This window comes from Neovison vison, chromosome 8 (genome assembly GCF_020171115.1).
Source record: "Neovison vison isolate M4711 chromosome 8, ASM_NN_V1, whole genome shotgun sequence".
Taxonomy (NCBI): Eukaryota; Metazoa; Chordata; class Mammalia; order Carnivora; family Mustelidae; genus Neogale; species Neogale vison.
In genome coordinates this window covers 13,683,005-13,741,418 of record NC_058098.1, presented here as the reverse complement: position 1 = coordinate 13,741,418, position 58,414 = coordinate 13,683,005, and the positions used below count along the sequence as shown (strand labels likewise).

The following is a 58,414-nucleotide window of genomic DNA, read 5'->3' as shown; positions in this document are numbered from 1 at the left end:
ATTTCCTACCAGGGCTCCTCCCTACCTTCCCCCGTGCCTGAAAATACCTGAGGAAGCAGTTAAGAGCCACCTGTGTCCATCTGGGCTCACAACTCAAGGGGGAAAAGAGGAAAAAGTGGAGGAGGGGGGCTCTCCTCAGGAGACCTCTGAGGCCACCTCATCCTCCTACCATCCCTCGGGACTGGATTGGTTCGACCCCTGGACTCATTAGCAGATGTTCTAACAAGTTCAAGTTCTCAGAGCCATTCATTAAAAGTGTTCCTGGGGCAGCTCACACATTATGGCTGTCCAAGCCTCACTAATCATTCATGAGCCAGGACAGGCGGGGGTGGGGGTGCGAGCCTGGCCGGACCCGTGAGGCCCCAGCGGACTCACTCAGCCCAAGGAGGACAGAACACGTTGTTCTGAAAAGAGAGAGCCCCCCCACTGTGTAACCCAGGACAGGTCCTTTTCTTCCCCAGGCCTCAGTGTCCCCATCTGTCCAGAGGGCCCTTCAGTTCCCAACATGGGGCAGGGGCACACCTAAAGCCCCCCTCAGGGCTTCTCTACCTCCTCCTGCTCCTCAGAGCCCCTCCCATGTCTTTGGGGGCCTGTACCAACAGGAGCCCTTTCTCTGGCTGAAAGTGAAATCAGGCCTTAAAGGCACTGGGGGAGGGTGTGACTCTAAATCCCAGCTAGGCCCTTGAACTTAGTTTCTCCATGATTAGGGGGCCAGCGGTCTGTCTCCTGGGAAGGGTTGTCTTAAGGCCCTGGGAAGATCATTTGATGAACACTTGCCACTCGCCTACCTCAGTACCTTTGCACCTGCTCTTCCCTTGCTCTTCTTTTATATGTGCTCAGCTTTGATCAGCTATCTTCTCCTTTAGGAATTTGTTCAAGTGTTCCCTCCTCAATGAAACCTCCTGACGCTACAGCTGCACTACCTCCATTATCAGCTCCCCACTCCCCTTCCCTTTTATTCCCATCATCATTTGCCATAGACCTCACTTGTTTATCTGTTGGGTTTTGTTTTTGTTTTTTTTTTTCCCAATGTCTCCCTCTCTAGAATATCAGTTCCATAAGTATAAAGATTTGTGACTATTTGGTTCACTGCCATATACCTTTGGAATAGTAGCTGGCATTGAGTAGGTGCTCAGTTAATAGTTTCGGACTGAATGGATTAATCACTTGTGGACAGCACCTGGCACACAGGAAACAGCCGTTTTTATTCCACATTCATTCTGGACATATTTATGAAGCACCTACTGTGTGCCAGGTGTCAGAAGATACATTGGTGAACGAACAAGATGGTAAGGGTCCCTACTTGTACTTCGCTATCTGCAGGGCACTTTACTGTTTACAAAGCCCTTGACTTCCCTGGCTCCTCACCACGGCCCCCTGAGATAGGCAGACCCATTAGACTGAGGAAACTGAGTCAGGCACACGCTCTGCTCCCACTCACGGAGCAAGTTCTTGGCCAGGCTGGCATCTATCCTAGGTCAGCTGAGGCCATATCCTGTGCACTGCCTAATCTCCCTCAGGCAGTGGGAGTCTTCCCTGCCCCTCCCATGTTCAATTCTCCACTGTTTCCCATCACCCCACCTGCACTCTGATCCTGCTGGCCCTGCTCTGGACATCCTGGGAGCCCCTGTTGCATGTTGGGGGAAGCTGGCCCCTGCTGCTGAGGCTGACCTGGGAGGCTTCCAAGCCCCTTCCGACCGTCTGCTGCTCACATCCCTCCCTTCTCAGGCCTCTGGGGTTCCAGGCTTCGGGCCAAGAATAAGGGGTCTTTCTCTGATAAGCATTATCTCATTTAATCTTCTCAGCAGCCCCTAGGAGAAGAGCTTATTCCGTTCTATAAGGGAGGAAACAGAGGCTCAGAAGACCCGAAAACCCACATAGTGAGTGGGGAGAAGATCAAGAGGACCCAGGAGCAAGCCTCATCCTCCGTAAAGCATTTCCAGACCCCTGGATCCACAGGCTCATTTGTAATGCAAATATTACTACTACTTATGATAAAATAACATTAATAGCAACCGTTTCCCTAGCACCTCTTATGTTCCAGGCACAGCTCAAAATATTTAAGGTAGGAGCCAATCTTCACAACACCCTTATGAAGAAGGTCCTATCAGTGTCCTCATTTTACAGAGGAGGAACTGAGGCACAGAGAGGCTAAGTCACTTGCCCAAGATCACACAGCCAGGAAGAGGGGGAGAGCAAGATGAGTCCAGGAAGTCTGGTGTCTGCGTTCCCACTCTCACGATGCTCCCTCCTAATTCAGAAAATGATTCGGGGAGGGGCACAACAGCCCAGGGATTCTGGACAGACCACTTTTCCAGAAGCAGAAAGCCAAGGTCTGGAGGCAAAAGGCTGGGAGCAGGAAATGGAGCCAGGCCTCCCAGGCTGAGGACACAGGTGGGTTTAGCAGGGGTGAGAAGGCGCTCTCAGAAAGGTCTCAGTCTCTAGCCCCCAACAAGAGTGGGGAGATGCCCCGTGAGCCGGGTGCCGCACCAGGCCTCTGCCAGGCTCCCTGGGCCTAGACACCCCATGTTCTCGTCCCAGACACCAGCACCCCTCAGACTCATTTTCCAGCAAACTGCCTTCAAGTCTAGCTTTGGGTTCTGCTGGCAAATACCCCGCTCGGGCACCACGGAGTTTTGCCAAGTTCCAGCCCTTCACAGAAAAGGGGTCGCAGAGAGGGAGGGGCAGGCGGAATGTTCCTTCACTCTCCCCTGCCCACCCAAGCCTCCGGAGCCAGCTGCGGGGGAGAGCAGCTCGTCAGGAGAGAAAGGTGCAGGCAGCCTGTGAACTTACGGGGACGTGGGGACAATCGGGGCTGTGGGTGGCAGCAAACAAGGGCTCCTCTTGTTTCTCCCAACCAAGGGAAAGGTGTCGCCTGCTGCAAGTCCCAGGGCCGAGGGGACAAAGGGTCAGCTCCACCCAGGGCAGCCAGGAACCGCCCTCTGAGCCGGGCTGGGTGACCAGGGTATTCTGTCTTGACCGACAGGCCCTCCATTTCCGAATCCCCTCCAGCCCGTGAGGGTCCCTCCAGCCAGGCCCTGTGCCACAGGCAAACACTTCCTCTTATGGACCGTTTCCCTGGCAGAAAACGGGATTTGACCATGTCTGCCTCCCAGGCTGGTTGGGAGATCAAAACATCGAACTCGTTCAAGGCAGGCTTCTGGAGCTCCGCACAGCCACCATTTGGGGCCTGAGGTCTTTGTCGCGGGGGACTGTCCCCTGCACGGTAGGGTGCTTTGCAGTACCCTTGGCCTCCACTCACCACCTCCATCGCCCTGTGACAACCAGTAATGTGTCCAGACTTTGCCAATTGTCTCCTGGGGAGCAAAATGCTTGAGAATCACTGATTTAAAGCATTTCCCAGAGCCTGGAACATAGCAGGTGATCTGTCCATGAAGTTAGGCAACATCTATCAAGACCTTTACCAATATCATTGGTTATTAGCCCATCTGTTCATAGATGAGAAAACAGAAGCACAGAGAGGCTAAATAACTGGCCTAAGATGACACAGCATATTAAAAAGCCAGGATTTGAACCCAGAGAGCCAAACCCCAGCTCCCATCTATCATGCTTGACCACCCACATTAGTTCCTGTCTTCAGCGAGCTCCCCGAGATTTCCAAACTCCTACTCGGGTCAGGATGACATTCTCTCTCTTCTAGGCAGCTTTTCCTAATGTCTCTGACAATACCCGAACCCCTCAATTCCTTCCCCCTTTGCCTCCACTGAACCATGAAGGAGTGTGCGCCTTCGATAAGGCAGACCAAGGGTCAAATGCCAGCCCCACTACTCATTCAATGACCTTGAGGTGCTGGGCAAGTGGCTTCCCTTCCCAGCCTTGACCTTTTCATCTATAAAACAGATCTATCACCCCTGCATCACACATTGTGGCTAAGAACACAGACTCCAGAGCTAGATCGCCAGGGTCTGAATCCCAGCTCTGCCGCTTCCAAGCCTTGGGCATTCGGACAAGTGACTAAACCATTCTGTGCCTCAGTGTTCCCATCTGTGAATGTGGACAGTAACAGCACCTGCCCCGCAGAGCCATGATGAGCAAAATGAGTTAGCAAGCCTGAGTGCTTTGAATGGTGCCTGGCACATCATACGCACTGGGAGGTGCTGGCTATGACTCTTAGGAGCCTCTCAGGGAGCAGAGAAGGGGGCATGAATAAGGCATGTGGCCCAGGACATCAACAATCTTGAATTCACTTCCTACAGCCTGCCAGGGACTCCAGCACATTCCCGTAAGACAGCTTAATATGCTTGAAATCAAATCCCCATCTTGGCCCCAACTGCTGGTAAGGACCCACACAGGAGAGTGGAGCAAAAGGGACAGAGGGACAAGACAGACGCTGGGCCTGTGGCCCCCTCAGGCCTTTTCCTACTTCTTTATCAGCTGGGAATTGCTGTTCTGTACCATGTGTCAGTGCTTTCCTCCACCCAACAACACAGGCTCCTCCCCATTGGTTGCCCCTCACCTGTAAATTTCAGGGACAAGTAGCAGAGCCAAGAGCCTGGTACCCCCAGTATGCAGATAAGAGCAACAGCCAGGCTCCTTTATGGAGCATCTCCCATGCATCAGACTCTTTCAAGTCTTCCCAGCAGGTAGGTTTCAGGATGCCCACTTTGCAGGTGAGAAAATCAAGGCTCAGGGGAGGGAAGTGACTTGCCAGGAGGTGCTTTGAGCTGTGGCCTTGTGTGTCTCTTCTCCAATGCATCTCAGCTGGAAAGAGGGGCTCGGGAGCATGTGTGCAACTCGTTCCAGGCCCCAGCCAGGTCTGGCTTTGCTAAGGTGCTGACTTTGTGTCTTCAAGGTCTGGCCAGGGCAGGGGGGTGGGGGGGGGTCTGAAAATCCTGCTCATCGGTCCAGAGGGCCAGAGGGCGCTGTCCTGTTGAGTCTGGTCAGGAAACGATCTCGCTCCCTGCTGCATCACCAGGAATCACATCCGCCTGTTTACACACCTGGCAGGAGCTCCAGGCAAGTGGAAAGTTGGCTGAGCCTCAGAGGAGCGGCGCCGAGGCCAAGGGGCCTGTGTGGGCAATGGGTCAGACCTGGCCAGAGAGCGTGGAGGGGCACAGATGAAGGTTCTGGGACCGTCTGGCTGGGAGAGTCTGGGGAAGTCTCTCTAGGCCCTCTCTGGGCCTCAGTCCTCCCAACTGGAAAAGGGAGAGCTGGAAGTACGGTTCCAGCTCAAACCTTCCACAAAAGGGAAGTAGTCTGGGTTTTTGAAAGTGCATGTCTTCTAAATCAGGGCCACCCGAGTTCAAGTCCAAATTCATTCACTCACTTGTTTACTGAGTACCTATCACGTGTCAGACGCTGTCCTAGGTACAGGAAGGGAGGCTGTGGGGAACAAGCGATGCCCTGACATTACCCACTGCCTACTTGGGGAGGCAGACAGTGAACAAATAATGGCCATTTCAGATTGGGATGAATTCCATGAAGGAAACAAAACAGGAGGCTGGTTTAGAGAGTATTTGGTGGGGTAAGTAGGACAAGTATTCTTAAGAAAGGGTAGTCAGGGAGGACTCCTCAGAAGAGGTACAATTAGGGCTAAGACTTCAATGACCAGAAGGATCCAGCTGTGGAAGATCAGCAGTAAGAGCAGCCCAGGCAGAGAGAACAGCAAATGCAAAGGCCCTGAGGCAGGAAGAAGGTTGGTAGACATGCAGAACTAAAAGAAGACCTGTGAGGCTCGATCACAGTGAGAGAAGAATATGGAAGACTGAATCAAACGTGTGTTCTAATTTTTTGAATTTGATGCGCTGACATCCTGGGACCTTGATAACTCTGGAAGGTCAGCTGCTACCCGGGCTAGCTAGTTCCTAGAGATAGTAAACAACTCAAGGTATTTTTCCAATGTAAACCACCAATCCAGAGCCCACACCCGCAACCACCTCTTTTGTTGGGCTCTTTCACTCCAGGCCACAATCCATCCGCCTGCCTCAATCACTGAGAGCCAGGTACCAGACACCTAGGGACAGCCTCTCTCCTAGAGCTCATGGAAATAATTTGCACCAGCCAACCCTATGACTGCTTACCCTGACCTGCCAGATAGTGATAAAGACCATGACAAAATGTAAAGCAGGGAAGCGAACAGAGTGTAAAAGATTTTTTTTTACCTCTCTGTTAGATAGGGTGGTCAGGGAGGCCTTTGAGGAAGGTGGTCTTTAAGCATTGATGAATGAAGTGAGAAAGCAAGCCTGGCAGATACCTGGGGAAACAGCAGTTCAGACAGTGGGAACAGCAAGTGCAAAGATCCTGGGGTGAGAGCAATTTTGAGATACATAAGAAAGAGGCGAGGTCAGTATGAGAGCAGAGGGAGCAAGGGGGCAGAGCTCCCAGTAAGTGATCAATAAATATTCGCTGCTAATAATCTTCAATGAGGGCCAACTGGGATCTGAACAGAAGCAAGGGAGCTTGACTTCGGATTTCCCTTACCTTTATCTAGAAGTTAGGCTCAGGGATTAAATATCGCTAGGTAAAACATGATGGCTAGAAGCCTGAAATGGGGTATCAGTGGACAAAAAAAGAGGGGTGAAGGCGCTCTCCTGCCCACTCTGCCACTCCCTCACGCCTCAGGCAACTCACTTCCTTCTCTGGACCTTGGTTCCCTCTTTGTGGAAGTTGATCTAGAATGAGCCTCCAGTTCTAAGCACTGTGACAGGCTCCAATAGTAGCAGCTGACATTTACTGAGTGCTTACTACGGGACAGCACTTGGCAAAGTGCCTTAGGCATACGAACGCACTTCAGTAGGATTAGACCCAATCTCCAGATGAGTAAACTGAGATTTAGGACTGACCATTTCAATGTAGCTCATTCCACCAAACACCAAAAGCATCTCTCCTTTCCACCCACAGCTAGCTTCAAAGATCCCTCCAGGGAAAAAAAGAAAATGTGTAAAGGATAGACTGCAAAAGAAACAAAATTTATGTACATCTAAGATGTAGCTTTTGCCAATTTTGGCAATAAACCTGTTCTTGATCACAAAATCTCACAAGGAAAGGTCTATGAATAAATCCTTTTTATCAGACGGGGGACCGTTTCAGAGAGCTTCATGAAGACACTGTGGATTCTTTCCTCTCTCTCATTCCTTCCAGATCAAAGCCTCAGTTTGATAGTAACTTGTCTTTTACACCTCTCTTGAGCATTTGCCTCCATAGACAACACAGAAAGGGAAGACCTCAGGCCCTTGGCTTCAAGCAGGCAGCGGTGTGTGGCCAGAATCAACCAACATTGGATATTTATTTATTGCTGCTTTTCTTCTATTAGTCATTTGTGATCCTGGTTTTCATACATGGTCTTTGTATTAAATTTTTTCATTAAGTCATTGCATTTAAGTGTTTTGAAAAGGAGGGGAGGGTAGCAAGGTAGTAATGATGTAAAAAAAAAGGGGAGGGCATGATGGGAATATAATTAAGTAATATTGAGCAGAGTAAGGGGATCTGGTAAAAATGTTGTGGGCAGTATTTGGATGATGGAAACTAAACAGACTGTAATCCATTTTAGGGGTTCCCTGTCTGAGCTTTTTGGGTTCAATGAGATAATACACGTTTAAAACACTAGGAAGGTACTTGATCCACAAGGCTGGATCTGGGGGGTTTTCTGGGAAGCCCCATTTAAGGGAAGACTTAGGGTCTCCAAGAACCCTGGCTACCCAGGACCAAGAGAAGTGACCAACACAATGTTTAGTAGCTGTGTGACTTCAGGAACATTACCTAACTTCTCTGTGCTTTTTTCTCCTCATCTGTAATAATGGGGATAATCATTATTCCCTTTTCCTAAGGCTGATGTGAAAAGTAAATAAACTAAAATTTGAAAACCATGTAAGACAACATAGGCTAAATGGGGAAACAATTTTTAATAGGTATTAGTATTATTATTATAAACTCCCACTACATTTGGCACCATACAGGACAATTTCCATATGTTTTCCCAATTAAGTCTCATAAAGCCCTTGGGAAAGGTGTGAGTCCTCGCTTCACAAATGAAGGAACAGAGACTCAGAAATGCAAAGCTGCCCATCTCAGAGTTTCAGAGCCAAGACCCAAATGCAGGCCTTCTCAGTGCTATGGCCCATGCTCTACCCATCCTTTGATTTCTCTGGGTCTCCGTCGCCAAGATACAGCATAGGAGAGGTGAAGCACATTTTTGGCACTGAATTTAAAAGTAGGAAGTTATGGCACAGGCACTATATATGATTTCACAGGGCCCGAATGATAACCAGGGAAAAAGATCTTATGGTCATGTTATCAGTGAAGGAACTGGAGATCAGAGAAGTAAAATGCCTTACCCAAGGTCCCAGAGCAAGTATGTGAAATGAGAATCCAGTTCTGATTCCAAAGACTCAAAACTGGGAATGAAATGATCACTTTCCTCATCACCAACCTAAATCCCACCCACCCAAGAATTAAGCAAAAGCAAAAAAGTGGGCCTCTGACCATCTAGGTGTACTACTGTCCCCTTAAAAGATCCACTACCCCAGAACCAGTCTGCTGCTAGCAGCAAATTAGGAAAGGGGCTCTTTCTCAGGCAGATCCAGCACTGCAATAGGATATATAGTTGGGCAGATGGAGTGCAGGTTGCTTCAATCTCCTCTTGCCAACTCAAGCCGCCTTGTACAGTCCACAGCCTGTGCAACACCCTGTAGCATTCCCACCTAGACTATCCCCCCAATCCCTCTTCTTCAAAGCATCCTTAGAGTCATCTATAAGTACCCATTGCAAGAACTCATCTTGGCCACATGGTCAGTCTGGTTACATTTGCTTTCAATGGGTGTGGGTGCAAGGTGGGAAAGGGGGCAAGACTTCCCTGCAAACAGTTAGGGAGCTGGTGCTCATTTACAAGCTGCTTTGACAGTCTCATCTATCTCTACCAGCTGCCCAAGGCCAGTCCCCTAACTTTCATCTCCCAGGATGGCTATTCTTGGAAAACTTGGAGATGATCCCTCCAGCAGCATCTGGACTTCCCACTGGTGTCCAGCACCCTTGTAGCAAGAGCTGGAATCTCCAGTGGCACTGGAAATTGCAATCACTGCATTCTAGAAATACATCCCACTCCTTTTCATCTCTGCTGATAGCATTCTGTTCCAAGCCAGGAGGACATAATGTAAGAATTGTCCCCCTCCACCCACCTCCACCACTTCTATCTGCTCTTCGAATTAACCCCGATCTCCCCACAGACTGGCTCACCAGTCACCAGGGGACAGGTGCATGAGGGCCAACCCTGCTGACCACACAGATCCCTAGAACATCAGAGACATCACCAGCTGGAAAGCCAGGACCCAGTGAGGGACAAAAGGCGAATGCCCAGGCAGCTCCATTGTCTTTCCTGATCTGACACCTGGAAAGCTTTGGGGAACCCATACGTATGAAATAACTTCAATTGGTGGTTCCAGAATTTCTGTATGAGAGGCTTAGAAGTGACAATTTGATATTGTGGGTGGGAGTGGACACTGAGGATACCTGCCTTGAAGCTATATTTGCATGGCAAACATAAATTTTTGTTAGCTCACCGGGCTTTTTTGGGGAGGTTATCACAGGCTTGATACTGGTTAAGATTACCAAAAAAATTGGAAGCTTCATTTGCATAGCACACCCACTCTTTGCTTTAAATGTATGTCCCAGATCAATTAAAAACAGCAACGTTTTCTGTTCAACGTTCTCTAAGGATGCCGCGATTCACATCGTAAATCAGATTTAGAAACATGTCCATTGTTAATATCCAAGAATATAATAATTATATATCTATATATAATTATGTGTATAAATAAAATACAGGGTGAGGCTTTGAGTATGCTGATAGAGATTTCTGAGGGAGGTTTAAGATCTCCCAAGACTCCCAAGAAGGGGCACCTGGGTGGCTCAGTGGGTTAAGCCTCTGCCTTTGGCTCAGGTCATGATCTCAGGGTCCTGGGATCAAGCCCCGAATCAGGCTCTCTGCTCAGCAGGGAGCCTGTTTCCCTCTCTCTCTCTCTCTCTGCCTACTTGTGATCTCTCTGTCAATAAATAAATAAAATCTTTTTTTAAAAATCCCCCAAGGGGGCACCTGGGTGGCTCAGTGGGTTAAAGCCTCTGCCTTCAGCTCAGGTCATGATCCCAGGGTCCTGGGATCAAGCCCCACATCCGACTCTCTGCTTAGTGGGGAGCCTGCTTCCTCCTCTCTCTCTGCCTACTTGTGATCTGTTTGTCAAATGAATGAAATCTAAAAAAAAAAAAAAAAAAAAAATCCCCCAAGAAGCCAGACCTGAGGGAGCTCACACTCATCAGTCACTTAAATGAGGTAGTGACATCCAAGGCCACACAAAGGGTCCCCATTGGGATATGCAGGGAACCAGAAGAGGTTCTTAGTTATAACCAAGGAAAGAGTATCAAGTGCAATGATTCTAAGTTCGATCCCTGCATCCTGACTCCATATGGCTATGTGACCCTGGGCGAGTCACGTAACCTCCCTGACGTCCATTTCCTCCCCTAGTCAGTAGGGAGGCTCATGGCAGCTGTCTCCCTGGTTCTGTGCACATTATACAGCATGAGGCCAAGGTTCTTCACATGGTGCCTGGCACATAGTAAGAGTTAAGCATTCAGTAAAACCGCTTACTCATCAGGCTCACCATCGCAGAAAGCTTGAGGCACGTTTCCGGGGCCCACTGGGGTTTGTGTGGAAGTGGATTCACAGTGACACTAATGAAACTTAAGCTTCAGAGCCCCTCCCAAGCCCTGAAATGAATTTTCTATTTGTAAATCTGTGTACTTTTTCTTGAAAAGCACCCCTCAAATACTACATGCTTCAGGCCCTCTAACACTTGGATCTGCCCCTGATCTAGCAGATCTTGCTAGAGGGTGAGCAGAGAGAAGCTTGTGAAAGGCCCTGCTGAGGAGAGAGACGCTGTAAGTTCTGTCTTTTCTTGCCTGGGGCTCCACCCAGGACCTCACAAACCCACCCAGCCTCCACCCGTGATGTTCCACAAAATGAGGCAACTCCCTCGCTCAACCCTTCACCTCGATTCTCAAACACCATGATGGCCCCACACCACAGACAAGGAAAGTGAGACCCAAAGAAGAAAGGAGGTTGGTCCAAGGTCCTGAGGTCAGCACTCGGCTGGGAATGGGATGGTTTTGAAAAGTGACCTTACCCTTATTCTGGCATTTCTTGTTTCTCTCTTCAAAGTCAAAAAAGTCTAAGAGCCTGGATCATTCCACACCAGAAAACTTGTTTGTACGTTAGCCCTGGGTCTCTTTGGCACCAGCTGGTATCACCTTCTTACTCCCTATGCCCAACGAGGGACCCTTCCTCCAGGCAGCCCTCTCTGGATCCCAGTTCCCCTGGTCTCTGCTGGTGGGTGCTGGATAACGTACCGCTATATTACACCCTCTCTCTGCTTTTCTTTTTTATGAACATTGACTATCACATTGATAAGTAGTAGAGCAACTTCCTGGAGGTGGAAGCCTTGTCCTATGCCCTCCCATGATGCCCCAGGTGGGCTGGGCACCCATGAGGGACCCAATAGGGACCCGTGACACCATCTTCTCCCAGCCCCCTTTGGTGTTGACTTTCACCAGGACATTCCTGACCTCAATCTGCAGCCTTTGGTCGAGGGATTTACTTTGAGAGTGTAGAAACAGCTCAAATTCTGGATTCCGACAAGCCAGGGACTGGATCCCTACTCAGCTGCCTGCTGTGTGATTCTGGGCAAGTCACTTCATCTCTCTGAGCCTCCCTTGTCTTCTCTGGAAAATGAGATGAATAACCTTCACCCCCTCACCCCTCCCCCATCCTGGAGCCTGGAAAGGATGAAATAAAATTATGTCCACAGGGCAAAGCTTCATGGCCTGGCTCCTGGTGATGGTTCCTCAAACCTTGGCTGTTCCCATTAGACCGAGGGCCTGGAATAAAACTGGCCAGTGTGTCATCCAGCCAGTGTGTCGTAGGCACTAACTGTGTACAGCTTAGTTCTAAACGATTTGCATATATTGCTTCATTTAATATTTACCACAGCCCAATGGGTTGACAGTCCCGTTTCCACCATTTTCACATTTAAGCGAAATGAAGTTCAGAGTTCTGTGACTTGCCCCGGTGGGCGTTCGTTACGCGTTGCTTGTGATTATCAAGTGAAATGTTGCACGCAGCGCCCAGCGCAGGGTTAGAGCTCATCAAAGAGGATCAAATCCCTCCAAGATTAGTGAGAACATCCCGGGCTCCAAGACGCCGCTGGGAAAGGGTTAGAGGGGGCAGGGTACAGGGGAGAGGGTTGAGGGTCAAGGGTCGGTCTGGGACCTCAGCAGCCCGGTTCGGAGGCGGGGGAAGAGAGGGTCCTGCTCTCAGCGCGGCCCTTCAGGTGGCAGACGGTGGGGGGCGTTACCTTGGGCGGGAGGGCGAAGACCACCGGCAGCAGCGCGAGCGGCGCCAACAGCAGCACCAGCAGCCGCCGCGCGCTCCACACCTTCTTGGCCACTGTCGCCAGCGCTGCCATCTGCGCGATCGGCCGGCGGAGCGGGCCGGCCCGGGACTGCCCGCGCCTGGTCCCCCGCGCCGGCTTAAAGCCAGGGGGAGGGTGCGGGGAGGGGACTGCGCTCGGGGACCCGCCCTCTCCCTGCTCCTCCCGGAGGCAAAGGGTGGTGCCTACGCCCCCGGGATTGGGGGGCGGGGGTGGAGAAGGCCGGGAGAGTTAGGGAGCGTCAGGCACAAGAACGAGGAACGGACTCCAGTCCTTGGGTTTAACCCGCGGCCACCCGCTGAAGCTTTCCTCGCTGCTCTTGACTTGCCCCGGGGAAGGATGGGTAATGACAATGGGAGTATTGTTAGAATCACCTGGGTTTGAGTCCTGACTCTGCGCGTGTTCTAGCCTTGAGCGACGTTCTGGCCTTGAGCGAAGGCTTTGGAGCGTCAGTTTACTCATCCACAAAGTGGGGGTGATGATGATGGGCTCTACCAGACCAGGGGTCTGTTGGGCAGTTTCAATGGAATGGCGCACTTATGCCCAGCACAGCGCCTGGCACTGAGCGAGCCCTCACTGGGAGTCGCCCTTGCTGTTGATTCTGTTCCTCCTTCCTTCCATGGTGGGCGAGTCACCGGCAGGCAGGAGCCCTGGAAGCATCTATTGCTTCCTCCTGGGTGAACGCACAGGAGTACAGCTGCTGACTGATAGGGTAGTTGCATCCTTAGTTTTTAAAGAAACTGCCAAACTGTTCTCCAGAGTGTCTATACATTTTACATTTCCATTAAAAACGAATAAGTGATCCAATTTTTCCACGGCTTTGCCAGCATTTAGTGTTCTCCCTATTTTCGATTTTAGCCATTCTGATAGAGGTGTGGCAGTATCTCACTGCGGCTTGAATATTTATTTTCCTGGTGACTGATGATGTCGAACGTTTTTCATGTGCTTATTTGCCATCTGCATATCCTCTTCCGGAATCATCTTTTCCTGCTGTTTGCTTGCTTTCTAATTGGACTGTTTGTTCTATGCTGTTGAGTTTTGAGAGTGATTTTTATATTCTAGACACAAGATGTGGATTGCAAATATTTTCCCCCAGGCTATAGTTTGTCTTTTCATCCTTTCAACAAAGCCTTTCGCAGAGCAAACATGGTAAGGGGTGGCAGGAGACAAGGATCCTCATATTAGCCTAGGAGGACAGAAGTCCCAGCCCCCTCCAGGACTTGCGCTGTCATCACCCCGGGAAGGAAGCTGGGACACACTGTGACAGCCTGGTGAGGATAGAAGTCATGTCTCCCCACTCAGCCTATGCTGGTGGGGGCAAGGTCACAGTTTTCTTCCGTGGTGTTCAGTTGGAGTAGAGAAGGCTTGTCTGAAAATGGTCTCGCTAGGCTGATTTTTCCTGGTGCTTCTGCTATAGAGTGCAGGCTTATGTCAGGGTTTTCTGGAGCCTCTTGTTGGCATTTCCGGTTGCCTGCTTCTTCCATGTCAAAGATACAGTAGGTGAAAAGAAAACCCAATAGACTCATCAGTGGGTTGTTCCTTGGGTCCCAAGTCGCTGCCTTCATCTCTTCCCTTTCTAGAGTCTGTTCGATGTGTACTGTATAGGATTTCAGTTGGCTTCAGCAAGAAGTATAGAGAAAATTATGTCTACTCCATCTATCCAGAGGTGGAAGCCCCTCTGTTCTTATTTTATGATTTCCCATGTGGGTCGTGCTGGCCATGATTCCCTTAAACCCCTAGGGCAAGTTATTTCCCAATGGGAAATAAGCTGTGATGAAACTTTCTCCAGCGTCCTTTCAATCTGGGCACCTGACCTTGAGCCAGACCAATAACCGGCTTCATCAAAGGTTCCAGCCAGGTTAGTGGTAGGTGACCTCGGATGGAGAGTGAGACCCTGCAGGGAGCACTTTGGACAGTCGAAGCCTGGGTGTGGGTGGATAGTTTTCCAAACCGGAGAAGGTATTCCTGGGGATTTGGGCCAACTGACATCAGAGAAACACAGATTCCTCAAAGCATGAGCGGAGGCAGTTGGGATCAGGGTATATTGCACCCAGGGCCCCTGGACTGGCTTCCTTGTTCTGGAAGGAGCTAAGAGATTGAGAAGGTAGTATTTAGTATTGGAGCAGAAGTTTCAGACCTGTGGCTCAAATGGGTTAATAATAATAAAATAACAAGCACATATACCACATTCCAATGTGGGATGCACTGTCTTCAGCACTTTACATGTTTTAACTCATTTAATTTGTACAATAATCTGTTTTCATTATCTTTTTGAGTCTATCACCCTGCACAGACAAAGCCACATTTCAATTCTGGCCAGACCACTTGACTTCTTGTGCAACCATAGACAAGACCTTGAACTCCAATGGGCCTGTTTCCTTATCTGAAATGGACACAAGAAGAGCATGTAGCTCACGGGGATGCTGGGAGAATTCATGAGTGAGGCCGGAGCCCAGTACTTGCACATAGTTAAGTGCTAAGCAATTGACAACAATTTTGGTCATTCCACTCGTGGCAGATTTTATTTTCCCAGGATAGGATCAATATCTACCTTCCATCATACATAGGCTTCCATATGCTCCTCTTAAATGTGGACTGACACTCTTCCCACAGAGAGCGGGGTTGGGGGGGGGCTGTTCCCACCTCTTAGAAGCGAGGGAGGGCTTGTGCCGTACCAACCAACAGAACACTGCAGGACTCCTGATGTTCTGGGATCTCGAGGGCTCAGCCATAAAGGCGGTACGCCTTCTACTTGGTTCCCTCACTCTTGGGACCCTCATCTGCGGAACCCAACCACCATATTTGAATTTCAGACTAAACCAGGCACAAAACCCACAGAAAGCAAGGCTTTTAACAAGCCACCGGCAACAACTAACCAGCCTAAGAGCAAATGAGCCTTCAGATGATTCCAGCCCCCAGCCTTTGGGTCCTCTAGCTGATGTCCCAGACATGGTGGAACAGAAACCAAAAAGCCCCAAGCTGCCCAGTCTGAATGTCTGACCCACAGGATCGTGAGCATAACAAATAGTTGTTATATGTCATTAAGCTTTGGAGCAATTTGTTATATGGCAATGGAGAACTATGACCGCCGCTATTATTTTTTTCACCCAGAGTGAGCACTTAGGGGTGGAGTAGGAGAAGGAGTCAAACTTAGAGGAAGTCAGTGGTGGAGATCAGCCAGGACTTGCATGGGCTGAATCTTTCAAGAAGAACTCCTTATAGGAGGGGCTGTCCACACAACACGAGGTCCCTAATTGGATGACTTAGCATCTTTGCGTCCTACAGGAAGATGGTGCCACCCAGGCTGGACCCAGTAACTCCCTTTCTTTCTTCCCCCTTTACACTGAGAGAGAAGTAGGATGTGGGAAGGAATTCTTAAAGAACTTCCATAGTTGATGGATGGTGTGACTATTTATTTTCATACACTCCTAGGCTTGCCTGTTAGACAGATGAGGAAATTGAAGCTCAGAGAGATTAAGACATTTGCCCAAGGTCACACAGCTAGTGCACAATAGAGCTAAAATTCCCGTGATACACACCACCCTTCCTGTTCCCCATTTTTATAATTACTATTATTTTTAAACATTTTATTTATTACTTGAGAGAGACAGCATGCGCAAGCAGGGGAAGGGTCAGAGGCAGAGGGAGACAAGACTCTAAAGCAGACTCCGTGCTGAGTATGGAACCTGATACAGGGCTCGATCTCACAACCCTGAGATCATGTCCTGAGCCAAAACCAAGAGTCGGACATTTAACTGACTGAGCCACTCAGGCGCCCCTCCCTATTTTTAAAGCAAAATAACAACTTATGTAAGGTGTGCATACATATTGTAATAGGATACTGATTATAGTCACCAGCCCAGGTTTTCCTTTCTAAAGATTTTATTTATTTATTTGAGAGACAGCGAGAGAGAGCACGAGTGGGTAGAGGGACAGAGGGAGCCGGAGAAGCGGACTCGCCGCTGAGCAGGGGGCCAGGACCCTGAGATCACGACCCGAGCCAAAGGCAGATGTTTCACTGACTGAGACACCCAGGCGCCCCTACCGGCCCAGGTTTTAAGGGCTTTCTATGTGCCGAGCACTTATGTGAATGACCAAGCCGTGCCTAGTTCTTTGACCCTAAGTCCTAGCTGATATCCCCTCGATTGCTGCATCCCTCCCTCTTTGTGACTTTCTTCCTGCTCCCTGAACACGCTGAGTTCTTGGCATGGACCACTCCCTCTGCCTGGATGTTCTTCCCACCCCCACCCCCAACACACACCCTGCCCGCCTTCCCATCTCAGTGGCCTGCCTCTTCCTTCTCTCACTTAAGTCTCAACTCAAACATCACCTCTTTCAAGGACCCTCCCCCAACTACCCAATTCACTGGAACATGACCTTCCTCAACTCTGCATCACGCACTCTGTATAAAATCCCCCGAGGGCTTTCCTTCACAGCGTGGGTCATTGTTTGAAGTGATTCCCCACTTGATTAAACTCCATGAGAACAAGGAGTCCCAACTATTCCCTGCCATACTCCCAGTGCCTGGAACAGTACTGGGAACATAGCAGACATCCAATCAGTCCTGAAAGATGGAACATGCCTTAAATCATTGGACTTTATTATGAACATCAACCAAAATCATATCATTCATTCATGAGTATTAATTGAGCACCTACCGTTATCTGGTATGATTCTGGGTGCAAGGGCTTTCGCAGTGACCAACCAAGACAAAAGTCTCGGGTCTCGTAGAGCTTTCATTTTATTAGCTCTATAATAAGATAAATGAGTGGGATATATCCCATATCCCATAGGGCTTAGTGCTAGGAAGAAAAATAAGGCCCAGGAAGGGGAGAGTAGTTTTCCACTCCCCCTGCACAGAAGGGGAGAACTCAGTGCCTCCCGTCCTGCCCCCCGGGGCTGAGCCCTGTACCACTGTCAGCATCTCTCAGTGTGACATTTTGGTCAGGCTGCTAGAGCTCCAAGAGCAATATTGGCTTTGAAGCCAGTCCTAGCAGGTGGGCCTCAGGCTGGGGTTGGGATTAGTTACCCCTTTTAGTTCCCTGGCTGGGTTTGAGTCACTCAGCCTCGCTGGGCCTTTCCTCTCTATGGGGGAGGGGGCAGGCCCAGAGTCCCCCGACCTGGGATTGCATCTAACGCTGGGTTCTGGGCCATCCTCTAACCTTCTGTAACCCAGGCAGGAGAATGGAGGTTTACAAACATGAGGAGGCCTTTGATCGGCACCAAACCCCCAGGGTTCTCAATGTTTTTTGTTCCAAGCTGCAGGCCAGGACCATAGTCCGCTTTGCCTCCAACAGGGAAGACTGTGGGTAGGTGGTGTGTGTGTATGTGTGTGTGTGTGTGTGTGTGTGTGTGTTTGCGCTAGTGGGAGGAGGGCTCCATGATTTTCTTTCCCCCAAGCAGGCTGTTGCTCGCATGCACGAGGGGATTCAGTTCAACTCAGCCAATGTTTATAGAGCACCTCCTACCTTCCAGGCACCGTTCTACCCAGGGACCAGTCCGACCTTCCCTGCGATGAAGCCATTCGCATCAAATAAACGCCTGGACAAACAGAGGCTCTGTCCAAAGGGAATAAAGAGGGTTGCCTAGCAAAAGCCACTGTCTGACACAATCTCCATCATTTATAAGCTGATGACTGGGCAAGTCGCTCAGCATCTCTGAGACTCAACTTCCTCATCCATTAAAATGGGTACAGTAACTGCTATTTCCACCCTCTCAGCCTCTATCCCCTCCTTCTCAAGGACACCTTGATTTTCATTAGGGCTGTCGGAACAGCATCACCTGGGACTTGTCAGAAACGCAGATGCTCAGCTCAGGCCCAGACCTTTGGCTTTGGAAACACTGGGGTTGGGGCGGGCAGTGTGGGGGAAGGGCACCTGTGTATCTTGGGCTTCTAAGTGGAGCAAATGATGCTTTATTATCACTGCCTGTTTGTTGGTTCTAAAAATAGCGTTAATAGGTTCTATAATAATAACAACAATTGCTAGTGGTTGCGATGTGCCAGGCAGAGAATGGCCTCACCCACACTCCTGTCCTTCCAGGGCTGGCCCACCAATGACTGTGTAATGGGAGATTAGGAGGGCCCGTTCATCTCAGCGCAATTTGGGGCATCTCTGCACGGCCACTGTAGGCCGGGAGCTCCCCGTGGGCTCAGCTGAGGCTGTGGTTGGGTCTGCTTCCTGGTGGCCCTTCTCCCCCTGCCCTCCCCTACCTTCTTCCCTTCCCTTCTGTGAAGGATGACCCCCAAGCGCACACTTTAGTAAACATCCCAAGGGCTACACTGCATCTCAGATGCTGCTTCCTAGGCATTCAGATCCGTGACAACGCTCACTCCTTGGGCAGGCATCACTGTCGGCCCTTCTTAGAGATGAGAACACTGAGGCTCCGAGAGGTGCTGTGCGGGGCTCCCATGTCATGTGGCCGGTGAGCAAGGAGGCATGGGATGGAAAGCCATCGGGTCTCTGCTTAGGGAAGTGGCATAAACCAGCTTTACAAAGGTGCCTCTGGCTGCTGAGTGACGAAGAATATGGGAGGGGGGCAGGGCAGAAGCAGGGGGAGCAGCGGGGAGACCACGGATGACAGCAGCACCCGGAGAGGGAAAGGAGCTCCAGAGGGGAGCTGGGCTTCCTCATCATTGTAGCTTCTTCAGGATCCAGCACAGAGCCGGACGCAGCCAAGGTGCTCTGTACATACCCAGTGAATGAGTGAGTGGAGAAGGGAGAGAATGGATACAAAAATTAAGACAGGAGGAAACTAGACACCCCCATGCAGCTTGAGGGATTAGCACGGGGCCGCTGTATAGGGCGTCCCAGCTAAGGTGCTGAGTGGATAAATGAGCCAAGTTCCAGGTAGGGAGAGAGGAGGAGAAGAGCACAGGAGAGGAAGGGGAAGAAGGGAGGGGGAGGGCGGCAGTTACTGACATTGTCGCTGCGAAGACGCTTCCCTCCCCTTCCATCCTCCTCCTTCCCTTCTCTTGTCCCCTCCCTTCTCTGTCCCTCTTCCTCCTCCCTCGGGAGGATGGAAGGGGAGGGAAGCTTCTTCCCACCCACAATGACAGTCACTGGCGACCTCTGCTGGCAAACAGAGACACTCCTCTGGGCTCGAAGAAGGGCAATTCCATCCTTTGGAGGGGGCAGCACCCTGAATTCAGGACACAGGTGGAAAGTTCTAGTGCCCTTGTCAGCTGGGTTCTCACAGCCAGGGGCAGCCAGGTTAGGACCAGGATGAGGTAAGTGAGGCTCTCACTGGGGCACACATTTAAGGGGGCACCTAAAAACTCAGTCATCAAGACATATATTTTAATGTAATATTTAAAAGAACAACTCAGCTAACTGTGGCCCACAAGCCGGTTGCCTGGTTTTGCAAAGAAACTGCATTGGAACCAGGATCAGGATCAGGGCTGACTTTCTCCGTCACGGCCGAGGTGATACCCACGTGCCTTCACTGGTGCTGCTCCTGGATCCTCGAGCCAGCAAGAACGTGCCTGACGGTGCAGGGCACAAAGTGCCGGCCGTCTGCACGAGGACTTTGAGGAATCTGGAATTGCTGAGGGTTGCTGGGCCCTTTGTGAGATCCTAAACCAGGGACAGCATCCACTGCTCGCCTCGGAATGACTGATAATTCCTTATTTCCCATCATGGGCCTGGGCTGAGAACACAGACAAACCTTCTCCCAGAACATGTATGATTTCTCCAGGAGCCCCCTCTCCCTCAGTGCTTGCAAAGATCACTTTAACTCCTCTACTGCTCAAGCTGCCTCCACGGCCACTGGCCACAACGTCACATGCGCCAAGGGGACCAAGCAGTTTGCAGCCCACGCTCTGAGGCCTCCACCCCAGACCACCGATGTCACTGACCTGGCCAGCTAGCTGTGAAGCCTTCTCCCTCATTTCTCGATTCCCCTTTTGCCCCCTAAGCCCTTTTCCTATCAATGTAATCCTTTCAAAACATAAGTGTGGGGCGCCTGGGTGGCTCAGTGGGTTAAGCCGCTGCCTTCGGCTCAGATCATGATCTCAGAGTCCTGGGATCGAGTCCCGCATCGGGCTCTCTGCTCAGCAGGGAGCCTGCTTCCTCCTCTCTCTCTGCCTGCCTCTCTGTCTACTTGTGATTTCTCTCTGTCAAATAAATAAATAAAATCTTTAAAAAAAAAAAAAACACACATAAGTGAGATGTCTCCCTTTTAAATCCTCCAGGTCGCCCTGAGAATAAAACCCACACTGCTTTCCAGGCCCTGCGCGTTCTGGTTCTTCCCCATTTCTCCGATCTCACTTCCTGTTCCTCCTCTGCTCTGCTCGCCCTAGGAACGTGTGGGCCAATTCCAGCTGCACATGTGTTCTCCCCCCGGGGGCAGATATGAGGCTTATTAGCCTTACAGTACTCGTGAGGCAAAGGGAATGAGCCCTTGCATTGACTGAAATAATCGAAAAAATTACTCCCAGCCCCGAGGGCCCCTTAAGTTTGTTGAAAATGTTATATAATGTTATGTTGTATAATGAAAATGTTACATAGTGCCAATTATTATATATTAGATATATATTGTGCCTATTATAAAATAAAGATAAAAATATAAGCAATAAATATTGTAACATATATACAATATAAAAATCATAATAATATCATATCCAGCGTTTCATTTCTTAAATTATCAGTGAAGAGCACATGAGCTTGGGAGCCGGGCCCAAGTACTCTCTGCTACTGTGACGTCTTGGACAAGTTCTCCCCTTCCTGAGCCCATCTCTCCATCCACAGACTGGGGATAATACCCAACTTAAGAGTTGTTTGAGATCCAACATGAACACTCCTGGCACAGTATCTGACGAGCAGTCAACAGGCAGTGACATGAATGCTCGTCTCTACTAGTTACCACTACGCAGGAAGGGAAGTTTTCACTCACCCTTGGGTATCTTCCTCAGCACAGGGCTACTATGGTGAAGGAAACACAGTCCAGGTCCCATGGGAATGCTCACTCCCCACGCACCCCAGAATCCCACAGGACACTGGCCACACAGAAGGCACTCAAAGTCTTTATTTGCTAGCAAGAGCAGACAAGGAGGAAAGGTCCTTCACTGTACTTCCCCACAGCCACATACCTTGGGGAAGAAACAGAGGCCTGGCAGGGTTGTTTTTTTGTTTGTTTGTTTTTAAAGATTTTATTTATCAGATAGAGATCACAAGTAGGCAGAGAGGCAGGCAGAGAGGGGGGGGGGGAAGCAGGCCCCCTGCTGAGCAGAGGACCCGGAGATCATGACCTGAGCCAAAGGCAGAGGCTTAACCCACTGAGCCACCCAGGCGCCCCCTACCTGGCAGGGCTTTAAGCATCAGCTAGTTGGTGGCATTTTGCATCTTCGCTCAGTTTTCCTGCCGCTTCCCTTGAATCAGGCTGTACCAAACTTCAGTTCTTCCCAAGCCACGCGACGTCTGTTGTTCTGTGTACTTATTACCTGTGATATAAATCAACTCGCTTCTTTCCCTATATAAACTAAAAGGAACTTTTATATCGATCACTGGTCTTCATTAGGAGGTAACCATAAAAATACAGAACGAAACTAAAAACAATGCTGTATAAAATTATATAAATTTCAGCTGCCTGAAAGCTATGAGCCTGCCTTTTTTTAACAAGACTGACAAGTTAAGCAGTATTTTTCCTCTTTTTGTACTATGACCCTCAAAAAAGAAATATATTTACATCAAAAGTCAGTATATACCTTGTCTATATACCTTTGAAATAAATTTTTTTTAAATTAACATCTAAAGTATTATTTGTTTCAGGGCTACAGGTCTGTGATTCATCAGTCTTACACAATTCACAGCGCTCACCATAGCACATGCCCTCCCCAATGTGCATCACCCGCCACCCTGTCCCTCCTACCCCTGCTCCCCTCCAGCAACCCTCAGTTTGCTTCCTGAGACTCAGTCTCTTAGGTCTGTCTCCCTCCCCGGTATCATCTTGTGAAACAAATTTTTTAAAACAGTACTTACACGTCATGCACTCTGATACTCCCTAGTCTATGAATCTACTTCATTTTTAAAATGTGGGCGGCATCCCACTACATTGGTTTCCAGAGGACTATGCCATGTACCCAACAGAAAATGCTGGATTGGAGGGCTGAGAGAGACATCCATCACCAGCTGAGGCTTTGTCCTCATCCCACCCGAAGGACTGAAAAGCAAATAACGTTGTCCCTGTGTGGTTCGATGTTCTGCAGTGCCATGCCTACGTACCCAGCTTACACATGGCACAGCCGGAGGACGCCTGTCCTAGATCTCTTCCCGATACCCAATTCTGCCTAGAGCATGTCTTCTGTACACAGTAAGCTGAGGAGAACAGTCAACTGCCGATGATAATGACACTTAACAAGCATGATCACAGACAGCGCTTAAAAATATCGCAACACCTTTATTTAAGTCTAATCTCCTCATACTCAGAGCACTCCTTCAAGTTCACTTCGACATAAATGGGCCAAGTGTCCACACTTGTCAAGCAGGCTCTTCTACCCGACCATGGACCTCTTTCTTCCTCTCAGGCGCACTTCATCTAATTTTTTTAGCACTGGCCTGGACTTTCTGGAGAAGGTGGAGTAGCTCTTCAGAAAGGCTTCAAACACAGTCTCCGTATTGGGATGGGTACTGAGGAAGGCTTTCTCTAGCACGTAGAGATCAACCCCCTTATCTTCAGGAAGTGCTGAAACGAAACTGAGTCCAAAGTCTATAAGCACAATGTTCAGCTGCTCCACGGGCGGTTTCAGGAGCATGTTGGAAGTGGTGAGATCACCATGAATGAGGTCTTCATCGTGCATTCGAGCCAAAACCTGCCCGACTGTCCTGGCTAAGCCAAGGAGGCTCTGAGGCGTTTTCTCAGTCTCCATAGTAGACTGAATATAATCTCGAACAGTCACTGAGCCTTCAATTTCTTCCATGTATAAGCAGTTGGATGCATAGTCTACGAAAAAGACAACGGGAGCACATATCCCTGCAATCAAGACAGAAATGGTTATTGGATTAGATTCTTTCTTACTGTTAAGTTTAATTTTCAAGGATTGAGCCAGACTTTTACAGTGCACATCTGCTTATTTCAGGAAAAAAACAAAAAAACAAGATTTAGGAAAGCTGCAGAACAGTACAACGTAAGTAAGAAGTTTCCCCTGTTCATGCCCTGCAGGATTGTGCCTTAAGCCACCCCACAGCTTAGTTTAGTAGTGCCAAAGTGCCTTCCTCCTTTCCACTCTTTATGATTGGATTTCATTTGTCATACTTATCCCGAAAACAAAACAAAACAAAATAAAACAAAGAGCCAGAAGGTTAAGCTTAGTCAGAGTACGTTCTACCTCAAAAGGACACAAACGGGCCAAACAGTGTTGGCTGAAAGATTCACCTTTGCAGTTAGAAAGGATGGGTACAAATCCTGCCTCCCTTCCTTATTAGCTGTATAACCTAAAAGTCACACCAATTCTTTTAGCTTGTTTCTGATTCTAGAACATGAGAATGATCCTTCCAAGAATTCAAATCATTACATTCAAAGATTCAGTGAGTATTTATTTGACAATCAGGCCCAGCACACTATTCTAGACACTGAAGACTTATCCGTGAGGATACAGCAGGAACCAAAGCAGCTATGATCCCTCCTTAATGGAACTTACATCCTAGAGAGGGTGAAAACAGAAAACAGGAACACACAAATAACTTCATTAAATTCCCCCAAGGGCAGAGATGTCTGTTTGTCCTTACCGAATTTCCTCCAGCTCTCCCACTACCTAACAATGTTCTGGTGTAAAGCAGCTGCCTAAAGAATAGTAATGAAAGAAAGGATATGTAAAAGTCAAAAGCCAGTGTTTCTGAGTCAGAGCTTATGGGCTGAGAGCCTGACCGCCTGACTGGGTCACTCACTAGCTGTGTAACCTTGGGCAGTTACCTTCCCTCTCTGAGCCTCAGTTTCCCATCTGAGGACAGGGCGTACTGTGACGGAGTACAACGGTTTTAATGAAAAAGTAACAAACGATTTAATGAAACCGAAAAAGGGCCGAGCTCTATGTACCGGCCATACATCCAAACATACTGTGACTCCCATGTAGAGGTGAGGAAACCGAGGGCGAGGTTAAATAAGTTGTTGAAAGCCTGCGTAAGAAGCAGTGCTGTCGGTATTTGAACGCAGAGAGCCTCGCTCCACCGCAAGAATCTGTATTTACATCTAAGAAGTAATGAATGAGGGCGCCTGGGTGGCTCAGTCGGTTAAGCAGCTGCCTTCCCACGGGCTGGGGATCCCAGGATCCCAAGATCGAGTCCCGCGTGGGGCTCCCTGCTCAGCGAAGAGCCTGCTTCTCCCTCTCCCTCTGTCTGCCGCTCTGCCTGCTTGTGCTCTTTCTCTCAGTGGGTTGAGCCGCTGCCTTCGGCTCGGGTTGTGATCTCGGGGTCCTGGGATCGAGTCCCGCGTCGGGCTCTCTGCTCGGCGGGGAGCCTGCTTCCTCCTCTCTCTCTGCCTGCCTCTCTGCCTACTTGTGATTTCGCTCTGTCAAATAAATAAAGAAAATCTTAAAAAAAAAAATCTCTTAAAAAATAATAATGAATGGGGAGATAATGATCGAACACTGAGAGGGTACAAACAGGGAAACCAAGGCTCGGGGCAGGCCAACAGCATGCTCCCCGTCAGGGGCAGCAGACCTAGGAATTGAACCAGGAGCAACGGCTCCAGCACAAATGGTTCCCCCTGCTAGAAAACGCAGGTCCTCAAGAACGAAAGAATGACTAACGAGAGAGATGAAAGGACGGCATTTCGCAGCAGAAGTTCACGCGGAGGATAAAAAAGGAAACTGAGGCAAAACGGGGCGCGGCGCTCGGGGGAGACCCTCGCCCGTGTCCCTGGGGCCCCCAGGTCTCCGGGCCCCCCAGGCCTCCGGGCCGGGCCGCCTCACCTGCGCGGCGGCAGCGGAGCAGCGCCCGGGCCTCCTGCACGGTTCGCCGCCGGCCGAGCCGCGCCTCCAGCGCCGGATGCCGGTAGCCCTTGGGGAAGCGGTGCTTCACCACGGCCGCGCGGCCTTGGAAGTGGCCGCGGAACACGCGCGCCTCGGCGCCCTGCTTCACCAGCTCTAGGCCGCTCAAGAACCGGCTGCTCCGCTCCCGAGCTGCGGCTAGCGCCTCGGCCTCCGGCGCCGGGTCCTCGTTCTTCCCGGCAACAGTACCCGCCCCGGCGGCCGCCATGACGAAGCCCCGGCGCCGCCGCTCGGGGCCCGTCGGCTCTCTCCGGAAACTCCCGGCGATGTTCGGTTCGCTCCGTAAGCCTTCGGACCTCTTCGGCCACTCCAATGCCGGCACTTCCGCCTGTGGAAATGGCCCCGCCTCCCACATCTTCGGCTATCTCCGTAAGTCCTCGGCAACTCTCGGTCAGAGACTCTTCTTTGCCCTCCTGGGCTCTCTCCCGCAGGGTTGAGTCTGATGGTTGGCCTTGGTGGCCCCGCCTCCCAGTTCTTTGGCTCCTTCAGCAAATAGTTTACTAATGGACTCTTTTTTTTTTCTTTTTTTAAAGATTTTATTTATTTTTTATTTGACAGATAGAGATCACAAGTAGGCAGAGAGGCAGGCAGAGAGAGAGGGAGGAAGAAGCAGGCTCCCTACTGAGCAGAGAGCCCGATGCGGGGCTCGATCCCAGGACCCTGGGATCATGACCTGAGCCGAAGGCAGAGGCTTTAACCCACTGAACCACCCAGGCGCCCCTTACTAATGGACTCTTAAGAGCGTGCTAGTTTGGACGGTAAATTATATGGTCACCCTATGGGTGTTAGAGTGGCGGCGGGGTGTGGGTAGGGGTACAGTCTTAAATAAGGTGATTAAGAAGCCTTCTGCGAAAAGAGAAGGCTTCTGTGGACAGGTGACGTTTGAGCCCTGTGAGTGGGTGCCTGGAAGAAGAGTATTCCAGGCAGAAGGTCTAGCAAGTGCAAAGGCCCTGGGGGAGAAGTGTGCCTGGCATATTTGGGGAAGAGCAAGTCTCTGTGCTTTAGTTTCTCATCTAAAAATAAGATTGTAAATAATATCCATCAGGGATGTTTTGTGAGGATTAAATGAGGAACCAGGGGTAAAACACATAGAACTATGCCAGGCATATGAGAAGTATTCCGTAGATGAAAGCTGTTATTCTTTATGGAGGGCTTAATACAACAGCTATTAAAAGTAGGCTCCCAGCATCCAACCAGTCTTCAGGGGGATGGGCCTCCCTATAGGGCGGTACCCCAGAGCCACAACGCACTGTAGAAGACCATCCCTTCCCCCATTCTTGGCTGCCAGTGCTCAGAGACAGGAGCGAGGCGGTTTGTGTGGCTTACAGCAAGAACCCTGACTTGTACCATCACTGAACGGCTGGGTGTTTGGGGACTGCGTTAGTTAGGCTGCAGGATAAGCTGCTATGAAAAGTGACCTCAGATAGTGGCTTAATTATGAGAGATCTTTCTTTCTTACGTAAAAGTATAGACCTGGCATCCTCAACTTGGTTGCTCCCTTCTAGGAATCTATTCCCGTTGCCCCCGCCCCCTAGCTGGCAAGAAGTGGGATGAGATTTGGGACAGAAGGCTAAGAACTCGATCCAGAGTTCCACAGATCACTTCCACTCACATCCTATTGGCGGGAACTCAGTCACACGGCCCATGAAGCTAAGAAGGAAGCTGGAAAACCTATTCTTTTTTTTTTTAAGTCTTTTATTATTATTTTTTTAAGATTTAATTAACTTATTTGTTTGACAGAGAGATCACAAGTAGGCAGAGAGGCAGGCAGAGAGAGAGAGGGGGAAGCAGGCTTCGTGCTGAGCAAAGAGCCCAATGCAGGGCTCAATCCCAGGACCCTGAGATCATGACCTGAGCCGAAGGCATAGACTTTAACACACTGAGCCACCCAGGCGCCCCTGGAAAACCTATTCTTTAGCAGGGCAGTCATGAACTCAGCTACAGCTTTGGGAAAATATCACTAAAAGGAAGTAGTGGAGGAATTATAATGGGACAATTAGTGAACTGCCACGGTTTTGATATTTTAAGCGGCAAGCAGCAGTTTTGTCAATTAAATAGCTTATTTAGGATAAATAATAAGTTCATTTATTATCCAACAGAACAAAACTATAAGAAGTAAGGGGTCCCGAGTGTTCTTCAGTCACTTTATGATATTCAGGACCCAAGGTCTTTCCATCTTTTTATCTTTATGTCTGTATTCATCCCCTTTGTCAGCCTCAGCTTTGGCCCCTATGCTTGTCACAAGACGGCCACCAAAGTTCCACACATGTTAGGAGAACACAAAAAAAAAAAAAGAGGAGAGGGGCTACATCCTATACACTTCTCTTTATTTGGGAGAAAACCCCTTGCTGGAAGTCCCTCGTCTCCCACCCACTAGGCTTCCTCCACAGGACGTTGGCCACAAATGGTCCATGCGTCTTTGCTTTAGCTGCCGAGGCAGCTGGAAAAGTGAGAATCTGGCATTTTTGGTCTGTACAGACAGACACCTGCTCTGGAAGCAAGGAGGAAGGGGGCCAGGCGTCGCCACTGGGGAGGCAGCCTCAAGTCCCTGATGCACTGTGTGATGGAGAAACGAGCATCATATCTTTAAGGTTCAGATTTCTAGTTTTACCATGAGAATTGTTTATTAAGGTGAAATATTAAGATGTTGCTTGTGAGGGTGCCTGGGGGATGGATGGCACTCTTGGCATGCTCATTTTCCTCCCCCCATCACCGGGACCCTGTTTGAAATAGTGAAGAAAGGCCCTTTCGTCCAAGGGTTGCTATGACACCAGCCCTCAGCTCTGCAGCCCCTGCATTCCATTCATACCCGGGCCATGCCACCTTCTCAGGCATCAGACCCTTTGTGTGGGCACAATGTGGTTTCCAGCAGCTTTCATCAGCCCAGACTACTCAGAGCTCACCCAGAACCAGTGCTATTTACAACGCCTAGTTTCCCAAGTTTGTGGCTTCATTATCATAATTGTTAGTGACCACATAGCCATCTCCGTGGTTACCAAATTTGTCTGAACCCCTCCTTTGGAAAATCCTCTGTGCAAACATATTTACAAGTCCCAGGCTCACTGTGGCCAGACTGGTTCTTGCTTCTATCATAGGAAAACCTAGTTTAAAACCTTTCAATGGCTCCCCATTGCGCTTAGGATTAAAGACCCACGAGGTCCTACATGGGACCCTTCTGTCTCTCTTCTAGGCTCATCTCCGGCCAAGCTCCCATTTGCTCTCTGATCTTCAAACACCTTTGCCTTCTCATAGTCTCTCATTCTTACCAGGCTCCTTCTTTTGTTAGGGCCTTTGCATCTGCTATTTCTCAAAAGAGAAGTGCTCTTCCCTCCCTTTGTTGCCTCGACCCATCCAGACATTTTTGCAGGCTCAGTTCAAGGGTCACTTCCTCAGGGAGGCCATCCTTGACTTCTCAGAGGAGAGAAACCCAACTTTGATGAGTTCTGACATCTCTTTTTGGCATCATCACGGACTTTCCTTTTTTGTATGTTTGTATGACCATTTAAGGACTGGCACTTCCTGAAGGCCACTCTCTGTTCTTGCCTTTTGGGCCTCTCCATTGGGCAGCACACAACGTGGCAGGTGGCTTTGCCAGAGAGGGTGAGTGACAGATCAGAAGAGGGTGGGCGAGATGGAAATCACCATCTTTTATAACCTAATTTCTGAGATGACATCCTTCACTTTTGCTGTATTAGAAACAAGTTGGTCAGTCCTGCCCACCTTCTTGGGAAGCCATTTTTGAAGACGCTTACTGAAAGGACCCATTAGATCATTTCCGTTCTCACTTGTGAAGAGGGATGCTCCATTCTCTAGGAGGGACAGAGCCCGACAGCAATCCTGCATATCCTCATGAATTTAAAGTGAGCCACAGAGGTCGAGAACATCTAGGAACTTCATGCCCTTTCTAACATACAGCTTCTGTAGGTTATCCCATGGAAATGGAACAGCCCAGGCCTTGCTGTACTAGGCTCCCATATTACCAATCTGTCATAGCCACCCTAACTCAGGAAACCAAGGGGTAAGCAACTGCCCTGACCCACTGTTCCAACCTGGGATCCTCTAGGGGCTGGACAGATCAGAAACATAGCTCCTGGCTCTGTCTGCCAACACTGTTGTCCAATGAATGCAGATTAACTCCTCCGAGAGAGAGAGAGAGAGAGAGAGAGAGAGGCCAGTAACTCAAAGAGGCCAGGGTTTGGGAAAGAGAAAGGGAGAAATTTATTTGGGATGCAGGCAGCCGGTGGGATGGTTGGTGACAGGTTCAAACCTTAACACCTGACCTCTCCTCCCACAAGACAGACACCTGGGTTTTATAAGGAGAGGACCAGGGGGCTACTGCAAGACACCGGGCAGGGAGTGTGTGATCACGAGTGGGGTTGGTATGTGTTCAGTACATGATCATGGGCAGAGAAGGGGATGTGGTCTTCTAGACACTCCTTTGCTATTGGATCTTTTCTGGCCTGGCGATTAGAATGTTCCTGTCATTGCAAAACATCTTCATCAGTACAAGAAAGTGCAATGAGGAATAAGAACAATGGGTTTCCGTTAGAGCATGAATTAAGGGGTCTTGTCTATTTCTGGCTTTAACTCTTGGGGTCTATAGCTGAGTAAGGACTCACAGACATCCACGTGACAATTCTGGATGCTCACAGATGGAGGAGGAATTGTCATGTGACAATGGCCACGAGGCCTCCTTGGACTCTTCTCCATCCCGGAAAGGCAACAGAGTGGGATGGAGAAGAGCCTGATTTCCTCATAAGTGGGCTTGACTCCCTGCCCAGCTACATCCTGTGTGTCCTTGAGCACAACAGATCTTATTATGCAAGCCCTTTACTTCACCTCCCTTTGTCTCAGTTTCCTCATTCATAAAACAGGAGCAAATGGTAATAGTTACTATCTCATGAAGCAGTTGTGAGGGTTAACAGTGAGCTAATACATGCAAAGTACTTAAAGTGTATAATTATCACTTAATAATCTATTGTTCCTATTATTATCGCTGCATAACAATTTACTCCAGAACCTTGCACCTGAAAAGCACCCATTGATTTTACTCCTGGAATTTGCAGGTCAGGAATCCAGACTGGAAACAGAAGGGACAGCTTGTCTCTGCACCACAAAGTCCGGAGCCTCAGCTGGAAAGATTTGACGGCTAGGAGCTGGAATCATCTGAAGGCGTGTTCTGGAAGCAGGGCTGGATGACTTCAAGAGGAGGACCACCCACTGGTGTGTCCACTCATGGCCCTTCTGTGCTTTGGGCTTCTTCACAGCATAGCAGCATCTAGGAGAGGCTCAGGGTACCCAGTGCCAGTGTCCCAGAGCCGCAGCCTCAGGAGTCACGCAGTGCCAACTCTGTGCCACCTACTGGTTGAAGCAGTCGCAAGCCCACTTAGATTTCAAGGGAAGGAACAAAGAATTTTGGAGCCCTGTTTTCAAATTGCCCTACTGAGGATCTGGGTGTGTTGTTTTCAGAACTGTACAAGGGTCCCCTGGCTCAGAAGGTCTTGGTGGTGCTTCTTTGCCAAGAGGGCTATATGTGTCTGTGGCACACAATCCCCGCTGGGTGAGAGCATGACTCACGATGCCCATGAACCAGTGTCTCCGTGTGAACATGCCACGAGAGGCTGGACAAGCCTGTGGCCATGTGAATGTAGGCCTTATCAGTGCATTTTTGCCTGAGGAGAATTAGTGGGGCGTCCCCAGTCTGGTTCCTTTCTAGAGCTCATATATGGAATTGCTTGCCTATGTTCACACGGATGCCTAATGAGAACTTAACTGTCGCACACCCAGAACAGAACTCTGCCCCAAGCCTCTCCTCTCCCAGGGGTTAAGTCCTTGAGTCTGTTTGCCATCAGATCTACTTTCCTCCACCCTCGCTGCTCTTCCCTTTGTCCAAATCAACCTCTCTCTCAACTCCCAACAGCCTCTTCCTCTTGGGTTCCCCTAGTTCTGCTCTTGCTCTCTATAACCTACTAGAACTCTCCAGTTATTTCTTGTGTCCATGGGAATAAAATCCGCATTCCTGGCCCTGGTTTCCCAAGGTCTTAAAAGATCTGGCCCTTGCCAACCCTTCTCTGCACTTTTCCCACCAAACCTTGTGCTCCAGACACCGTGGCTTCACATCCCTTCTTCTTTATATACTCCACAAGCTCCTTCCACCACGGCAGGGCGCCGCCCTTGCCTTCGCTCTTCCCTCCGCCTGGAACCTCAGGTCTCAGCTCAAACATTCCCCCCCAGCCTTTCCAGACCCCCAGCTGGGGCAGCGACCTGTGCCTGTACACCCCAGCGGCCTAATTTTCTTCTCTGCCTCACCTTCACCACTAGTCAGATATTTCTTTTCTTTTTCTTTCTTTCTTTCTTTTTTTTTTTTTTTTAAGATTTTATTTACTTAATTGACAAACAGAGATCACAAGTATGCAGAGAAGCAGGCAGAGAGAGAGGAAGGGAAGCAGGCTCCTGGCTGAGCAGAGAACCCAACTCCCGGCTCTGATCCCAGAACCCTGGGATCTTGACCTGAGCCGAAGGCAGAGGCTTTAACCCACTGAGCCACCCAGGCGCCACTAGTCAGATATTTCTGCGCTTCCCCCTCTAGAAGGCAAACTCCACAAAAACAACAAAGAATGTCTTGTCCTTCCAGCCCACCACCTAGCACAGCGCCTGTGGGTCCTCCGGTGGTGTCCCAACCCAATTGTCCAATGAATGCGCCGTGGTCCAGGGGAGCGGGTCTGGGCGGCTGAAGCGGGTATATGAGTGTCCTGGTTGGTCAGCAAACGTGTGATTGTGTGTGTGAGTGAGTGTGTGTCTGTACAAGGGCTGGAGAGGCCAGCAGTGACCGAGGGTGCTCTTTCCCGTGGGGAGCACAGCAGAGGGCAGCGTGTGGGGATCCCCACAACAGGGATGACGGTGGACGGGGACCAAGAGGAGGTTAGTGGGTGGGGACCCCCAGCCAGGCCCGGGGCGGTCCCTGGCTCCCCTCGTCCCGCCTCCCTGCACAGGGGGCCCGAGTTGGCCTACGTGGCGGCGGCGCAACCGGCGGGCGGGCTGGGAGGAGGGACGGAGACGGGAGGCGGGCCGGAAAGTTAGTTGGCGGCCGAGGCGGGGACTCCGGCGGGGGGGATGCGCGCCGGCCCCAGCGCCCCCAGCTCGCGCGGGAGTCGTGCTCGCCATGGGTAAGTGGAGCTCGGGGGCTGCCAGCGGGGGAGCCCCTGCGACCCCAGCCGCGCGCCGGCCCCGGCCCCCGCCCCCGCCCCCGCCAGACCCAGTCGGGTGGGGACAGCGGGCCCTGGCTGGGCGCTGGGAGGGGACACGAGAGCACTTCCTTCACTGCTCCTATCTGCCCAGAAAAAAGTGAGCCGGGAGTGCTCTGGACTTGACACTGAGCGCGAACTCCTGGCAGACCCTCTCCCGACCAATTCAAGTCTTGCAGCCTCTCCCCGCCTCCCCCCTGCAGGGGAAAATGCTCCTATTGGGCAGATAAAGGAACAGAGGCTCCGAAACGAGCAACTTGATGAATCCGTTTGCTGCACACTTCTGTTGCCAGGCCTCGGGAGGCTGCCATGAACAACACAGACAAAACCTCTTCTTTGGACGTATTGGATGTGGGGAGACTGAAGATTAGAATCCGCAACTGGGAGGGGAGGTGGCAGGGAGAATAGGGTATTGCTTTGTTGCTACAGGAAACTGGGATTTCCATTTCTCTCTCTGGATCCTGAGCCTCATTCAGTCATCAGTCGTTCATCCTTCTGCTGTGTGGCAGGGGTTGGGGACTCAGTGGTGAACAAAGCTGATGACAGTCCTGTCTTCCGTGGGGCTGACATTCCAGTTGAGAAGCTGGAAAGGAGTAAATGAATGAAATAATCTCCAAGAGTGATAAGATGCTGTGGAACACAAAAAACGAGGTGGTGTGAAAATGTTGAGGGAAGCAGCTTCTTTAGCTTCGTGGGTCCTGAAGGTCTCCCAGGGTAGGAGGCACTGGGGTGGAGGCATCACTCAGAAGTAGGTGTGCTACAGTCTAGAGAAAGAGTAACAAGGGGGCAGGGATAGCACATGCAAAGGCCCTGAGGCACCAGTGGGCTAGTGTGGTCCGGCCAGTGTGACTGGAGCACAGTGGGCAAGGGGACAAGGGTGGGAGGGAGGTCAGAGAGTTAGGCAAGGGCTAGACTGTGAGAACTTTGTAGGCCATGGCGAGAAGTTTGGGTTTTATTCCAAATGACATAGGAAGCTGGAGAAGAGGTTTAAGCTGGGGTGGGACATGACCTGAATTGTGTTTTAGAAATTCAGTCTGGATTATTCTGTGGAGAATCCTAATAGCTAACAGTGGCTACAAGATAGGTAGGCATATAAGGTAGATACTACTATTACCCAAATTTGTAGATGGTGACACTCAGAGAGGTTGATGAGCTGCCCAAGGTCACACAGCTATGGAGTAGAAAAGCTGGGATAGAAGCCCAGCACTCTGGCTTCGGTCTGCATTCCAAACCACTGTACCACCCAGCCTCTCCTGCAGAGTCATGGTACAACTGGTCACCAACTCCAGCTCGGACTCCACAGTATATGCTCATAACCCTCAAGGTGCACTGCCCCAGAGCCTGAGGGAAACACAGGCCCAGAGAGGTCCTCCCAAGATCACTAGCTTGACCTTGGACCCTCGCACCTGCCCCTGCGATCCCTTTGCTGCCTCCTAAGTTAATCCAGTGGCTGTTGACTGAGCATCTTCTGAGGGCAGAGCTGGGGCTGGGTGGAAGCGGGGAGGGAGGTACAGACGAACTGGTCCTAGGTTCTGTCCTCCCCATCATCCCAGCTGCTTTCCCAGGCTCCCTTTCTCCAGGATTGGGCCTCGGGTGTAGACCTGGATTCCAGTCCCCATCCTCCCACTTCCAGGTGTACCGTCTAGTCTACTTCTCTGACTCTCAGCTTCCTTATCTGTGAAACGACCCCGCCCCCCATAAAAGATGCTATCACAAGGCTGCAGAGAGAATGACGGGAGCAAATGAACAAAAGGGCTGAGCTCACCACCTACATGTGGCAAATGGTCTGCGCATGCGAGCTTTTCTGTTTCTTTTTCTTTTCCTTTTTTTTTTTTTTTTTTTTTAACCACATCTAGTGTGGGGACCCTGGAGTCAGTTCAGTCCCTGCTCTGTCATTTACAAACTGTCACCTTGGGCAGTGTCTTCACCTCTCTGTGCCTCAGTTACTTCATCCGTAAAATGGGAATGACAGCCATGCCTGGGTCACAGGTTTGCTGTAGGAATTAAGTCAGCTGATGCAGATACGGCTTCCCGAGGGAGAGGCAGGCTGGCTGTGGTGAGTGCTCTGGGAATATTAGCCATGTTGGGACGTTTGGAAGCCAGCCCTCTGGCTGAGGATAGTAGCAGAGTTCAGTGTCACTCTCGTTTCTCCCTGGAACCTGAGGGAGAGCTGTCGCAGCTCTCTGGCAGGGAAGGGACCCAATGCATGTGACTTCTGGTGGGGAGACTGTTCTGGTGTCACCAACAAGAGGCTCCCTGGGACTTGCAGCCGGTGATACATCCAAACCTCCAAAACCTGACTTCTTTCCCCTTCCCTTGCTCCCTGATTCTCTCCCTGGGAAGCTCTGTCCTCTGCAGTGAGGGTCTTAGAGGATTAAGGGATTTTCTCCAGTGTGAGACAACTTCACATACAACCTTTTGTTGGTTTGTTTAGAAAGGGAGAGTGTGTGTGTGTGTGTGTGTGTGTGCACACGGCGGGCGCTGCGCGCGCCCGTGTGTGGACCAGGGGAGAGGCAGAGGGAAGGGAGAGAGGAATCTTAAGCAGGCTCCAAGCTCAATGCAGAGCCTGTTGTGGGGCTGGATCTCACAACCCTGAGATCATGACCAGGAGTCAGACAATTAACTGACAGAGCCACCCAGGTGCCCTAGACAGATAATTAATAGAAAGGGGGAGCAGTTCCCAAACCCAGGCTGGGCCCTATTTGGGGGGCCAGGATTCACTCCTGTGGAGTCTGGCCCCTTCCAGGCCCTAGACCTCTCCAAAGAGACCTCTGTCTCAAGAGCCAGGACACTTCCTCTCTGGCTTCCCTAAGCCCCCAGAGCCCCTTCATCCAATCTTCTGTTTATTCAACAAGTATTTACTGAGCGCCAGGAAGTGTCCTCAGCATGGGGGAGACAGCTAAGGACAAATAAAAAAAAAATTCCTGTTCCTTTGGGGTCAACATTCTGGTTGTAGAGAACAATAAATATGTGAAACATAGGGGCGCCTGGGTGGCTCAGTGGGTTAAGCCTCTGCCTTCGGCTCAGGTCATGATCTCAGGGTCCTGGGATCGAGTCCCGCATCGGGCTCTCCGCTCAGCGGGGAGCCTGCTTCCTCCTCTCTCTCTGCCTGCCTCTCTGCCTACTTGTGATGTCTCTCTGTCAAATAAATAAATAAAATCTTTAAAAAAAAATATGTGAAACATATAGTTCTTTCAGACGTGAGAAGTACCTTGGAGGAAAACCAGCAGGGGATGGGCATTAGAAGTGCTGGGTGGATGGGGAGGTTGGTCTTTTTAGGCCAGAGAAGGCCTCCCTAGAAGGTGATGTTTGAGCCAAGAGCAGAGGGAAAGAGAGAAGGAGTGGAGGGGGAGGGCTCTCCTGGCAGAGGTGACAGCTGGTGACAGGCCTAGAGTTGAGTCAGACAGGAATGAGGAGGAACAGCAAGGAAGGCGGCAGGGCAGAGGAGAGAGAGGGAGAGAGAGAGAGAGAGGGAGAGAGAAGGGGGGTGGCACGCAGGCAGGGCCCGCAGAGCCTTGAAGGCCACTCTAAGGACTTCGGGTCTTTCCAGACTGAAGTGGGACCCCCAGGGGCTCGGCACAGAATGACTCAGGCTTTCACAGGACCCCTGGGGCGGTCACACAGCATTCTGCCAGGTTCAAGTGTATCTGACATGGCCCCTGGGAGGCCACCTGCTGACACCTCCCTAGTCCCCCAACTCAGTCCTCGGTTCATGAGGCGGAAACCTTACCGAGCCCCTCTGGGGCATCAGGACAGGGCTGGGGCCCAGGAGGCACAGGCAGGAAGTCTCCATCGCTGCCCCGCCCGGTTTAATGAGGGAGACACGGCAACAAACTTGAGATGCTGTCAGCAGCCAGTGAAGGGGGGAGGCAGAGTTGGTGAGATGGGAAAAGTGTGGCTTGGAGGAATTAGCCAGGGCCGCCCCTGGTTTGCCTTAAGCAAAAAAAGAGAGAAGAGGAGGGGAGAGGAAGGGAGGGGAGGGAAGAGGAGAGAAGAGGAGAGAGAAAAGAAAAGAAAAAACTAGGACCAAAGGAAAAAGGGATATTTCTTAGTCACTGAGAAGTTCATGGATTCAGGCGCTGGGGCTCGGACAGTGTTGTCAGGGACCCCCCAGGGAGAAGATGGCCCCAAGCGGCTCCAGGCAGGTAAACTACCAGCTTAGTGCCTTTGGTGAGCAAACACACTGACCCAAAGTCAGCCACGTGGCTTTCATCGCTTCCCAGGGCCTGGGAACCTGCTGGTTGGCCAGATCTGGGTCAGGGACACGGCCCTGGAGCTAGGCAGTGGGGGTGGAGGTGGGGGCGGTCCTTTGTACCCAAACCAGGAGACTGAGAGACAAAGCACAGGGAAAGGCAGTGACCCCAACAGAGGGCGGGGGATGCCAGAGAACAGAGATGTAAAACTCCAGGCCCTTGGGGGAGGTGACCACGAGCTGGGACTGGGGAGCAGGAGTGGGCCTGGGGGGTGGGACAGGGGGTGCAGGGGAGGGCAGAGGGACATGAAAATGGATGGTGTGTGCTGGGAACAAGTGGGGGGGGGTTGAGGGGGAGGGGAAGTGGGGACAGAGTTGGGGGAGGGGAAGTGACTGAGGAGCTGGGCTGGGGCCCCCAGCTCAGGTAGGGCCTGGAAGGACATGAGAAGGAGTTAGGACTTAGCAGAGGCCGTGGGCGCCAGGAAAGCGTAAGGAAGGGAATGTGCTTCCCTAGTCTTCCTAATGACCCTGACTCCTTGGGGGCTGTCCTTCATCGTTGTATGAGACACTGCTGGTTCGCTGTTGGGGTTGTTACAAAGATGAGTTGAGAGACTAAAAGTCTTTGCACAGGGGAGCTGCGCCATAAATGACGCCGGTTATTATTACTATTTTATTTCACTATTCTTTTTGCTCCTCTGCTCTTAACCACTGTGACCTGAATCTGCCCCGGTGCATTTTCCAGCAGGACCTGTGGACAGTCAACTTGGCCTCTGAGCCCCTTGGCTGGGTTTCCTTTCAGCTCCAGAGGAACTGAGGAAATGGCAAACAAATTCTGTTTTCACTTAATTGCCTCACATGGCTTAAAGGAACCTTCCCTTCTGGCAGCAAGCTCCAGGAACCGAGGGAGAAGGGGCAAAGGGAGGTGAAGACAGGGCAGGACCCCCTCATCTTCCTAGCGTCTCATTGATGGTCATGAACGGGAAGGAAGCACATGGCCAGCCAGGGAAAGGAGGGGGTGAGTTCCCAGGAGGGCGGGGTGGGAGGGAGAAGGGTGAGCAGAAATGGGCACTGAGCCTTCCACCCACGAAACTTCTCCCCCTACACAAAAATCACCTAATAGACATGGGGAGAGGTAGAGGTAGGAGAGAACAGCGCAAAGTCATACTATGCCAAGGTCTGGAAATGGGGTGGTTAAGGGGGCGGATTGTGGCACCAGACCGCCTGGCTTTGAATCTAGGTTCAGCTCCTTGCTGCTTTTGACCTTAGACAAGCCACTTCACCTCTGATGGTCCGTTTGTTCATTTATAAATAATTCAAAATCCCACCCCATGAAGTTATATTAAATTAAAAAGATGTTATTGCACTTAAAGTGCCCAAAGCAGTGCCTGATTCAGAGAAAACACTCAGTGAATCTGACTGCAGTATTATGAATGTTCTTGTCAGGCCCAGGATGGGTGTGAGTGAGATAGATACTGCTTTATTAATCTAGATGCTTCTAGAAGTATGTAAGTGCAAGTATGTGAATTAAGCATTAAGAGTAACCTGTACCTGCATTGCCGGTATGGGGGCTGCGAGCCACATGTGGCTGTTTTTAAATTTCAATTCATGAAAATTAAATACAATTTTAAAATTCAGTTCCTTCATCACGTGAGCCCATGTTAAGTGCTCAGGAGCCATATGTGCTGGTGACCACACCCTCTGCTCAGTTCAAGCCTCCCAACACTTGCCTCCATCCACTGCAAATGAAATTCATTATTTTCTTCATGACCTAAAAAGTTCCATGTGACCTGGCCCCTGCCTACTTCTGCCTCATTATCTCCTATGGTTCTTGCCACCCTGACCTTACTGAAAACACAGTGATTAAAAGCCAGCACTCTCCAGCTGCATCAGTCACGCACTTGCTGTGTGACCATAAGAAAGTTTCTTAACATCTCTGAGCCTTGGAGGATGATGCTAATCATAATGTGTTTTAGGGTTGTTGTAAAAAGGAAATGGGTAGGGACACCTTGGTGGCTTAGTCAATTGAATGTCTGTCTTTGGCTCAGGTCATGATCCCAGGATTCTGGGACAGAATCCCGCATTGGGCTGCTTGCTCAGCAGGGAGCCTGCTTTTTCCTCAGCCTACCACTCCCCCTACTTGTGCGCTTGCTTCCTGTCTCTCTCTCGGACAAATAAATAAAATCTTAACAACAACAAAAAAAAAGAATTAAATGAGTAAATGTGTGTAAAGTTCTTAAAACAGAGCCTGGCACTTAGTGTCCTGTATGCACTGGCTATTAATATTAGTGGTTATTGTTCAAACATACCAAAAACTGTCTTGCCTCAGGGCCTTTGTTTTTGCTGTTCCTTCTGTCTAGAATGTTCTTCTCCCAGATTTTACATGGCTTTCACTCTCACTCAATTCAGATCTCTGCTCAAATCTTCTCTCTTTGAGAGGTCTTAACTGACTACCCTATTTAACACAGAACTTCTCCATCCTTTTCAATCCACTTTCCCTGCTTTTCAGAATGACATCTATTACCACCTGGAAGTTATGTATAGATTTACTTATTGTCTGCCTTTTCCTACTAGAATGTCAGGTGCTTGGCAACACCACTGTATTGCCAGCTCCAAGAACACTGTCTGGCATGTTGTAGATACCAGATAAGTAAGTTTTTGAATGACTGGATGGGCAGATGCACGGACGGATGGGCAAGTGTGTGGATGGGTACGCAGGGGATGGAATACAAAGACTGGTGGCTGAATGGCTGTATTTTGGGTAGATGCATCAAGAAACAGATGGATGGTGAATTTAAGAGTATTTGAATGGACGAATGGATGGATGAGTATGTGCTAGCTAGAGCCAATGGATGGATGATGAAGGGGTGGATGGGTGATGAGATGGAGTGGATGGATGGATGGATCGGTAGATGGAGGACAGGTGATGGATGCATGAATGTGTGCGTGGGCCGGCGGATGGCTGGATAAATGGATGGAGTGGATGGATGGAGGGATGGATGGAGGGATGGATGGAGGGATGGAGGAGATGGATGAAGAATGAAGAGGATGGCTAGACAATGGGTGAATGGATGGATACATGAACGCATGCTGGAGCAGATGAAAGAGTGAATGAGTGGATGGAGTCGGTCGGTGAACAGGTGAAGTGACGGATGGATGGAGGGATGAAGGAAGAAGTGGATGGGTGGATGGATGGATGGTGGAGGGATGGAGGGATGAAGGAAATGGATGGAGGGATGGAGGGATAGATAGAGGGATGAAGAGATGGATGGAGGAATGGATGGAGGGATAGAGGGATGAAGGAGATGGATGGAGGGATGGGTGGAGGGAGGGAGGGATGGAGGAATGGAGGAGATGAATGAAGAATGAAGAGGATGACTAGACAATGGGTGAATGGATGGATGCATGAATGCATGCCGGAGTAGATGGAAGAGTGAATGAGTGGATGGAGTCGGTCGGTGAAAGGTGAAGTGATGGATGGATGGAGAGATGATGGAAGAAGTGGATGGATGGATGGATGGATGGGTGGATCAGTGGGTAGAGAGATGAATGACAGTAGTTGGGTGGAGGGGCGGGTGGATGAAGGAAGGAGTGGAAGGATGGATGAGAGATGGATAGATCAATAGGTGAATGGACAGGGGAACAGAGTGGGTAGCTGGATGGATACAGGAGGGCTTGACAGATGGAGGGGAAGTTCAGGGATGGATGCTGTGGCAAGGAACCATCCTGAACTCTGCTCCTGTTGCTTTTGTTTTCCAGGCCGTCCCCAACTGCTCCTGCCCCTGTGTGCCTCTGTGTCTCTGCTGGGTGGCTTGACCTTTGGTTACGAACTGGCGGTCATATCAGGCGCCCTGCTGCCCCTGCAGCTGGACTTCGGGCTATCCTGCTTGGAGCAGGAGCTCCTGGTGGGCAGCCTGCTCCTGGGGGCTCTCCTGGCCTCCCTGGTGGGGGGCGTCCTCATCGACCGCTATGGCAGGAAACAAGCCATCCTCGGCAGCAATGGAGTGCTCCTGGCAGGCAGTGTGAGCCTGGGCCTGGCTGGGTCCCTGGCCTGGCTGGTCCTGGGCCGCCTGGTGGCTGGCTTTGCCATCTCCCTCTCCTCCATGGCCTGCTGTATTTATGTGGCGGAGCTGGTGGGGCCACGGCAGCGGGGAGTGCTGGTGTCCCTCTACGAGGCCGGCATCACCCTGGGGATCCTGCTGTCCTATGCACTCAACTACGCCCTGGCTGGCGTCCCCGGAGGGTGGAGGCATATGTTCGGCTGGGCCGTGGCTCCTGCTCTGCTGCAGTCCCTCAGCCTCTCCTGTCTCCCTGCCGGTACCACTGAGGCTGCACCCTGCAGGGACCTCATTCCTCTCCAGGGAAGTGAGGCCCCCAAGCTGGCGAGGCCGAGCTACTCCCTTCTGGACCTCTTCAGGGCCCGGGATAACATGCGAGGCCGGACCGTGGTGGGCCTGGGACTGGTGATCTTCCAGCAGCTAACGGGGCAGCCCAACGTGCTATGCTACGCCTCCACCGTCTTCCACTCGGTCGGCTTCCGTGGGGCCTCCTCCGCCGTGCTGGCTTCCGTGGGGCTCGGCGCCGTGAAGGTAGTGGCTACCCTGATGGCACTGGGGCTGGTGGACCGAGCGGGCCGCAGGGCGCTGTTACTGGCTGGCTGTGCCCTCATGGCCCTCTCGGTCAGTGGCATCGGCCTCGTGAGCTTGGCTGTGCCCATGGACTCCGGCCCAGGCTGCCTGGCTGTGCCCAACGCCAGCGGGCCGTCTGGCCTCCCTGGAGACTCAAGCCTGCCCCGGAGGCCTGTCACTCCACACCCCCCACCAACGACCCGCCAGAAGCCAGGGGAGCCAGGCTTGCCAGCCTCTAAGAAAATCAAGACCCCCACAGCCCCTCCGTGGCCTGTTTTGGGCACCGCTACCCCCACGCCCCCCTCCGCCCCGGAGCGCGCCGCGCTGCACTGGGCCGCGCTGGTCTGCATGATGGTCTTCGTGAGCGCCTTCTCCTTCGGGTTTGGACCAGGTAGGCGGGTGTTCTCTGGCAGGGACTCTGCAGCCCCCCACCCCACCCCACCCAGCGGGAAGGTCGGGGACCCTGTCAGTCAGGGTCTCAGAGGGACACTGGAGGTGACTTGACCGAAATGCCAGGGAAGCTTACACTTTAGGGCTCCTTGCTGATGCGGGCACTCCTTCCACGGGCCCAATTTTCTGTTTGTAGGCTTTTGTTTAGTTTTCTTATAAAGGGTCCCTAATTATTTAAGTTTCAGGCTTCATGAAACTTCAGTTTGCCCCTGGGTAGAACACTCAACGGGTTAACTCAGAAGGGGTTCTGGGGGCACCTGCATGGCTCAGTCGGTTCCGTGTCTCCCTTCTACTCAGGTCATAATCCCAGGGTCCTGGCATTGAGCCCCACATTGGGTTCTCTCTCCTGCTGCCATCTGCTGTTTCTCCTGCTTATGCTCTCTCTCTCTGTCAAATAAATAAAATCTTAAAAAAGAAGGGAGGGAGGGAGGGAAGGAGGAAAGGTTTCTTGCAGCAGTGTGGGGGAGGCCAGGGGAGGACTGGGTGTCCCGAGGCCGAGATTCTGAGGAGTCACATTGTTGGGGGGCTGCCCGCTGGACCATGGGTGCCAGGCCCCGGTTCCCGCCCCAGCCCATGAGTCCTCCCTGCGTTGCTGTCCTAGTGACCTGGCTTGTCCTCAGCGAGATCTATCCCGTGGAGATCCGAGGCAGAGCCTTCGCCTTCTGCAACAGCTTCAACTGGGCGACCAACCTCCTTGTCAGCCTCTCCTTCCTCGACCTCATCGGTGAGTCCTCTGACCTAAGTCCATGGTCCAGGTCCTTCTGTTCCAGGAACAGTGGCCTGGGTGGGCTCTTCTTGGCTCAGCAAGGTTGCATGGCCATCCGCAGCTGGAAGGCGGCAAGATTCTGATGCCCAGGCCTGGGGCAAGTACCAGCCCCTGGAGTCAGGGTGGGTGGGGGTCAGCTTCACCCAACCATGTGGACAGACGTGGGGGAGATGGTTCCTTGAAGGAAAAGTGGGGTGCTAGTATCAGCAAAGTGGGGACAGAGGCTGGCAGACAAAGACAAGGGAAGACATGACCCTCGAGGCTTCGACCCCTGATAATTCCAGGCCCCATCAATGAGGGGGCCGACTTGATTGACAGCCTGGGAGTCAAAGTTGAAGGCGGGGAGGAGCCTCCGTCTGGAAGCTGGCTCTGATTGGTGTAGTAGGGGAGGGAACAAAGTCCCGGTGGGGGGATGGGGGAGTCTGGAGGCCTGAGTGTGGACCTGTGGTCCCTCCCCCACAACACAAGCGTTTGCACAGACGTGCACGCGCATGCACACACACAGACGTCCATTGTTTTTATTGTAGCCCGAAAGCCCTCACATTAAAGCAGGGGAGTTTTTGAAAATTTCCTTCTTGTAGCCGCAGAACGATTCTGTAAATAAAACTGTGCGGAATGTAAAATTCTCCAGGCCCGGCAGTGGGCGGTAGTCCCTACCCTCACTGGTGAGAATGTGGCTGAGACCAGCAGGTACTGGGCCGCCACCTGTTCTATTCTAAACCGGCTCAAACAGGCTCGTGCCCACCTGCCGGCAGGACACTTCTAGTGTGGGTGACGCTCTGATCTCATATCTAGTCCGGGTGACACTCTCTCTTCCTACCTCGCATTCGAACCTCATCTGAGCCGTGGTGGGGTGCGGTGGGAATTATCTCCGCCCAGAACACCGGAAAGGGTCTCTGAGTCGCTAAGATGCTCCTGGTCCAAGGAACCAACGTGGGAGAGGCTCCTTCCCTGTGAGCCCCAAGGCACACAAGTTCTTAGGGCTCAGTTATGCCCCCATTTTCTGCAGCCAAGCATTTCCTCCTCAAAGGCACAGCACCACTCCCCCAGCGCTGCCCTGCTGTGGGCTGTGGGAAAGCCTGGTTCAAGATCATGTCCACTGTGCTTGTCTCCCAGCACCCCCCCCCCCAACGCCGTCTTAGGGAAGCCAAACTTCTTCCTGTTGCCTCAGTCTTCAAGCATCCCCTTTATGTGGAGTAAATGAGGAAGAGAGGGACAGAGGGAGGGGTAAGGAGGGAAGGAAAGGAGGAAGATGAGGGAGGGAGGGAGGGAGGGGAGGGAGGGAGGGAAGGACAGAGAGAAGGAAGGAGGGAAAGAGAGAAGGAGGGAGGGGCTTACTAGAATTGTATCATACCCTTCCCATCCCCATTTCACACATGAGGCAGTCCATCTTTCCCAAGCACCCCCCACCCCCGGCAGGGAGAACACTAGAACCGAGCCCCGCTCACTCCCGTCCAGCTCTCTCCCCGCTGGTGTGAGGATGAAGTGGAGACCTGCCTGGTCAGGGGAGGGTGCTCAGAGGCCATGACCTCTACAGGTGAGAATGGCCACGACTCTGAAAGGTTATCTGTGCTTCTGCCTCCGCAAAGCCCTTCTCTGCCCTGGGCTGCCGGACTTCACAGGAGCCGGGGTCGTCCTGGGCCTTCACCCGAGGCTCCTGGAAGAGGCGAGGGCTTGGGAGCCGGCTGGGAGTCAGACACAGGCTACACGGGCTGAAACTCTATTCCCTGGACAGTCACTTCATTCACCCAATAACCAGTTTGGTTTTAGTTTCGGGGCTGGGCTTGGCCGAGGCGGGGTCCTGTAGTTATGCTGCTGTTGAAGTGAATGCCGTTTCCCCCTCCACTCATGGTTTCAGATTATGACCTCAGTCTGGTGAGTGTCTGAGAGGTAGGTGACTTTCCCATACCAACCCGATGCCCACGCCTGTGTTTGCGGGTCTCGGCCCTGGCCCTTTGCCTGCCTCTGGAATAGCCAGTCAGGCTCCTGCTTTAAGGCGCTTATCTGACAGCTTGTTGTCGTAATTCTGCACATCGAACATCTGGAGAATGTGCTTTGGGTGAGCTGATTGGCGTTGCTCACCCTGGAACCAGCCATTAGGCCCAAGCTGCGCCCCTGCCCACGCTTCTGCTCTCCTGTTCCCAGGCGCCATCGGCTTGTCCTGGACCTTCCTGCTCTATGGGCTGACTGCTGTCCTCGGCCTGGGCTTCATCTATGCATTTGTCCCTGAAACAAAAGGCCAGTCCTTGGCAGAGATAGACCAGCAGTTCCAGAAGAGAAGGTAAGAGGACACAGGGCTCGGGAAGGACTCAGAGCATATCCTGAGCAAATCCGTTCAGGGTTTACTCCGTGTACTTTCCCTTTCCAAGAGGGTGTTTTTCTCCTCCTCGTGACCATGTTACAGTGCCTGGACACAGTCCGTTTTGTCTTGTCTTCGTACGGAAGCTGTTTTCCTGGAGTTGTGTCTTCCTAAAGCAGAGTTTCGTTGGACTTCAAGTCCCAGCTCATGGGAATTTCAAAAACATGCAGTTACGGAATCGCATGAGGTCAGAGTAGCAGGATCTTAGAGTCTTGGAAGCTTAGAGAATAGAGCTTAGAGAATAGAGCTTAGAGAATAGAGAATAGTATAACTGTGGCCTTTTAAAGTCACACATGCAGAATTGCGGGCTTAATCTACTCATTCAGCTGGTGTTAATATTAAGTCCTTACTACGTGCCAGGCCATGTGTGGATCTTGGGAAATGTGGCCAGGTAAGATGGGCAAGGTCCTTGTCCTCATGGAGCTTCCATTCTGGTGGAGAAGGGGGACAGAAAACAAACAAGCCAACAAATGCAGCAACAAGAGCATTTGGCTAGTGATATGTATCTGAAGAAAATGAAACAGGGAAATATGTTGAGAAGGCCTGACTGTAAGAGTAGGGAACAGTGGGGGTTGTGGCTAAATTAGAGTGGGAGGCCAGAGAGGACAGGCCTCACTGAGAAGGTGCAATTTCAGTTCGTGAGAAGGAGACAGCCATGTAAAGATGAGGGGGAGGAGAATTCCAGGTAGAGGGAACAGCAGGTGCAAAGGCCCTGAGGTTGGGAGTGTATCCCGCATATGCAAAGAACCCCAAGGAAGCCAGTGTGGCTGGAACAGAGGGAGGGAGTGTGGCCAGGAGGGGTAAAAGATCAGATCAGCCAAGTTGGTAGGAGCTCAGTCATGTAAGGTCTTTGGATCATAGAGAGGAGTTGAGAATCTTAGCATCATGGGGCCTTGGGCTGTTCAAATAAGAGAATAATAGGAGCATCAGAAGACACCTAAAAACACTACCATCCTACATATCCTTGGCAAATGCCCCTGGTTCCTTCTTGTAGTAAGGGGAGTCATCAGCACCTAACTGCCCGTTCTATTCCTAGGAGGCCCTAAATGACTAAAAAAATAAATCATTCTAAGTGGGAGTCGGAACTTGCCTCCTGCACTGCCTGCCAAGTCCCACCCCCACTCCCCAGCCCCTGAAGGGATGCAGAACTGGTCCACTGTAAAAGCCTTTAACCTGCTCCATTCCACCCCAGAGGGATCTCTGCCAGTGGAACACCCCAGTGTGTTGGCTGACCCCTCCACAGGCCCCTTGGCGACCCAATCCTTTTGGTTAGGAAGTAGATCTGGTTGCTCAGGATAGTCTCAATGTGGGGGGTCCAGGGCTGGGGTGGCGGCTGTGCTTCGAGAGGTCATCCAGGGCCCCAGGCTCCTCCTCTCTGGGTGCTCTGCCGCCTCTTTGATAATGACCTTTCCCACATGGCCTATGATGGAGAGCCACCACAGGCCTACAAGAGGGAAGGGAGAAAGGGGATACAAAGCCTGGAAAAGGCACCTGTCATTTCCACCGACATCCTTTGGACAGAACCTGGCTATACTTACGTGCGGGGGAGGCTAAGAAACAGGTGCTTTCATTTGGGGAGCCCTGTGCTCCACTAAAATTCAAGGGTACTGTTACTAGGCATAAGGGGGGGATACAGATACCAGGAGCCATCTGGAATCTCTGCCATCCTGGCTTTCTTGGGAGAAGATTCCAGAACCCCTCCTCTGGAATGAGGCGCTAAGGAGGCAGAAAGGCAGGTAGAAGCCACCTTGGGGAGAAAGCAGGAGGTAATTGAGGGGAGGGTCAGGCTGGACCTGGGGACTCGGGGTCGCATGGCAGAGCCTGGGCCAACCTGTGGGGCAAAGAGTCTGCCATGACTTTAGGAGGAGACAGAAAAATAAGGGGGCGTTGCCAGGGGCTGGCAGTCATCACTTCAGTCCCTATAGTTCAGATATGAGTCCCTGAGTTCAGAGTCCGCAGAGACAAAGACATTCTACTCTCTGCTTGACAGGTTCGCCCTGAGCTTTGGCCCCAGGCGGAGGTCCGCCCGCATTCCGTACACCCGCATTGAGGTCTCTGCCGCCTCTTGAAGAGCCCATCTGCCTGGAAGATGCTGGAACCATGGCTTTAGCAGGTAGTCTCCAGCTTCCTGCTTGCCTGGCTCCTGGAGCACGAGTTCTCGGAGGTCCTGTAAGTCATCCCTGCTCCAGAGGAGGTCTTTGGGCCCAGGTGAAAGAGCAGAAAGTTTGAGAACCCAAACGTCTTCCTTTTGACTGTCAGGCTCTGAGGGGTCCTGAGGATTTGCCTTCTTGCCTCAGTGTCCCCGCGTCTCTGCACATCCCTGCAGTACTTATAATAACAACATCTCATGGAGGCTGTTGCTTTCTCAAAGAACCTCTAGGATCCCAGCCCTGGAAGGAAGTTTCCTCTGGTCTCACCCCCAAATCCAGATGAGGATACTATCTTCTCTGCTCTGTTTTCCCATCTGGCTGGAGATTTCTGGTGAGGGGAAGCCTGCTTTGTTAATTCACCAGCAACTCGGACTGGTGGAGGGAGAAGATGCGTGAGTTCCAACCTTGCTTCTGTGGTGTCATGGCTGTATGACCACAGGCCTCAGTTTTCCCCATATGTATAATGGGTGACCTGGACCAAGGTGTTCTTAAGATCGCTTCCTCTGCCAATGAGCTGGAATTCTAAGTGCTGCTAAGATAGCGCGTATTCAGCATGGCCCCTCCTCCTAAGTGGTGGGCCATCTCTTTAGTGAAGTCAGTTTTAATTAGGGGAGCCAGCCGTAAATAGAATTCCAGAATCGTGGGCACTAAAACCCAAGAGCTTCCACGGTGCATGAAGCCAGCTCCAGGAGCTATTTCCAAGATGTGCAGGAAAGCTTTGCAGAACGGAGGTGGGTTTGGAGGCCAACAAGCCCGGCTGTTGGCATTGCCTGTCTCCTGGGCGCTGTTGACCTTGGCTTGCTAACAGTTCTCACTAGCCTCAGGTCCCGCATCTGCAGAATGGGGATGATTAGGCCCCCGAGGTGTACTTAACCCCTGTCTTCCTGCAGGAGGGTCTGCAGCTGGTCCTATTCAGCTAGTCGGGGCCTGGCAGGGAAGGGTGTGGGGGGGTGAGGTTTCTGCTCCCCGTGTTACTCAGGTGCCCACCTGTGGGACCTTGTTCAGGGTCAGACCCTGACAGGTGAGTCAGATGGAGACTGAGCAAGAAGTCAGGCTGGAAGTCACCAGAGGAAGGGCCTGGCAGGAGTGAGGTACCAGATGCTGAGGAAAATGAAGAGCTAAAGCAGACTGGGGAGCCGGTGTGGGAGGACGCTTTGTCGTCCATGCCTGCTCCATACCCACAGGACTCTCGACTTCTCTCCTCTGGTTCTAGATGCTTCCCTTGCACCCAGTGATGGGCAGGAGGCGCCTCCCATTACCTTGTGAGAGCCCCTTCTTACATTTTCAGGACTTTGGCCAGCTGGCTGTTAAACAGCCATTTAAAGATAACTTTAAATTAAAAAGTTAGAACTTTAATTTAAAGATAACTTTTAATTAAAAATTTAAAACTCCTTTTAAATGATGGAATATTTCAGTAAATTATATTAAAAGCCAAAGTAATAAATACTAAAACCTCATCACTTCCTTACTTTGCTACATTTTACTGTCATCTGGGCTCTTGAGGTGAGGTGCATGTAGTCTGTCTACAGACAGACACAGGGGAGATCCTCCGTGTCTCCCGATTCTGGGTACGAGGGTGACGTGGCACCACGGGGATGGGGGAAGCCTACAAGGCAGCTTGACTTATTGTTTCCTTGATGTTCCAGCCTTAAGCCTGTGATGGATAAAATGTTAATAATGTAAATTAACCTTGCGCGTGTGTCGGTCAAGTCTGTAGCTGAGACATGGCGAGTGGCCCTAAAATTTGAGGGAATAGTCTTTTACTTTCGAATGCTATTGCCCAAAGCAACATACAGGTGGCTCACACCATCTCTGAAGGTGTTCTGACCCACATCTTCCTTGTTCTACTTTCGTCTGACTCATTAACGTCAACAGCGCCTTCCCACCTTCCCGTCGAAACTACGCCCGCTCTGCAGAGACCAGACGGGAGGGGCTCCTTTGCTGAGTCGGATTGCTGTCCCGCCTTTATCCCTGGTCTGTTTTTGTCAAGTGATGGCAAAATTGCAGTGATAGTTGGTTTTGGATACAAGAATTTGGCAATAAATAAATTCATCTGCAAGAATGAGTTGGCTCTATAGAATGTATAAAGGATATTTACGAGAGTGTTATTATTTGTAAATCTGTAAGTTTTGTGTAATAAACAGATAAAATCTATACACACACTTACCAGCACGCCACTCCTTTTATCTGACCTCATGGGGCCTTCAGATCCGAATGTCTCTACAAAGACTAATCTTAGAGTGGTCAGGGTTATACACTCAGTGGTCAGACAGGGAATGTAAACGATTAGACCCCTGTGGCAAGACAGCAGGGAGCAGTGAGGTCTGTGGAAAATGGCGAACACAGGCCCTCTGTAAAAGGGAGAGCTGACCAATTCCAGCTGGCGCCTGCCGTGCCCATCATGGCCTGACCATCTATACTTTCAAGGAAATCCAGAAGTTCAGACCTTGATGCAAAATTTCCTGATTTATTCATAACGGCAGCTGATTCTTAAGTGAAAAGTAGCTTTTAAGCTCAACAGAACACGCCTGTGGCTGAATCATGCATGGCCTTCCGTTTGTGCCTCGGCTCTTGATAACTTTCCCTCTGAGGCATTCCTCTCCTCTGCATTCCTGAAGCCCCCAGCTTAATCTCTGTAAAGAGTCATGGCTTTGGAAATCAATGCCAAGCACATCCAGTAGCCCAGCAGCGTGAATTGAATGAGTCAGAGGAGGTGTTCTTGAGCATGGAGCATGCATCATGGAGGGAAGAAAGGGTTCGTATCTCAAACATATAGAACTGGCACAGTTAAGTGTGGGACTCGGGTGATGGCTCATCAGTGTATCAGGGATGATACTATTAACTATTTAGAGATGACATATATCAATCACAAGTTACGAGCAGGGACCATTGGTGCCCACAAATGGTTCAGTCCCAGCAGCCCCCTCCCCCCGGGAGTGTCTGGCCCAGGGGGAGGAGGATGGAGAGGGCAGGAACCAGGTGGCCATACATAAATGAGGGAGGGTGTCAAAGAAACCTAAAAATGTGTGGTACCTACTAGGTGCCCAGTAGTCTTTAACACTCCAGGGCGGGTGATGGGAAGTTCTCTTTTCCCCAGATAATCTCAGAATCACTTCAGGAAAGCATTTTCTTTTCTTTCTTTCTTTCTTTTTTTTTTTTTTTTTCAAATATTTTGTTTATTTATTTGACAGAGATCACAAGTAGGCAGAGAGGCAGGCAGAGAGAGCGGGGGAGGGGAGGCAGGCTCCCAGCTGAGCAGAGAGCCCGACTCGGGGCTCCATCCCAGGACCCTAGGATCATGACCTGAGCCGAAGGCAGAGGTCTTAACCCACTGAGCCACTCAGGTGCCCCCAGGAAAGCATTTTCAAAACTCAGTATTATGTGCAGCCTTTTCACACGTGTGCCCATCAGAGTACCTTGCTGCTCTTTGCCAAATAGCACTACACAGGCTCCTTACTGAATAATTTTCTTTTTTTTTTTAAAGATTTTATTTATTAATTTGACAGAGAGAAGTCACAAGTAGATGGAGAGGCAGCCAGAGAGAGAGAGAGATAAGGAAGCAGGCTCCCTGCTGAGCAGAGAGCCCGATGCGGGACTCAATCCCAGGACCCTGAGATCATGACCTGAGCCGAAGGCAGCGGCTTGACCCACTGAGCCACACAGGCGCCCCCTGAATAATTTTCTTTAAAGTGATTTGCTTTTCAGGATACCTGGGTGGTATAGTCAGTTAAGCATCTGCCTTTGGCTCAGGTCATGATCCCAGCATCTTGGGATCGAGTCTCCTGTTGGGTCCCTTGCCTGGTGGGGAGCCTGCTTCTCTCTCTGCTTGCCATTTTCCCTGCTTGTGTGCGCTCTCTCTCTAACAAATAAATAAATAAAATCTTACAAAAAAAAAAAAGTGAATTGCTTTTCAACTTAAATGTATTTTAAGAGGAAGTTTTCTTAATTTATTTTTGGGTGGGAGGGATAGATGGCTTAATCAGTTAAGCAACTGACTCTTGGTTTTGGCTTAGGTCATGATCTCTCTCTAAAATAAATAAATAAATCTTAAGAAAGAAAGATCTGGGGGACGAGCATCCCAGGCAGATGACCCCACATGTGCAAAGGCCCTGAGGTAAGACTGAGCTTCTCATATTGGAGGGACCTCTAGGGGTGACTGGAGGGTAGAGCGAGGAGGAAGAGATCAGCAAGGGTTGGATCCCGAAGACCTTCTGACCATAGAAAGCATTTCAGATGCCTCTTTCCTTCCTTCCCCCCCTCCTCCCTTCCTTCCTTTCTTTCTGATTTTAAGTGAACTCTCCACCTAATGTGGGGCTCAAACTCACAACCCCAAGATCAAGAGTCGCAGACTCTGCCGACTGAGCCAGCCAGGTGCCCCCACTTTTTCTAAATGGACTGGGAGGCCACTGGAGGATTTTGAACAGTGCATTGACATGGTCTGAACTAATGCTGTAAAATAATGCTGTTGGTTAAGTTGGTGACTATAGAAAATGAGTATCAATTACAGAAATAAGAAACCATAAAAATACTATGAAAGTGGGGCACCTGGGTGGCTCAGTGGGTTAAGCCTCTGCCTTCGGCTCAGGTCATGATCTCAGGGTCTTGGGATCAAGCCCCGCATTGGGCTCTCTGCTTGGCGGGGAGCCTGCTTCCCCCTCTCTCTCTGCCTGCCTCTCTGCCTACTTGTGATCTCTCTCTGTTAAATAAATAAATAAAATCTTAAAAAAAAATTTTTTTTAAATACTATGAAAGCAACATGACTTCACTCAACTCTGACTTTTATCTACTGAAGGCCCTACCTACTGTAATGAAAAAGGGAGCTTAGCAAGTATGGGAGAGGCTTCAGGACAAAACAGCACCAACCTAAGACTGTCTTTGTCTGGCTTGGAAGAACAGTGATGTGACACAGTGTATTTGATGTCGGAAACAAAGGCAAAAGAAAAATTATTAAATTTCCTAGTACTTACAGCCCATTGGCAAGTCCTTGAAACAGGCAGGTTGACCTTCCTCTAGGAACTCAGCGGCCTCAATGTTAACTTCACTAAAGGCAAGAGGCCGTCTTAGCCCAGCGCCCCAGGATCCTGTAAGTCTACCTTAACGTATAAAAATTCCTTTGGAAACTTCCTTTATCTCTACCACGCAAGAAGCATGTTGGCAATCATCCTCCAAGCTGATATACATCTGAAGGGGCTCAGGATTCGGGTTTTACTCGACAGTAATAAGTGACCTTTTCCCAACACTAGCTAGCCTTCTCAAGGTCCTGGAAGCCTTGCTTCCCAAATTCCTTAGAGACTTACACTATCCCTAATCCCTTCCCAACTTGAAAGTATATAATGAATGGGCTGCTCCTCAGGACCCCAGTGCAGTTCTTTCTGCCCCCGGGTCCCTGTACTTTAATAAAACCACCTTTTTCCACCAAAGATATCTCAAGAATTCTTTCTTGGCCATTGGCTCGGAGCCCGAATATTTTCCCTGCAACTTATTTATATGATGTTTGTGAGCCTAAAACCGTTACAAAGGTCATGGGTCATAAGCTTCTCACCCTTCAGTAGATACGAAAGGTCAGGAAGCCATAAGCATCAAGAAAGAGGTGGCGTTTGTTGTTCCCACATCAGTCCCTCCCGGGAAGCTGCATTCATGGGGTCACTGTGGACCCAGCTGAGAGCGAGGTCCCTGCAGCGGATGTCATCAGAGGCGGTTGTGCCTTGGGTTCCTCTGGTGGAGGAGAAGACTCTGTAGATGCCATCGTTATCTGCCTGGGACTTCCGCAGGACTGGCCATCCAGAGGTTAAGGAGGAAGCATAGATACCAGATGGGAAACCAAACCCTTCCCATCCCTGAGACCATCACACCAGGGAGGGGAATTTCCATGCCCATCTTGTAGATCAGGGAACAGAGGCTTATGAGGCTGAGGGCTGACCCTCTCCTCTTCAGCCTCCCAGTGACCCAGCATCTGCGCGAATGACCCCTCACCAGTCTGGCCCCTCCAGGGTGTAATCTCTGCGGTCCCACGTTCCACCTGACCTCTTCCACCTTAAACACACGCAATGGGATATACTTTAAATATACTTTAAATGTTTCATTTCAAATATCCGACTTGCGCATCACCATATCCTAACATTTCCCCTAATATTCTAATGCTCCCCAAGGTGACAGTTCTCTGACCTCACCGAGGCCTTTGACCTCCACCTGCCAGTGCCCGACCCCACTGCTTTTCCAGCATCCAGGGACAGGTTCAAGGGCTTCGCTCTCCCTCTAGTCCAAACTAGATCCCAAATCCCAACCCTGTCATCAGCCCCACAGACGCCCTTCTGCAGACTTAAGCCATGCTAATCCTATCTTCCCTCTGTGGGCCGAGAAAGAAAGCTGTCGGAGAAAGGTCATACAACCTGACAAACCAGTTTCACTTGAAACCTGTGAACTCAAGACAGACTCATCTCATTTAAAAGGCAATATACAGAATGGGAGGAAATAAAACTCGGGGACAGGACCTGTGGGCAGAAAGAGCTGCTGCCCCAGGGTCGTGACAGGTGGCTGATGATATACTATGGGGTTGGGGGAGATAAGGAAAAAGGGGAGGGTTTGAGAGAACTTTAATTTGCTAAGGAGGACCTACAAGATAACCCAGGCTTGCCATTGTCCGGTCAAGGTGGTTTTTCCCCCTCTAGCAAGGTATTAACAATAAGATAGTTGGGAGATTCCTAGAAGAATGTCACAGCTGTCCCAACAGGGAGTGGGGGGTAGGGGGAGGTGGCACGGTGTCTGCTTCTGCTTTGTCCTCTTCTCCCTTTCTGTTCCCTCCTCAAACTTCTCCCATCCCTTCCATCTCCCCGACTTTTGGCGGTCTCAGATTTCACTAGATGAGCACAAGTTCTCGGAAGTGGGACAGACGCTGCCCCCCAAATCTGTTCTCTCTCTTAAGCAATTGCACTAGAGCCCCAGTGTTTAGCTGGAAACAGGGTTGCCCAGACCCCACACTGCAGCCCCCAGATCCCCTGGCAGCCGGATATGGCCAAGTGACTGAGTGCAGGTCAGTGTGAGTGAGCAGAAGGGGTGAGGACAATATCCAGGCAAGCCCTGGGGCGGAGAGGACTAATTGTCCCCCAAATCCATGATCTCCTTTTGTCTTTTAGCAACAGAAATCCCTTTGTTGTAGCTGCATGCCTGGCTAGTTAGCTAATGACGGATGCCATTTCCTAGCTTCCCTTACAAGAGAAGGGGTCATGTGACTAAGTTCGGGCCAATGGACCCCTTTGTCGAGGTCCTCATGGCCATGCCACCCATGGCCTGTCCCCCAGGCCAGGCCAGGAGGGAACCAGGGCTGGAGGGAACTGGGTGGCCCTGGAGGAGAGAGGGACGGCATCACCCAAGGAGGTCAACCGGCTGCAGCTCCCCTGTACCCACCACCCTAGGTGGGAACCCCCCCAACCACCACCTCACCGAGCCCTGGGGAGGAGGCCACAGATGTGAGTTGTCAATCTGAAAGAAATTTTTCTATAACATCAGTAATTAAAAAAAAAAAAAAAAGGTTTCAAGATACCATGCCCAAGAAAAGAATTTCTTTTAAAGATTTTATGTATTTATTTGACAGAGAGAGACATAGTGAGAGAGGGAACACAAGCAGGGGGAGTGGCAGAGGGAGAAGCAGGCTGCCCACGGAGCAGGGAGCCTGATGCAGGAGTTGACCCCGGGATCATAACCTGAGCAGAAGGCAGACACCCAAAGACGGAGCCACCCAGGCACCCCTCAAGGAAAGATTTTATTAACTTTTTATTATCTCTAGAGAAAAGGAATTTATGAAATTATTGTCCTAAGAAAAAAGTCTATACCAAAAATGTAGTAAAACAAGAAGGATTGGGCAGATAACAACAACAGTATTGAATACTCATTGTTTTTCCTAATTTGGGGATGTTTGTCCTATTTGCTAGCTTTTTTTTAACATGCCAGATTTATGGTGCTTTCTTTTCTTTAAATAAATACTCACTTCCAAACTTAGTTTTGTGACCATAGTTTACAAAACTCCTCTATGTTTGTTTGTTTGTTTAAGTGAGACTCCCTGAAACTGAATCAGCCGGGGTCTGGAGAGCAGCTGTGAGCCACAGCCCGAGAGCCGCCCCCAGGATCCCCCTGAAATGCCCAAAGCCTGGAGCTCAGCAGCGGCCGTCATGGAGAAGCTCTGGTGACCATCTTTTTTGGCTTACAAGGCTGGGCGGGAGATTTCCTCCAAAATATCATCACACGCAAATGTCAGGGCATCTGAATCTTCGTCTCTCCCTGTAGGAGAATCCCTTACATTTCCCTCTAGCAAATTCTTCCGCGTTTCCATGCCCAGCCCTTGCTCCTGGGGCCAGGGTGTGAGCTAGGATTAACATGTACTTCTTGAATATCTGGTTGTGACATTGCCTTCTGAATTATTTGCCCTCTTTAGGACTAGGGTTGGGGAATGTCCAGAAGAATCCGGAATTTATTTCTAGGCTCATTAAAAGAGATGGTAAATAAAATAAAATAAAATAATCAACCCAGATCGTTGGGGCTGTTTGGGCCACATTCTTCTAGTAGTTGGGAAGCTCTCACACGGAAACTGAAACTGAGAGTGGCTCCTGGGCGGCTCAGTGGGTTAAGCGTCTGCCTTCAGCTCAGGTCATGATCCTGGGGTCCTGGGATGGAGCCCCGAAGTGGGCCCCCTGCTTAGCTGGCAGCTTGCTTCTCCCTCTACCCCTATACCTCCCCCTGCCCCTTCCCCCCCACCCCGCTCATGCTCTCCCACTCTCTCTCTCAAATAACTAAATAACTAAGTGAAACTGAAACTGAACAGGCTTAAATTACAGGGGAATTTCTGCTCAGAAATTTACAGGTAAGTCTAGCTTGACACCTTCCAGCATTTTATTAGTTCTGATTGGGTTAAACATCTAATTCGGAGCCAGCCCTGGTGGGCCAGGAGATGCGGATGCAAATTAGCTTAAATCAAGCAGGAGCTGGCCATGGGGTCCTGTTACTATTCTAGAGGGGCACTTACAAGGTATCACACACCAGGTGGCTTAAAACAACAGAAATTTCTGGAGGCTGGAGGTCTGCATCCAAGGGTCAGCAGGGTCGTATTCTCTCTGAAGGATCTCAGGAAAAATCCTGCCTTGCCTCTTCCAGCTTCTAGGATTCTGGGGTCGTCGCTGCGTCCCTCCCATGCCTCCCCCGACTTTCCGGAAGGCCTCCTTCCTGCTCTGTCTCCGTTTAATTTCCCTCTTCTTAGAAGGAACTTGTCACCGGACTCAGAGCCCGCCCAGATGCTGCCTGACCTCATCTTAACTTGATTACATCAGCAAAGACCTTATTTCCAAATAAAGTCACATTCACAGGTTCTGGGTGGATGTCAATTTTGAGGGGACACTATTCAACCCAGTGGAGGAGCTCATCACCCTAAACTCTACAGCTGAGAGGGGAAGAGATGACACCTCAACGGAAAATCAGGGTACCCCCGGCCTGAGAAGAGGACTAGATGCTGGTTATCACTCGGCACACTTCTCCCTACAACATGTCAGCCATGTGTGTGTCCAGCTCTGCTTGCACACCCCCACAGACGGAGGGATCACTACTGAATCAGGCAGTTTGTTGCACTGGTGAGCAATCTTCAGGGGGTAACCCTGCCCTGATGTGCACCACAGGTTTTATTTACTGTCTTGGTTATTATTTGATCAAGGATCGTAGGCTTCCCTGGCACAAAGCTGATCTGAAAGGAGTTGCAGGAGGGCGGGGTGGAGGTGCAAATAGGTTACATAAAGAGATGACCAGGTCAAGAGGGAGGCCCCAAAAAGGGCACAATGTGTGAAGCAGGAGACCCCGATTTGAGGTCTGCCTCCATTACTTGCTGGCTTTGTGACCTTGGGCAAGTCAATTTGCCTCTGTGAGCCTCAGTCTCCCCAGCTATAAAATCGAGATGGCGGAAGGCCCTACATCAAAGGTTTGCTGGAGAAATAGAAATACCAGATGGGAAATCACTTTCTCAGCTGTGAAGGTCTGTGCGCCCACACGGAGTGGAGATCCTCCAAAGCGTTCTCCTCAGAAGCAGACAGGGCTTTCTGCCCTACCCCAGGGCTGCCCCCAGATCCCACTCTGACTCAGGGCCAGACTCAGTTTCCATCGTTGAATACTTTCTCATCAGTGGCTTAGGAGGAGGAGGGAATTTCGACATGAGACACAGAATTTTCATAGAGGCATGCCTTGAAAGTGTTTCCAGACCCTCACATGCTGGGTTCCTGCCAGAATACAGAAGAATGATCATGGATGGTTGGGTACATGGTTTTGGAGTTTTTCCACCTCATGAAATTCTGAAGTGGAAAAGCTGACATTTTGCTTTTAATTGATCCTCCCAAGAACGTGAAGAGTTCCCGAGTAGGTTATTAGGTTGAAAGCTTCATATTCCAAATAAATAACTTTAATCAAATGTAGTTCTTAAGAATTGTTTTATTTAATGTTATAAAGGTGGCATACCAAAATATCACACAGAAAGTCATATTCATATGAGTCTTTTTTTATTATGATAGTTGAGAATCTTTAACAGTTTAGCACATAACAATATTGCCTATAAAGTCAATACCTTCCACAGTCTGTATTTCCTACTGGATTTGGCACTACAAAGTGACTTCTTTCAGATTTGGGATGTGGTGTAGTCCCAGCTCTTTGGACTTGACAGACTGGACTGGTGGTTACTGAGATATGATCCCAAAAGCTCTCTCTGCCACATTGCTATTCTTGCAATAATAAATGCATTTATTTTTAAGTTAATCAATACAATGTCAGTATCTAAAGAGATAGAGTTTTGTAAGCCCCCAGTTTCTATAGAAGGCATTGTGCTTCTATAGAACGCATATGTGCTTCATTGATGAGAGGGATGGATACCCATCCAGTTACAGAACTACCAGTGTCACAGAGTTTTAGGGACGCCAGAAATAACTATGAAGTGGGCATTCGTCTCTTCAACTTTCCAAAAGCCAATGCCACATCTAAGGCCAAATATCCACTCCCGTCCGAGCGCCTCGGCCACTGCTGTGTACACAAACTTTCTACTCTGCTTGGCCAACTATCACAATATGAACAAGGTTTCTCTCTCTAGGGAGTAGAATGAGAGGCAATTTTAATTTGGTTAATGTGCTTTTCTGTATTGTCAACAATTTCAAAAAGAACCATATCAAAATTTGTAATAAAAGTTTAAAGAAAC

At 50.5% G+C, this 58,414-nt stretch overlaps 2 protein-coding genes across 2 annotated transcripts; one reads left to right on the top strand and one right to left on the bottom strand.

Moving 5' to 3' along the window:
• Positions 1–22,809: 22,809 nt before the first annotated feature.
• On the bottom strand, positions 22,810–25,791 carry TP53RK (TP53 regulating kinase). The gene is made up of 2 exons (XM_044262296.1): positions 25,339–25,791; positions 22,810–23,402 (listed from the first exon to the last, which is right to left on the bottom strand). Exons 1-2 carry the CDS (start codon positions 25,769–25,771, stop codon positions 22,924–22,926), a joined length of 912 nt encoding a protein of 303 aa, XP_044118231.1. The 5' UTR covers positions 25,772–25,791; the 3' UTR covers positions 22,810–22,923.
• A 6,725-nt stretch (positions 25,792–32,516) lies between these two features.
• SLC2A10 (solute carrier family 2 member 10) lies at positions 32,517–48,895 on the top strand. The gene is made up of 5 exons (XM_044262910.1): positions 32,517–32,582; positions 40,609–41,868; positions 42,529–42,651; positions 44,839–44,974; positions 47,043–48,895. Exons 1-5 carry the CDS (start codon positions 32,579–32,581, stop codon positions 47,119–47,121), a joined length of 1,602 nt encoding a protein of 533 aa, XP_044118845.1. The 5' UTR covers positions 32,517–32,578; the 3' UTR covers positions 47,122–48,895.
• Positions 48,896–58,414: the final 9,519 nt, after the last annotated feature.

Bases quoted from the DNA above. Each gene is read 5' to 3' on its own strand.
- TP53RK (XM_044262296.1), bottom strand. From the start codon at position 25,771: ATGTGGGAGGCGGGGCCATTTCCACAGGCGGAAGTGCCGGCATTGGAG. The intron at 23,403-25,338 runs GTGAGGCGGCCC...TCTTGATTGCAG, and splicing joins GCTCCGCTGCCGCCGCGCAG to GGATATGTGCTCCCGTTGTC.
- SLC2A10 (XM_044262910.1), top strand. The intron at 41,869-42,528 runs GTAGGCGGGTGT...TTGCTGTCCTAG, and splicing joins CTCCTTCGGGTTTGGACCAG to TGACCTGGCTTGTCCTCAGC. The intron at 44,975-47,042 runs GTAAGAGGACAC...TCTGCTTGACAG, and splicing joins CAGCAGTTCCAGAAGAGAAG to GTTCGCCCTGAGCTTTGGCC.